General features: G+C 37.1%; 1 long non-coding RNA gene across 1 annotated transcript; it reads right to left on the reverse strand.

Moving 5' to 3' along the window:
- Window positions 1-25084: 25084 nt before the first annotated feature.
- On the reverse strand, window positions 25085-51677 carry LOC104006148 (uncharacterized). Its single transcript, XR_001712441.3, has 6 exons — window positions 51429-51677; window positions 44834-44893; window positions 42306-42384; window positions 42109-42172; window positions 37555-37670; window positions 25085-28570 (listed from the first exon to the last, which is right to left on the reverse strand). It is a non-coding gene; the product is annotated as an uncharacterized LOC104006148 (long non-coding RNA).
- Between the last annotated feature and the right edge of the window lie 9271 nt (window positions 51678-60948).

The raw sequence follows: 60948 nt of genomic DNA on the forward strand, positions 1-60948 counted from the left end.
TTTATGATCAAACTTTATTTTTCATTTTTTTATTTGTATAGATTTAAGGGATACACGTGCATTTTTGTAACATGGATATATTGCATAGTGAAGTCTAGAAGTGATATAAATGTTAATCAGAATTAATACATATTTTTGCTCCTTTGAGGGAGTTAAAAAATGAATTAATTTACATATTTTAAAACAATGAGTGCAGAAACAAAACAATAATTTGTATAGTTTACTAATTAATGTAAACTTAAAAAGGTAATATAAAAAAGCATTCCCAACTTAAGAGATCATCTGATGATAGTCACTATTTCAAATAATTTTGCTATGTTTTTTAGTTTCTTCTTTTAAAAGAAAATTATTTTTATGAGTACATAGTAAGTGTATATATTAATGGGGGCATGAGATATTTTGCTACAGGCATGCAATGTGTATTAATCACATCATGGTAAATAGGGTTTCCATAACCTCAAGCATTCATCATTTCTTTGTGTTACAAACATTCCAATTGTAGTCCCTGAGTTATTCCAAAATGTACAACAAACTATTGCTAACTTTAGTCATCCTGTTGTGCTTTCAAATATTAGATCTTATTCATTGTATCTAACTGTATTTCTAACCATTAACTATCTCCATTTTCCACCCCAACTTCCCACTATTCTTTTCAGCCTCTGGTAACCATGATTTTGCTATTTAGATACACTATTCATCTTTGCCAACTCACTCATGCTGGAGCTCTATTTATACTCCCAAACATAGTTTATCCAATAACAGCAAAATGTCATTTAGTTGTTGAACTACCCAATCCCCACATAAATTTTTGTCAAAGTTGCATTTTTAAAAGTGACTGACCATTGATTTTTTTTTTCAAATATTTTCTTCACTTGGATCACAAGCAACAACCAGCCAGTGGAAAGTTTTGCAAAATTCTTGGCTTTCTGTACCAACCTAAGAGCAGATGGATATTTCCCCACTACAGATGAAACAAATGTTTCTTTTTGGATAGGTTTTCCCATTAAACAAACTTTTGCCATTGAAATCTATGTTTAGATTTGGTCCGTTGGGACATCACAAAGTTAAATAGATGCTTGCTGAAATATGTTTCATTTTTGCTGACTCAGAAACATGTTAATTGTCCTGTGAGTTTAGTAACAATCAACAAGTATTATTTTAAAATAATTACTTTGTCAAAAGATGATACTTCTGATGTTTGATTAGTTTTGGCATATGAGGTAGGCTTCAATCTTACTAAAATTACTTAAGCTATCTGCATTTCTTTTCCCTGAATATGAATGAGTCTTTTCAACGTTTTTGGTGATGAACAGGATCACACTCTGCTCAAATCTGTTCAAAGAGAAGTCCAAGACTAGCAAAACACGTAACTGTTACTTAAAAGGCAAAACAAAACAAAACAAAACAAAACCTTTCAAAAGTTCACACCTATATTTATTTTGGGCAATTTGCCCCTTCTTGACCTCAGTTTCCTGTGTGTAAAATGATGAGTTTGCATTAAATGATTTCCAAAGTCTCTCCAGCCCTTAATTTCTAGGACTCTGTGACCCCATTTACAAGCCTCACTAAGCTAATCTACCACAGATGTATTCTTACTCACTTTCAGTGCCAATAAACATGAGCATTGGGAAACAGCTAATAACAAGCTAATGTTTCTGATGGTGCAGAGATTGATATAAATGAAAGCACAGTTTGGTTCTCACTAGATAGAACTGAATTTGTTTAGTCATTCTTTTTGTTACCCATTACATATAAAGTTGGAATTCCCACCTAAGTTCAGTGTATTATCCCTGTTCTCTTTTCCATCTCCACTTTACTTTTGATTGTCTATCATATTCTGTAGATTCAAATGAGTTGAGAAAAGTACTGGTTTAAGGAAAGAATCATTTGTTCTTGTCCACATCTCATATATTCTCTTTTCCCGTACCCAAATGCTCTGATGCCCCATGTATGGTTATAAGGCATATGCTTCTTAGAAGTCAATGTGGTTACAAGTTAAGAATGAAATGACACATGGCTAACCCTGCTTTTGCATTTTGCCTTCAACATATCCATTCTCTCCTTCTCCTTTGTCAGTAAACCTCATCAGACAAAAATATTTCCAATCTCAGAAAATTAAATCAGTCAAGATAATGCTTTCTCTTTCCAGAAACTATGAAATTTGCCCATCTCTCTTGTTCTGTGACTTAGTTATAGACAATAAGAGTAACAGGTAAGTCTGCTGGAGAACTGTGGGGCTGGCTTTACCTTCCCTAATGAAGGGAACCTTGATATACACCCCACTGACTTCTCCCTTCTCGTTTTGATACCTATAGTTGTAGTCACCATCTTGTGATCATAAAGACAGGCCAAGAGAAAAATAGATGTAAAGAAGGCCTCACGCCATTGAATAGCTGAACCAAAATTACAACAACCATTCATATCTAAACTTTTCTTCATATCAGAGAAAATCAAGACATTTGTTTGTAGAAGATGCAGTGCTGGACATCCTAGATATCCCCATCAGGATTGAGATAGTTATTCTCCCAGCCGCTATGAAGATTATGTGTTGATATCTCTTGATATCTCTCAGAGGTCAAGACCTCTTCCAGAATTGTTATCAGCTGAGGAATGCTTCCCCATCTAAGGAGATGTGTCCTTCTTGGGGAAACCCACATCTAATGACTATTTGGTATGGAAATATAACAATCTGAGTGACTCTCCTCAAAACAGGATAACTCTGAAGGGCCCTCTCTTCTGTGAGGCATCCCTCAAACTTGGCTGGTCCTTGTTATAGATAAAACTCACTCCAACTTTCCTTCTACCCAGAGTTCTGCTTCCTTAATTTCCCCTAAGGTGAAGCTTCTGAGAACACTCCCTGTGAAAACTTCTAACACTAGTCTCTGTCTCACAGCTTCTGACAGAAAGCAAATTACAATATTGTATAATGTACTTTTAGATTTTCTGTTATTTGTGGCCAAAATTATTATTATTATTATTCTGAGATGGAGTTTCGTTCTTGTTGCCCAGGCTGAAGTACAATGGCACGATCTCGGCTCATCGTAACCTCTGCCTCCCGGGTTCAAGCTATTCTACTGCCTCAGCCTCCCTTGTAGCTGTGATTATAGCCATCCACCACCATGCCTGGCTAATTTTGTATTTTTAGTAGAGATGGGGTTTCTCCATGTCGGTCAGGTTGGTCTCAAACTCCCAACCTCAGGTGATCCGCCTGCCTCGGCCTCCCAAAGTGCTGGGATTCCAAAATTATTCCTAACTTGCACGTAAGTATACAAGCAAATTGGAAGACTGGTAAAACTAACTGGCAGACTCCCACAAGAGAGACTTTGTAGTGTGATAAAAACACATGATCTTTCCTGAAGGTTGGGTTCAAATCCAGGCCTAGTCGCTTGCCAGCAAGGTAAAGTTAAGCAAAATATATAAGCCTCTTTTAGTCTTGTTTTCCTTAAGTGTTAAGAGAACTAATAATACTTTCATTATTTATTTAATTTTATAATTACTGGTGACTAATAAGGAGGTAATATGTAATGCATCCAACACATACAATCATTTGTTGAAAATTCTTTGTGAGGACTCAAAAAAGTAACACATAAATAGCATCTAACATGTATAGTTTCCACTCTATAAATAGTAGCTATGCTAGTGTATTAATTTTTTTTTTTTTTTTTTGAGATGGAGTCTCACTCTATTGCCCAGGCTGGAGTGCAGTGGTGCAATCTGGGCTCACTGCAACCTCCACCTCCCAGGTTCACACCATTCTCCTGCCTCAGCCTCCCAAGTAGCAGGGACTACAGGCACCCACCACCACGCCTGGCTAATTTTTTGTATCTTTAGTAGAGACAGGGTTTCACTGTGTTAGCCAGGATGGTCTCGATCTCCTGACCTCATGATCCACCCACCTAGGCCTCCCAAAGTGCTGGGATTACAGGCGTGAGCCACTGTGCCTGGCCGCTAGTGTATTAATTTTAAAATTGTATTTATGAGTGACACAAGTCTAAAAATATATTTCCAGATTTGAGTACCTAATAGTCTATTATATAAATAGCTGGTTTGCATTTATTATCTTTCATATTTCCATTTCATTTAAAAAGTACATACACGTGACCCAGGGTAGCCACTGGGATTTATGAAGAGGCAAAAGTGGGGAGATTTGAGAATTTAGGAATGTCAGGAGTGGGCATACACAGAGCTATCTCTGGGCACCCTCACCCACTTTGCACAGGCTTTTGCACAGTGGATGATTGTGCTCCTGGAAGAGATCCAGGGAGCACAAAGTACGAGACCTGCTTCTGCCCAAGAGGATCAGAAACTGAGACCTATGTGGGTCTCGGGATGGCACTAAACCACTCGTGAGAAATTCACCACCATAATCTCATCACCTCCCACCAGGCCCCACCTCCAAAACTGGGGATTATATTTCAACATGAGATGTGGGTGTGAACACAGATTCAAACTATATCATTCTTCCCATGGCCCCTCCCAAATCTCATGTCTGTCTTACATTTCAGAATACAAATATGCCTTCCCAATCATCTCCCAAAGTCTCAACTCATTCCAGCGTTAACTCAAAGACAAAAATTCAAAGTCTCATCTGAAACAAGATAAGTCCCTTCTACCTATGAGCCAGTAAAATAAAAATAAAATTCTAAAAATGAAAAAAAAAACAAGTTAGTCACTTCTAAGACACAATGATGGTACAAGCATTGGGTAAACACTCTTATACCAAAACGGAAGAATCAGCTAAAAGAAAGGGGCTACAGGTCTTATGCAAATCTGAAACTCAGCACAGTAGTCATTACATCTTAAAGCTTCAAACCAATATCCTCGGACTACATGTCTCACATCCAGGGCACACTGATACAGGGGTGGGCTCCTAAGGTCTTGCCCAAGTGCCACCCCTCTGGATTTGTAGGATTCTGCCCCAGAGGTTGCCTTCACAGGTTGTTATGTGCCTGCAGCTTTTCCACAGCAAGGGTGCAAACTCCCAGTGGATCTACCCAGTCTGAAGGATGGTGACCTTCTTCCACAGCTCCACCAATGAGAACTCTGTCTGCGGGATCTGACCCACATTTTCCCCCTGTACTACCCTGGTAGAAGTTTTCCATGAGGACTCTGCCACTTCAGCAGGCTTCTGCCTGGACACCTAGGCTTTTCTACACATCCTAGGAAATGTATGCAGAGGTTCCCAAGCCTCAAACACTCTTGCACTCTGTGCACCTACAAAGTAAACACCACGTAGAAGCCACCAACACTTATGGCTTGCACCCTCTGGTGCTGTGGCCTAAGCTGTTCCTGGACTACTTTGTGCCACTGCTGGAGCTGAAGCTGACAGGATACAGGGAGCCATGTCCTAAGGCTGTGCAGGGCAGCGGGGCCCTGGGCATGGCCCACAAAACCATTCTCTCCTCCTAGGCCTCAGGGCCTGTGATGGAAAAAGCTGCCCCTTAGATCTCTGAAATACCTTCCAGGCCTTTTTTCCCATTGTCTTGGCTACCAGCACTTGCTTTCTTTTCACTAATGCAAATTTCCACAGCAAGTGGTCACTCAGCAACCTACTTGAATTTTCCCTGAAAATGAGGTTTTCTCTTCTACTATATGAACAGGCTTCAAAATTTCCAAACTTTTACAATTTGCTTCCATTTTAAATATAAGTTCTAGCTTTAAATCATTTATTAGCTCCTGCATATGAGTATAGGCTGTTAGAAGCAGCCATACCACATCTTGAATGCTTTGCTGCTTAGAAATTTCTTCTGCAAGATACCTTAAATCGTTACTCTTAAATTCAAAGTTCCACAGATCCCAGGGTGGGGGCATAATGCAACCAAGTTCTTCACTAAGGCATAACAAAAGTGACCTTTGCTCCAGGTCCCAGTAAGTTATTTATTTCCATCTGAGACCTTGGTAGCCTGGACTTCACTGTTTACATCACTATCATTATTTCTGTCACAATCAGTTAACCAATGTCTAAGATGTTCTAAAGTTTTCTTCATCTTCCTGTCTTCTGAGCTCTCCAAACTCTTCCAACCTCTACCTGTTACTCAATTCCAAAGTTGCTTCCACATTTTCAGGTATCTTTATAGCAATGTCCCACTCCTCGGTACCAATTTTCTGTATCAGACCATTCTAATATTGTTATAAAGAAATACCTGACACTGAGTGATTTATAAGAAAAGAGGTTCAATTGGCTCATGATTATACAGGCTTTACAGAATGCATTGCAGCATCTGCTTCTGGAAAGGCCTCAGGAAGCTTCCAATCATGGCAGAAGGTGAAAAGGGAGCAGGTGTGTCTATCACATGGTGAAAGCAGGAGCAAGAACAAGAGTGGGGGAGGTGCCAAATACTTTTAAGCAAAATAATCTTCTGATAACTCATTCACAGTCAGGAGGACAGTACAAAGAGGATGATGCTAAACCATTCATGAGAAATCCACCCCCATGATCCAATCACCTACCACCAGGCCCCAACTCCAACACTGGGAATTACATTTCAACATGAGATTTGGGTGAGGACACATATTCAAACTATATCACTGACCTTGAAGCCACTTAATTCCTTTACGCATGCCACCATGCTGTGCATGTAATAGTGATGACTTAATTCTTCCTCTGAGTCATGAGAACTGCAGGGGCCAAAATATCAAAAATCATCTTTCACTTTTTATATTAAAACCAAAAAACAGGTTTCAGGAGGGTCATGTCTTAGAGTCTAGGGAAAGAAATGCTGTAAATTTTACTATGGATACAATGCTGACCAGAAAAAAAAAAAAAACTGTTGAAAAAGTGAAGCTCATTCACTGTAGCTGATGTGTCCCCAGTTGCTGTGTAATTTGCTTGTAAAACAAATAAATTTTCTCTTCCCTCAAGAATTTATGGTCTGATGGAGAAGGGAATCATTAAAGTTCTATGTAGTGAGATATCCCCAAGGGGTGTATTAGGCTTACCACCACTGGAATCTGGATAGATGAAGACAGAGTGGCAGGGAAGTCGTATTAAGGTTCTGTTTCTGCTGGGAGCCACAGGTCCTCAGGAAGCAACAAGTACTGGGCAGATTGATACTGTAGCTGGGCTCTAGCTCTATACCTCTAGAATAAAGGTTACAAACTAGCAACTTGAAAGCTAAACCTGGCCCACAGATATGTTTTATTTGGCTCTTACACTGTTTTAAAAAATATTACCAACATTTAAAACTGGGAAGTTTTATGAAAAAACCCAGACTTCTGGATTCTGTTGAAAAAAAAAATCAGAAGATCTGGCAATACTGAGCTGACATTCCTATATGACAACAATTGGCTGGATCTATGTAGCTTCTCTCCAATAAGCAAAGAATGTGTTCTTGTTTAACACAGTCCTCACCACTCCCTAATATTCTCCAATCCTGGACCTGAGCGTCATTTGCTATGTATCGCCGTATTTGCCATGAAGTTTTACACTCTACAGAAATATAATTTTTTTGTAGAAGACTATGCTTTAATCAAGATCAGGATAATATAAAGTGAGATCTGAAAGTGGAAAAAAGATAAATGTCCAACAATGATAGACTGGATTAAGAAAATGTGGCACATATACACCGTGGAGTACTATGCAGCCATAAAAAATGATGAGTTCATGTCCTTTGTAGGGACATGGATGAAGCTGGAAACCACCATTCTCAGCAAACTATTGCAAGGACAAAAAACCAAACGCCGCATGTTCTCACTCATAGGTGGGAATTGAACAATGAGAACACTTGGGCACAGGAAGGGGAACATCACACACTGGAGCCTGTTGTGGGGTGGGGGGAGGAGGGAGGGATAGCATTTGGAGATACACCTAATGTTAAATGACGAGTTTCTGGGTGCAGCACACCATCATGGCACATGTACACATATGTAACTAACCTGCACATTGTGCACATGTACCCTAAAACTTAAAGTATAATTTAAAAAAAAAGATATTTTCTTATCTAGGTGAGAAACAATCATATACATTTAATGCTTTTTAATTTGCATTATCGATCTAGCCCTGAATCAGGGGAAAATCCTCACTCTTTCTTGAAGTTTCATAAAGAAATATCAATTTGGTAAAAAGTCGACTTTTTTTTTCTTTGAGAAGGAGTCTTGTCCCGTTGCCCAGGCTGGAGTGCAATGGTGCAATCTCAGCTTACTGCAACCTCCGCCTCCCAGGTTCAAGCAATTCTCTTGCCTCAGCCTCCTGAGTAGCTGGGATTACAGGCAAGTGCCACCATGCCTGGCTTTTTTTTTTTTTTTTTTTTCTATTTTTAGTAGAGACAGGGTTTCACCATGTTGGCCAGGCTGTTCTCGAACTCTTGACCTCATGATCCACCCTCCTTGGCCTCCCAAAGTGCTGGGATTACAGGCATAAGGCTCCCTGCCCGGCCAGATGACCCTTCTTTAACCACATAATATTGACTATGGAATAGGCCTTGGCATGTAATAAGTGAATGAATGAATGAATAAATGAATGAATGAATGAATGAATGAGTTAGAATAGAAAATAATCGAATACCAACCCATTTCTCACACCGCATAAATCATGAAGGTTCTGAGGAAGGCTCTCTGATCTTTAGGTTGTAAAAGAAACGTGTATATTTTAAATCTCTGCAGGGATATTGACACCTCTCTACCAGCTGAGAACACCACAAAAAATGTGATGGATCTTTGTTTCCAAAAGATGCCCATTAGATTCTTTTATAATATCAACCAACAGGGACTTTGAAGGACATGTCCCAGGAATTTATAATTGAACTTGTCCTGTTCATTTTTTTTTAAATCAAGAGCTAATAAAGACATGGACAATTTTCTTAACATATTTTTAGGTGACAGTATTTGGGGAAAGAATGCCTCCAAGCTAGATTGCAGGTTCAGTTTCCAAGACTAGAATTTTAACCACACCACTGATTTAGTTTGTAGGTTCAGTCCACACCATAAATGGAGATTTAAAAAAATAAAATACAGGAAACGAGAGACACGACTCAAGAAGAGAACCCTTAAAAAATATGTGGGGAAAAGCCCAACAGAAATGAATGGTGTCATATGGCCTTCAAGAAAACCTAAATAATGTTAAGGTATTAATAGACATATAGAATTTAAGGCTGGGCATGGTGGTTTATGCCTATAATCCCAGCATTTTGGGAGGCCCAGGTGGAATGATCATTTGAGCCTAGTAGTTCAAAAACAGCCTGGGCAATATAGTGAGAACTTGTCTCTGCAACAAATTAAATAATTAACTGTGATGGTTAGTATTGAGTGTCAACTTGATTGGATTGAAGGATGCAAAGTACTGTTTCTGGGTGTGTCTGTGCAGGTGTTGCCAAAGGAGATTATTATTTGAGTCAGAGGACTGGGAGAAGCAGACCTACCCTCGATCTGGGTGGGTGTCATCTAGTCAGCTGCCAGTGTGGCTAGAATGAAGCAGGCAGAAGTTGGAAAGAGCAGACCTGCTGAGTCTTCTGGCCCTCATCGTTCTCCCGTGCTGGATTCTTCTGGCCCTCAAACATCAGACTCCACGTTCTTCAGCTTTTGGACTCATGGACTTACACCAGTGGTGTGCCAGGGCCTCTTGAGCCTTTGGTCACAGACCGAAGGCTGCACTGTCAGCTTCTCTAATTTTGAGGTTTTGGAACTCAGACTGATCCACCACTGGCTTCCTTGCTCCTCAACTTGCAGATGGCTTCTCATGGGACTTGACTTTATGATCATGTGAGTCAATTTTCCTTAATAAACTCCCTTTCATATATACACATATTGTATTAGTTCTGTCCCTCTAGAAAATCCTGACTAATACATTAGCCAAGCATGGTGGCATGTGACTGTAGTCCCAGTTGCTCAGGAGGGTGAGGTGGGAAGAATGCTTAAGCCTGGGTGGCAGAGGCTGCAGTGAACTGAAACCAACCACTGCCCTCCAGCCTGGGTGACAGAGCTCAAAAAAAAAAAAAAAAGAAATGTAAAGTGCTAGCCCTTCCACACTGTGTACGTGTCAAACCTTTTCCAGTTGGTATTTTCACATCTTAGTATTGCAAATGTTGGTATGCATGCACATGTGTTGTGTGTGTGCTGGTGGTAGTGGTGGTGGTGGTAGGGTGTGTGTGTGTGTGTGTGTATGTGTGAAAAAGGCAATACAGGAATGGCAGCAGCAGAAATACGGAGTCAAAATCATGTCATAGGAAAACCATTATGTAAATTGGGATTTATTACTTGCACAAATGATACGAAAGCCATGCATAAGTTTTATTCAAAAGGATGATTAGGTTTAGAGTAATTGGATCTATTTCCTCTGTAGCTCTGAGAGGTAAAAGTAATATTAAAGAACAAAAGTTTAACATAAATTTTTTTTAAAAATGGAATCATCCCCTCACCTAAAATAAATAGATAAAATAGACTATCAAAGGGAAATTATTTGTTGTTACTACCCTTTTCTTGCCCAATCGAGGCTTGGAGAAGTATCAGACTATATGATATTTAAGATCCCTACCATCACTGGGAACTTGTCATTTGATGGAAATAAAAAATGAAAGAAAAATGTTTGGTCCTCAACCTTTTAAATCCAGACACTTGATGGTTGTTACCACTTTACATCAGATCGACCTTACTTTCATGGAAAATTGTCATTTTTTGGCCACTCAGCATCCAAACGAACTTTCTCTTTCTGAGATATTTACTCTCATTACCTCCTGACAGACTTGGCCAATAAGATGTTCCTGCCTAAGACTTTGAATCTGGAATGGGGAACACAGAGAACATGAGCAACAAAGAATTATTCACAGCACAGCACAGCAGTGCTGAAAGCATCGACAGTCTTGTGGTGCCAGCAAGAATCCAAAAGAAGTGTCCTACATAAATTCCCTTAATCACTGACCATTTAATGAGGCTGATTCAGCCTCATAAAAATTTTGCATGCTTCTTCATACAATTTTTAATTGTGCTGCAAAAGTTAACCAGAGACAATTTCTGTTGCTTGCACACAGTAAGTTGACTAAGCAAAAAAATTCAGGAGAGATTATTTTATAGAAGTCAATGCAAATGCATTAATTTACAAGAAGTAAAACTGCAAGTTCACTTTGCTGCCTTATGGCCAGCACATTCTCTTACAAGAGAAGTCTATATGGCAATCTGTGTTATGATCAGAAGATTTGGGAAAGATGGAATCTGTGAGAGAGTTTTATGACACACGGTTACAACTGATCACAGGATCAAACACTAAAACTCTAATATATATATTTATTCTTATTAGCAAAGCTTTTATGCTATGGAGGAAAAAGAAAAAGAAATAAGAAATTCTGAGTTTCTCTAAACTTCCAGTATGTGGATGAGTTAAAAACTATGTCATCTTGGATTCCCCATTTTAAATATTTCATAATAATGCATTGTAATTGGTACATGTTAATATCAATTTTTTCTTTTGCTGTTTTTGAAGTGGTATGAAGCACCTGTAACAAGGTTTCCTTATCATCCATTTAATTATTATTGTCCTGTAATATACTTTTCAATACAGCAACCACTTTTTATGTTTTGGGATCACTTTTACTATTGTTAGATAAAACCTATGGTTGATTGTGTGCCTCTAGAAGAACTTCAAAAGAACAATATAAATCTTGCTAACAATAACTCATTATGGTCAGTGGTTTTTCAGGATAGTTATTCATCTCAACTACTCATGATGTGAACGTCTTTTAAAATTTGAATAATTGCCCTCTCTGTCAGATACAATATTATTGTATTTTTACTGATTACATTAAGAATTAGGCAAGATTAAAATTTTCTTTTTGTACCATCATTATTTCTTAAGAACTTAACTGTTGTTGAACAAATAGTACGTGTGTCAGTTATTAAATGTATTCTAAATTCATGAAATAAGAATGTACATATAGCATAGTGGGAAAAACACAGGTTTTAGAATCATATACCATAGATTTATGTTTCAGTAGTGCTACTAATGTATTCTTTGACCCTATGTCAGTCAGCAAACACAAATGAAATCAAGTGGTAACTCTATGTTCCTCCTTTGTGTAATAAGTATTTTTACATGTTTGAGATCAAATGATATAGTGTGTTAAATTTATAAGCTAAAATATTTTATAAATAATAGCTGTACTTATTAAATATTAGAGATTAATAAGTTGTTACATAAAACACACATAAGCGATCCAATGTTAGGAAAATATATTTAGCTTTCTCAAAATTTTATTTCATAAAGCAAAGTTTCCTACATTAACTATCCAGCTATCTGTCGTGTTTTTCATCATCATCACAAATGGATTCAGACTGGCTACCATATAAGAACACTCATAAATTCTAGGAATGCCAGAAGTTCCTGTCCTCAACTATCTAATTGTATTCTTTAGATAACTTCACATATTATGAAGATAAATAACTAGCAATACAGCAGAACCCATGGTAAATAGCACTGAGTCATGCAGTTAATGAGCATAATGTGGACAGAGGAGAAAATCACTGTTGCTTCTGTACCTTGGAGCAGGTGGACTTCAGCTGAAACTTGAGGGAATACTGTCCATTCTGTTTAGGAAGCATTGCTAGGAAGAGTGTATTGCCAGCTGTTTGTGTTTTTAAAATCACTGCATGCATGTGTGGTAATTTGTTATGGCGACATTAGGAAACTCATACAAATTTTGATGTCTGAGAGTTATATACTGCTGTAACAAATATCTATAAAATGTCAAAGTGGCTTTGGAATTCGGCAGTGAGTGAGGCTAAGAGAATGTTGAAGGTCATCTGAGAAAAACTTACATTGTTTTGAACACATTGTTAGTAGAAATGTGGTTGTTAATGATTCTGCTAGAAAGGACTTAGAAGAAAGTGAAGAGAAGAGCATGGTAGAGAAGGCATAGACTGCCTTAGAGCATACATCAATCAGCATGAACAGACTTAGTAAAAATAGGGACATAAAAAGTGCTATTGGTGAAGGCTTAGAAGGAAATAAAAAACACATTAAAAATTTGAAGAAAGAATTTCCATATTATATAGCGGTAGAAACTTAGCAAAGTTGTCCTACGTTCAGGTGAAAAATAGAACTTGTAAATGATGAAATTGAATACGTAAGTAAGGATATTTCCAAGCAAAGGGTTGAAGAAGCCGCCTGGCTTCTTGTTTCTTCTCATAGCAAAATGCAATGAGAAAGAGAGAATTTGAGAAAAGAACCGTTTAAACAAAAAGAAACCAAGACATAATGATTTTGGAAATTCTCAGTTTATTCAGACTGCAAAAGATATTAAAATTAAGAAACTCAGTAACAGGGATAGATAATCTAAAGAAAAAGCCTAGGACATGGCTGTAATAACCTTCTGTTTTTATACCTCAGCAATCTGCTAATGCCTCAAAAAGATCAAAAGTACTCAAATATAAAGGGCTCTTTGAAGAGATTAGATTTCCTCAATCAAACCAAAGAGCATCTAGGAAGCTTAAGGTTACTGTCCCTCACATATCTCAGCAGAAGGCAAAAATAGAAGACTGATTATCTAAGAAAGATCTCTGAAAGAGTCTCATATTATGGAGTGAACCCCTGTGGCATACATGGGAGACCCACCTGGTTCTTGAGAATTTTATATCAGGAGAAACACTGTCAGTTTGTATCAAAAGGAACAGAGAAAATATGAAATGAAAGAAGACTATTAAACTTCCAAAATTCTGGCAGGAAAGAAGCTTACACAGCTACTCAGTTGCAAAGATCTGCCACTTTTCATACACATGAAAGGACTCAGAGGAGGAAGCCACAGGTTTAGAAGGAAAAGCTAAAAGCAACATCGTATTAGTCTTGGATCTAGGAACCTAATTTCTCTAGCAGAATCTAGAAATGGCTTGGGACAAGTGATTGTTTTTTTACCTACGATTTTCTCCCTCTTGAAAACAGGAATGTCTGTAACTATTATCCTATGCCTGTCCTACCATCATATTTCAGAAACAGATAACTTATGTTTTCACTTTCAAAGATCCACAATAAAGAGAAATTGTACCTCAGAATGGATTATACCAGAGCTTTCCTCATGCATAAATTAAATAATTTAGGTTATGTGATTTGAAGGTTTTGAGTGGGTGAGGTGACATTTTGGATGCTGAGTTGGTGCTGTAGTGAGTCCAGAATTCTGGGGAACTTGGTTTAGGTTAATGAATTTTGTAGGTGAGATAGTCTTAAATCTTTAGAGTTTAGAAAGTGGAATGTCCTACCCAGCATAAAAATCCCCCAGTGATGTACATGTCCTAGTTCCCAGAACCTATACATAGGTTAACATATATGGCAGGTGTGATTAAGATTAAATAATTTGATATGAGTAGATTATTGTCAAGGTGGTCCCAATCTCATCACAGCAGTCCGAATAAGCAGAAAACCTTTCCAGGCTTCCCTGTTGTCAGTGAACCAGAAAGATTGTAGTGTGGGAAGAACTCTATTCACCGTTGGTTGCTTTAAAGATGGAAGGGGCCACAAGCCAGGAAATGTGGTTGGTTTCTAGCAGCTGGAAAAGGCAGGAAAGAGATTTTCCCCTAGATCTTCTGAAGAGAAATGCAATCCCACTAATACCTTGATTTTAGCTCAGTGAAACTTTTGTCAGATTTCTGACCTATAGAACAACAAGGTAATAAATTATTGTAGTTTTATACGACTAATATTTTGGTAACTTCAATGGCAGCAATAGAAAACAAATGCATGTAAAAATTATTGCCCATGAAAACTTTGTTTCAGTAATGTATATATACATATATCCCAGTCATATAGATAAATAGGTACATACATACATACACATATATATATGCTACAGAAAGTTCACCCTCCTCAAAGTAGTATGCAAATGGACTGTACAAACTGAAACCATGAAAAGTGATTTTAATAATCAATGGGAAAAATTATAATTGTACCGTAATCTTTAATGATGTTTGTCAAAACTTTACAATCTCTCTTAATGTTGGTTATAAATTTACAAAGAATTAAAAGCTAATAAAACTAGTCTTATCTAGTACTCTTTAATTTAAAACACTTGAAACATTGAGGTTGAAGTACTTTACTTCTTTGTAAAAAACTTAGTATAAATTGTTGATACACTCAACACTTGGATGGAAATTGTTGGGTATTACTTTAAGGGAATTATACTAAATGAAAAAAAATGCAATCTCAACAGGTAACAAATTGTATATTTTCATTTATAAAATATTCACAAGATTACAAAATTGTGAGGAGGAGAATAGATTAATGGTCATAGGACTTAGTTGTTTCGGGGGAAAGAGGTGGGTATAGTTATAAAGGAATCATGATTCCTGTGCTGCTGGAACTGTTATGATTGGAGTCGTGGCTACGGAAGGCTACATATGTGCTAAAATTGCATAGAACTGCATATGTACATGTTTATATATGTTTTTATGTTTATTGTCATACAAGATGTTACCATTTGCAGAGTCTACGTGAAGGGTACATGGGGGCTCCTTGTATGTTTTTTGAAACTTTCTGTGAATCTATACTTATTTTAAAATATAAAGTAAATAAAATCTATCAACAGTTTTTGTCCTCTACTTCTTATTTATAACAAATGATACAGAGTGAGCATTTTTTTCTATGCATTGACAACTTCTCATATTCCTATCTAAGCTTGGACCAACTCTCAACATTTTATCCTTTGTGCTTTCAATATCTGGAAAAAAATCCTGAGATTTCCTTTCATGTGAAGGTTTTTCCTGACATCACTTTCTCTCAGACATCTTCATAATTGCCTTCACAACCACTTTCATTTATTTATTTATTTATTTATTATCTTTTTTTGAGATGGAGTCTCACACTGTCACCCAGGCTGGAGTGCAGTGGTGTGATCTTGGCTCACTGCAACCTCCACCTCCCGGGTTCAAGCGATTCTCCTGCCTCAGCCTCCAGAGTAGCTGGGATTACAGTCGCCCGCCACCACGCCTGGCTAATTTTTGTATTTTTAGTAGAGATGGGGTTTCACCATCTTGGCCAGGCTGGTCTTGAACTCCTGACTTCGTGATCCACCCCCACTCGGCCTCCCAAAGTGCTGGGATTACAGGCGTGAACCACCATGCCCGGCTCACAACCATTTTCTTAATTTACATTAATAAGTTCATCTTCAAGGAGTGTCTTTGACTACATACTAAAGTCTCTCAAACATCAGCTGTGTCAATATTTTCACCCTTAGCTATTTCTTCTATAACTTTGCTTACATTTAATTTAAATTTTACTTACAGTGTTACCACTTTTTTTTTCCTGCACATTTACCTTTGCTGACCAACTCATTTTTTTTGCTTATACTTTTGTTGTAAGCTGTCACCAACTTCCATCACTGGGAAATAAGGAGGGACACAACTACATGCCTTGGTATTTAAGGGTAAACTGAGTAACAGATCTTCATTGACCAATCACTGACAGACTTCGAAAGAAATGACACAATGACTGGTCACTGGTAATGATGTACAGTGATTTGTGCACTGTAGGGCTAGCAGTAAAGTTTGTCGATTAAGCAATTTCTTCCAAGTAATATATCCTGGTAACTAAAATTTGAACCTTGTTGCCAGGGGACTGATGTTATTTAACTAAATAAGGCCTGATAATTGAAATCTGTGTCTATCAGAACTATAGAAAGCAAAGAGTTTCTGGCTATAGAGAGAGCTATAGGTATATAAGTCCTGGGTTACAAAGTCAGATGCATTTTTTACTACAATTTTCAATTTTAAAAATTTGATAAACATTGGTAAAGATGGCATCTGAATAATGTTATTATCTACATTTCCAGTTACACATCTGTATTAGCTATTTTCACACTGCTATGCAGAACTAGATGAGACTGAGTAATTTATAAACAAAAGAGGTTTAACTGACTCACAGTTCCACATGACTCAGGAGGCCTCCAAAAACTTACAGTCATGGCTGAAGGAAAGAGGAAGCAAGGCACATCACACTTGGTGGCAGGAGAGAGAGACAGAGAGAGAGAGCTGGGGGTGGGGATCTGCCAAACACTTTTAAACCATCAGATCTCCTGAGAACTCACTATCATGAGAACAGCAAGAGGAATTGCCCCCATGATCTAATCATACCCCGCAAAGTACCTCCTTTAACACTGAGGATTACAGTTTCAAGATGAGACTTGGATGGGAACACAAAGGCAAAGCATATCAACATCTCAAATGCACCTTATACACCAATCATACTATAAACATTTTCTGCTGCCCTGAACATACCTTGAGTTTCGTGAAATTGCTCAGGCTGCAATCTCCATCGGAACTTACATTGCTTATTTACTGGGTGAAGACTTTCTCATCTTTCAACATGTCCTTCAGGAATGTGCTCCCAATGACAGCCTTTAGGGGCCCTTTTCCCCATCGTTGCCATCTATTTAAAAAGGAACCAGCCTCATTCTACCCATCTGCCTTTTTCTAGTCAGTAGAAACTATGGGGTGAGTGTTCTTCAGCTTGTTCCCAGCAGTAGCGTTGAGACTCTCATTAGGAATTTTTAAAAATACTAACCCTAATATAAGTCATGGTCATACATGCATGGAAAACTCATGCTAGTCTGTCTACATATTTTTAAATGGGCAAAATGAGTGAGAAAAGAAGAATAAGCATGTATCTGTATTGTGTGCACACACAAGTGTTTTTTAAAGCAAAGTCACAAGATTATGAAAAATATTTTGACATGATTAAGGGACTGGCTTAAGAAAAAGTAAACATAAGAGAAAATTTATTTTTGGATGAAAAAATATAAACAGTAGGATTCTCCAGGGATAAATTCTATGGCCAATTTTAATACCATCTTAATTAAATGTCCTTTGGTGTCATTCAGAAACAGAACACTTGGTTAGACAAGCCATTTCGTTGGCCCAGTATGGCAATTTATTATGAAATATTTCTAAAGGTTGGGCTGTAAACAGCCATGATGTGAAATATTAATAATTTTTTTAGCTATAACCAGAGGGATTAAGGTATTTACCAGAAAATCTATTATTAAAGATATGTCTATATGCAGAAGTGAATTTTTAATAATTCAATCACACTGATATTGTACTTTTTAAATTACGGTTATGAATTACAGCAGCTGAAATAGACTGCACCACCTTATCAATTCTACTTTTAATCATTCTTAATTATGCATCAATTATAGCACTTGTATTTAAAAGATATTGCTTAAATCTGACTGATTATCACATATTTGATCACCTTGAATATATCCATACTACAATAATTAAATTGATTTCTATTCTTTAGGAATTTTATCAGTTCTCAGGATTTTTAAGAGAATGAAAGATCAGCAAAAAATTAAGTAAAGGAAAATGATTTGGCTGGAAGCTTGCTATGAAATAGACTTACTGGGGAGAAAAAAGATGATTTTTCTCTCAGTATCTCTTCCTTTACTAAATGCTAAAATAAATACCTCAAGTCATTTTCTGCCTTCAATATTGTAATTGCCAAGATATATCTGCACATTTTAATTAATATTGTGGGGTACAATTTGCATACACTTTCCAATAATATCTTTTTAAAAGATTTCCCTTAAAATAAGTACTGTAGAGGAAAAAAATTTTCAAATTAAATACATATTCTTTTAAACAATTTTAAAGTATTAATCAGTTGAAATTATTTATTTAAAATGATTTAATTAACGTATTAATTTAGTAACATATTTATTTAGTAATATAGACTCAATCGATATTTACTATAGTAATTTTCTATCAGAATATAAACAACAGAAATATATTTCTCACATTTTGGGAAGTTGAAAAGTCCAAATCAAGGCGCCATCAAATTTGGTGCTTGGGGAAAACCTGTTTCCTGTCTTCTCACTATGTCTCCACATGGTGTAATGGACAAGGGAACTCTCCATGGTCTCTTTTATAAGTAGTCCCATTCCTGAGAGCTCCACCCTTACCACCTAATCACCTCCCTAAGTCCCCACATCTAAATACCATCTCACTGGGACTCAGGTTTTATTTTAATGTATGAATTCTGAGGACACACAAACATTTGATTTATTGCATTAAGGTTGCGTTATTTGACATTGGGTGTTTCATGTTTTATAAAGTATTCACAGAATTTCTTTAATGTATTAGATTTGTCTTTAAATTTTCTACAATTTGTTTAGTTTGTGAAGATATGTAGACAAATTTTATATTTTTTCCAGGAATAATCTCATAGGTGAATACAAATTGTAAATCCAAAGACTAACAAAACCTACATAAAATGTATCAAATCATTTGTTAATAATCTATGTTGATTTTTCTATAAAAAATTAAGAATGACATTGACACTCAGATCAAGGCCATAGTCTCTACCAGTAATTCATATAAACAGAATCATAGCAAAACTATGTTTTGTAATTTACTACAATACATAAATTTCTCCCCAATTCAAATTTTTTCAACATGCATTGGACTTAATTGAAGGTCTTCATTACTTTTTTCTATGTTTTATTCATTCTTCACTCTTCCATATTATTAATTGTGCAAGACTTCATAGTTGTGATTAAAAATCAAAGCATTTAAAGGTTGACAGAGTAAATGAAAGTCTATATAAGCATCACTAATAAGTTTTCTTACTCTTACTAGGATAATTTTCTTTTCTTTTATAAGGCAAATGAAAGGATGGACATTTAGAAAACTATTGTGAGCCAGGCCCCTTTCTGTCATTGTATATAATTCTTTTCATCACAATGTGAATAGTTATTTTAATCTCTATTTTACTAAAGGGAATTCTGTCCCGCAAAATGTTTGCTGTTTGGCTCTAAAATGATATAGACCAGAAGACAGTGTGTCTGGAATCCGGATCTCGGATCTCTGTGAATTCTAGGCTCATGTGTTTTTCATATATCACCTTTAGTGAACTGATGATATGTTTTAGGAGCAGGCTTAGTCTCTTATGTTTCATTGTGTTCTTCCCACAGAGGGGGGTAATGGCTCCTTTAAATTTAATACAATGTAATAGGCTTCTAGATTTAAATAATAAAACTGACTCCAGAAAATAAAAGTTTAGATACATTGAAACTGCTAAAGCATAACGCAAGGCATTTTGAGGACAACGGGACTCATCATTAATCCCAGATTATGACAATAATGTTAATTACAGGACAACAACAGAATGTGCATAGCACAGACTTTAACAGTGGACTTGAAATCAAGAGGACTACAGTATCTCAGAGGGAAAAAATGGAGCGTGGGATCATCCATTCCATCTTGTCTTAGCCTATTGGTAGATAGTGCTAGAACCTGGATGCCTGGATATTTGCTTTTCCAATCTTTGACATGGTCGTTTTCCTGGGGCTGTTTTATGTAAAGAGGGATGATATGAACATCTGGAAATAAGACAAACATCATCACATGCTGGGAGGGCACATCTTCTGGCACGTAATAATTCATATCAGCTCCAGAGGAAATTTTGTTTGAAACAGTTTTATTTGGAAAGGCAGTTTCCAACAATAAATTTTTTAAGTCCATGGGCATACAACTATTAACATTTGAAGTAAGCCATTCCACATACATTATGTTTAAATCGTATTTTATATGTATCCAAAAATGGCCAAGTTTCAATTCAACATGTATTGTTTGAGTTCCTTATTCAAAAACAAAATGAAACAAACAGCAACTACAACAAGAAAAATACCCAGAAGTTTCTTCAGAATAAGATGTGATTTATCTTAATGGAAAATAAGTTCTAAACTCTGTGCATGTGTGTGTATTTTTCAATTCTCCCTTAATTACCTTCTTTTTCCTTTAGAAAACATAAAGATGAGAATGCTGTTTCATTTTACTTGATGAATGACTTGTCATTTCTTTCATTCATTCATGAAAATATTTCCTGGGGAGCTGTTAAGGGCAAAGTAAAGTTCAATGCCTTGCCTCTGATAAAGAAGGTCTGGACTTTACAGTTAAGGAATTAATAGAAAAGAATCACACATACTAACAAATATAATGCACTATTCAATACGCTTTGTATGATTTCTTGAAAAAAAATTCTTCAATTTTATTGATGTAATTGCATGCTTCATTTGAGGTGCTAATTCTTCTCTAATTTAGAAACTGTAGAACAAATGTTTAGATGGATATGGGGAAGAAATACATACTGTTATTTTCTTCATAAATACTTGATTTTATCAGAATGAATGGTGTAAGATTATTTTGTTATATAAATACTTATAAAAAACTATTGCTTTTGAATAGTTTTCAAAGTCTGAAGAAGAACATTTAAAATAAACAGAAGCAAAAATTGTAGAGGATATATACACAGAACACTATCAAATAAAAGATTTTCTTAGAACTAGAAACCATAAATGCATATAAAAATGGGTCAGGTGCAGTGGCTCATGCCTGTAATCCCAGCACTTTGGGAGGCTGAGGCAGGCAGATCACCTGAGGTCAGGAGTTTGAGACCAGCGTGGCCAACATGTTGAAACACCGTCTCTACTAAAAATACAAAAGAAACACCGTCACTACTAAAAATACAAAAATTAGCCAGGTGTGGTGGTGGGCACCTGCTGTCCTAGCTTCTCTGGAGCCTGAGACAGGAGAATCGCTTGAACTCAGAAGGCAGTGGTTGCAGTGAGCCAAGATTGTGCCACTGCACTCCAGCCTGGTAGACAGAATGAGACTCCGTCTCAAAAAAAAAAAAAAAATATATATATATATATACATACACAAAAATAAAAGAAGTTTATATACACACAAACACATATGTTATATATATATTATACATGTGTGTATACATACATATACATATATGCATAAATATGTATGGTCCTCTACTTATGGTGGAATTACTTTCAATAAACTGATATGTTGAAAATACATTTAATGGCAATAAAACTACTCATAAAGTCAAGATACTGTAAATTGAACCATCCTAAGTTGGGAACCATCTACATTTTATAAGTTCAAAAATGAGGAAAGTCTGTTTGCGTATATATTTAGGGAGAGAGAAAGAGAATGAATGATTACCACTTCCTTAGTTGCTTTCATTTGCACATTTGCCACTCTGTAAATTTGTGTATAATAGAGTATGATAGTTGAGATTTGTCCTCATATGGTCAATGCTGACTCCCCTTTTTAAGTTATAGTGTGTTGTAGGTTGAAATGTGTACCCCTAGAAAGATATGCTGGAGTCCTAACTCCCAGTACCTCAGAACTTGATCTTATGTAGAGGTAGGATCTCTATAGAGGTAATCAAGTTAAAATGAGATTACTAGAGTGGGATTTTATTGAATATGACTTATAAAAAGGGGAATTTTGTGACTTATAAAAAGGGGAATTTTGTGTCTTATAAAAAGGGGAATTTTGGACAAAGAGACAGGCACCCACAAAGGTAAGATAATATGAAGCAACACAGGGAGAAGATAGTCATCTATAAGCCAAAAAGAGAGGCCTCGAACAGCTCACTCCTTCACAGACCTCAGAAGGAACCAAGCCTGCTGACACCTTCATTTTGGACTTCCAGCCTCCAGAACTCTAAGACCATACATTTCAAACATTTTTGTTGAAGCCACTGAGTTTATGGTACTCTGTCATGGTAACCGCTGCAAACTGACACACTTTCCCTAGCACACTCCTCCTCTACTCTAGAGTATTTGGAGTATTTCCAGCACAATGTTGGCACATGTCCCCTGCCTGGCCAAACAGAGCCTGTAGGCTGATAACTCCTCCCTAGGATTTGTTTTGTGACTGCTACCTCTTCCCCTGGGGTTTTTATGCTGCAAAAAGGGCACCCACAAGAAAGAAATCCTGGGAGGACAACTAAGAAAGAGATTAGAGATAAGAAAGGGTGAACAGAAGACAGGAAGAACAGAAGAAACCCAATATTGTCTGTCCTGCTGCTGCTTCTATCCAGGTTGAAGAGCCACACTTGGATTACTCAGCAATAATATGTTTTTGGCCCTTAGATTAAGCAAGTTTGAGCTGGGATTCAGTCCTTTAATTAAAAAGTACGTGATGATTCTAACTAATACTGTATGTGATTTGTTAAGTGTCTTCCTTCTCCTACACTTAGGTATACACTCATATGCATACACACGTGCACACTAGCGATGCTATTTTGGGAAGACTCAGTTTGGGTTTGTTTGAATTTCTATAACTAGTCTTCATGGTCACATTTCAGAAGATATTATGAGAGCTGAAAGCTGCTCTCATTTTTTTAGTTGGGTTTTTAAAAATCCGTTGTTTCTCACCTACTTATCTATGTAAGATGAACTCACTTTAAAGTTAATCAATGCTAGTGCTACATATGCTGCACTACTCAGTGAGCAGATGCTGATTAAGTGAGGTGCTGCTCCCAGCCAAGGTGCGTGCTCTGGAGAATGGTAATAATTGGAGGCCGGTGTGTAAAGCTAAGCTAGGGGGTGGGAGTGGGGGCGTAGGGGTGGGGGCTTGCTAAGCCATACCTGCACCTATGTGATTGGTCTAGGGCTCAGCCTAAACACTGGTAAATGATATATATCATTTTGGTGGCCCAATACCCTGAACATCATGCTGTATATATAGCATGATGTTAAAATACCTTGCTGAGATACCAGGAAGCAATATCCCATCGCAAAGAAGTTCCCAGATTCTATGTAGCGCTTACAAAGTAGTTGGCCAAACCTGGTAACGATTTTTGTCCTTGCTTTTAAAAGAGAGAGTTGAACTTTGAGAAATTTTCTTCAGAGAATTCTGTCCAATGCAGGAGATGTGGAAGGTGGCCATTTTTGCCTCAAGCCTAGTGAGGGAATCTTCAATGGGACAACTCAGAGAGCTTGACAAGTGTTTCCTATAATTGCTAGATGAGGTCAATTGATGTTGGGCTCTGTCTATCATATCTAACAGGTGAGGAAAAGGCAAGACAGCTGTTGATGGATGAACCAAAGAAAGTGAGATTGATCAAGGGAGGTCCACACTCCCAGCTTCAGTACTGAAGGCGAGCACGCGCGCGTGTGCGTGTGTGCGTGTGTGTGTGTGTGTGTGTGTGCTCAGGAGGGATGCCCAAAGGGCAAACAGACTTGAGGAGAAAAACAGAAAAACTACAATTGCTGTCAGATGTGCAGGGCCTGAGAAAGAAGCAAGGGAGAGGCCAGAAAAGGGAGCATCTTTGACTCTAAGGGTAAGGAATGAAGACAAGAAAGGATTCACAGTAGAAACGTAGTCAGCTTCACACTGTTTTCAGGCCCAGAGGAGTAGGACACAAGCCCCTCCCCTCACTCCCTGGATGCTGGCCTTTATGGGGGACGAAACCTCATTGCTATGGAGGAAAGTAGTAGAATTACAAAGTAGAGAAAGAGTAGTAGCAGCTGCACACTTGACTCGGATTGCCAGCTTCCCCCTCTGCAGCAGGTCTGAACAAGGAGAACGGATAAACCCTATCTTCAAAGTAGCTAATGTTTTAACTATTACACGGAAGTGGGCATTTTTATAACTAACCAAAGATCTTTTGATTACCAGAGAGTTGTAATATCACAAAAGGACTGTAAACATAAAATATATACTGCATAAATATAAAGGAATAGTGGGAAACAAAGAAGAAAAAGAAAAAAACATTAAGCATAATTGTTCCGTCTACTTAGAAGGAATTATCTTTCTATTTATTAGGTTGGTGCGAAGGTAATTTGTGCAAAAGTAATTGTGGTCATTGAAAGTAATGGCAAAAACAGCAATTACTTTTGCACCAACCTAATACACCATGGCTTCAAATATGGGCTTTATCCAAAAATAAGCATGAATAAAAGCGATGTCTAACAAATGTCTGTTGAATGATTATAGGTTCCTAATTAAATGAGATTATTTTAATCCTAAGCTTGATAAACCATACGTGTATATCTGTGGAAATATTTAACATAGTCATGAACTATATAATGACATTTTGGTCAACAATGTACTGCATATACAATGGTCCTATAAGATTATAAGAGAGCTGAAAAATTTCCATCACTTAGTGACACAGTAGCGATGGTAACGTCCTACACAGTTCAATGCATTGCTCACATGTTTGTGGTGATACTGGTATAAACAAACCTACTGGGCTGCCAGACATGTAAAAGTGGTACACACTATTATGTACAATATATAATACTTGATAATAAATGACCATGTTACTGGTTTATGTATTTACTATAGTTTTTATTGTTATTTTAGAGTGTACTTCTACTAATTAAAAAGAAAAACATTAACTGTACCACAGCCTCAGGCAGGAACTTCAGGAGGTTTCCAGAAGAAGGCATTGTTATCAAAGGAGATGACAGCTCCATGCCCGTTATTGGCTCTGAAGACTTTCCAGTGGGACAAGATATGGAGGTGGAAGACAGTAGTATTGATGATCCTGACCCTGTGTAGTCTCAGGCTAATGTGTATTTTTGTTTTCTAGTTTTTAGCAAAAACAGTTTTAAAAGTAAAATTAAAAATGGAAAAAAGCTTAAAAGGACATAAAGAAAGAAAATATTTTTCTACAGCTATCAATGTGTTCATGTATTAAGCTGTTATTACAGGAGTTAAAAGTTTAAAAAGTTAATTATAAACAAAAATGTTATGGTATCTAAGTTAATTTATTATTAAATAAAAATATTAATAAATTTAGTGTAGCCTAAATGTATAGTGTTTATAAAGTCTACAGTATTGTACAGTAATACCTCACGCCTTCATATTCACTCGGTAGTCACTCACTGACTTACCCAGAGTAACTTCAAGTTCAGTAAAGTCTGTTCATGGTAGGTGCCCTATTAGAGGTATAACATTTTTTATCTTTTATACTTTATACTTAATGTACTTTTCTATGTTTACATATGTTTAGGTATACAAATACCACTGTGATATAATTGCCTATAGCATTTAGTACAGTAACATGCTGTACAGGTTTGTAGTCTGGGAGCAATAGACTTATATACACCATGTAGCCTCGGTGTGTAGTAGGCTGTACCAAATAGGTTTGCATAAGTAACACTATGTTGTTTGTACAGTGATGAAATTGCCTAACGAGGCATTTCTCAGAATGTATCCTCATCACTAAGTGACACATGGCAGTACTTGTTTTTTATTTCCTTATTTTTCTTAATTTTAGGAAGTTGTATTATTGTTAGAAAGCAAATTTAGTATATTTTGTGTGATATAATTGATATATATTACTTACAAAAATTGTTATAAAAATAACACTTTAATTTTGAGCACCCTTCTAATGCATGCTCAAAACAACTTTAGAAAATAATAAAGTATGGCAAATAAAATGATGGGATTTTACACAGTTGCATGACTTTTAGCCAGTGCTTAAACTTTTTGTGCTCAGTTTCTTCATCACAAAATCCAGATAATAATCATAACTATTTCATTAAGTTGCCTTGAGGATTAAATAGGTTCACACATCTAGAACATTTAGAATAATGTCTATCATACAAAAAAGTGTTAGAGAAATGCTAGCTAGTATTAGTATAGCAATTATTTGCCTTATTATGTGTCTACATACTATACTAAAAAATACATGTCATACTAATAAAGAGTGCTTAAGTGTTGATATATTTATACTAACAAGATTTTCATGAAGTGTAGGTGATATGATTTGGCTCTGTGTCCCCACCCAAATCTCATCTCAAATTGTAGTGGAGAGGTGAATGGATGATGAGAGCAGATTTCCCCATGCCATTCTCCTGATAGCAAGAAAGTTACCAAGAGAGCTGATGGTTTTAAAGTGCAGCACTTCCTCAGTCTCTCTTTGTCTCTCCTGCCACATCATGAAGAAGGTACTCACTTCCCCTTTGCCTTCCACCATGATTGTAAGTTTCCTGAGGCCTCCCCAGGTATGCAGAACTGTGAGTCAATTAAACCTCTTTCCTTTATAAATTACCCAGTCTCAGGTATACTTTATAGCAGTGTGAAAATGGGCTAATACAGTAGGTGACAATGATTGATGATTTAAGGACTACAACAATTGTTATTCTTATACCTATTTGTGCATAGTAAATATTTTCTGACTCACTCATAAACTAAAACAGGAATTACAGAAATATTGCTTAACTCCATGAGAACAGTTTAAATTAAAACACAAACAGGATGTGTAGATTAATTACCACTAACAAAAACATTGTTTGCCTAGTTTGTTAAAAATGGAATGTAAAATAAGCAAAGAGGATTAAAATACTTAATATTATACAAATAGAATTCTTTCAAAATATGACAAAAATGTCAGAAAATATCTTTTAAATTTTATTTTTTTAAGAAATCACCACTAATTTCCTTTTCTTCACAAAATGTTCCCTTTTAAATTGTTCAAGAAGCTGCAAAGCAAATTGAATACTTAATATACACCCTGATTTATTTATACTTTTTAAAAAGCTCTTTATATTTAAGGATAATCCTCCTTTTATAACCTGTGGTCTCTTATTTTTAATACATAATTTTGCTCACTTGTTTTTAAAAAATGCCAAACTCTTAAAACATATAATCTCTTAACCTGATTATAATAAAAAAATAGTTTTGATAGCTTGGTCTGGTTATGGGAAATTTAAACTGTGCTTTTGTTCTTTTCATGCCATTTCCCTGTGACCTAATTTTTGACGTGTATGCAAATACTCAAGACCTATAAAACACACACGTCTTGAGAGTCAGTAGCTGCCTACTCCAAGTGGGAAAAGACTTCAGGAATACCTGTTTCAATAATCACATTCATGGAGTATAGTGACACAGAAACCAAGTCTCACTACCTTTTCATGTGTTCTAGTTCTTTCCAAAGGGATATTTTGTAAAACTACATAAAGGGCAACTTATATGACTAATATTTCCATCATCGAAGAGAATATGATAATCTCGAATATGAGGTCAGAATCCTCCCCCAGTCTTCTTCTGATCACAGAAGTGGTAAAAGGAGATAAACACACAGGACAGACTTCATCAGTAGCCAGGTGCTATTGTCTCAATATTTGTGCCCCTCCAAAATTCCTATGTTGAAATCCTACTTCTCCAAAGTGTTAGTATTAGGAAGTGAGGCCTTTGGGGGGTCACGATGTTATGAGGGTTCCACCCTCATAACAAAGAGACCCCAGGGAGCTCCTTGGACACAGCTGGAAGGCTTCTATGAGAGAAATGAGCCCTCACCAGACACTGAATTTGCCGGTACCTTGATCTTGGACTTCTCAGCCACCAAAACTGACAGAAATAAATTTCTCTTGTTTATAAGCCACCCAGTTTATAGTATTTTGTTATAGCAGCTCTAATGGACTAAGACACCACGGCTTGCAATCTGTTTTTGTAATCTTAATAGCACAAGATTCCACAATGCCTTTCACATATTCTGGAGGCTGAATACCTTACTCCCTAAGCTGCTTTTCCCTGGACTTTCTCCTATTTTGTTGACTTTGGCTTTTAATCTTACCACTCTGATGATGTGAGTAGTACAGGAAAACAAATAAACCACCAAAGATCCAAGAAGAAATTTCTTCTTAAGCCCAAGCAGTAGCCTCAATCACTCTATCCATATCTCCCTTCTCTGAGAGTCCTGTCTGTCTATCTCAACCTCGAGCCTTTCGAGGCGGAAGCCCTACTTACCTGAATGAACACTCAGGGCCAGGCTTCCGGTACCAGCCTCATCGATGAATTGAAGGGAAGAGAAGAGGGAAGAGAACCACAAAGGAAATCTCTAAGAAAAAGAAATAGGAACTAAGAAAAAAGTTCCACCCATGAAGGGTAAACTTTTTCTAGCTCTTTTCAATTCAAACACATCAGGTTGTTTTGAAAGAAAATACAATTAACCAGACAGGGAAAATGAAATCTTTCCTTTTTGTCACAGTTTAGAAAAGTAACTGCTATAACACACTGCATCAGAATAATAGATAGTATAAATAATTTTATAGACTTTGTAAGTAGACAGTAAGTAGAGAGTATTAGAACAATATTAAATAATCACTGAGATTATTACCTGTCCAGTATCCTTTCTTATTTCTTTTGGAAATACTAGTCCTAATTATTGAGAAATTAATGACCCTCACCCCCCAGGACATCTGGTTGGCTGGCACCGCCCCTGCTCCCTGTGTGTCCACGATCTCCTGATGACTGAGGCAAATAGAACACATGAACACATCACACAGCATGGCCACGATCATGTTAGGCTCTTTGCTAGAACTGTACAAAAGGAGGTGTTTGTTTTTCCCTGATGTTATTATTTTGGGAACGTAGGAGCCAGGAGCTTCTCATGCTGTTTTGTGAAATACTGTCTTAAGAAAGAGCCAATAAATGAGGAAAAATTAGTCAGAAAGTGAGACTCTGGATGCTGCCATAACAAAAATCAGCCCAGGACCAGGAGTTCTTAACTGTGTGATCCCATATATTCTTTTTATTTTTAAAAATGTATTGAACATTTGTGTCTAAGACTGGTGAAGGAAGATTTCTATCCCTTAACGAGGGTCCTGACTGATATGGTCACCACTAGTTCCAGTGGAATTTTGTTTAATATTACAAGAGGCAAAGTCAAATTGGTTAACAATTATTTGAAGCCAATGATACAGTACATTTTTTTTCTTATATTAAGTTTAATAAATGCTATTAGCAATATGAAATGTATTTTTAAATAAGTTGGAAGATTCTGTTCTTTCATATTTGAAAGTAAGCAGCATAATTTCATAACTTTGGTTCATAATAGTTTCCTGTTTTCCAACCTGCCCTTGGTTTTCAAAACAGGCTGTTCATTTCCTTCAGGTAATTACATCTGAAACAATCCAAGAAGTTATCAGGATGACAGCATTACTTGCTTGATAATTATTCCTGTAGAAATCACATCATGACTTTTTTCAGCATTTTTTCTTGAATTTTCACAAAAATAAATATCCTATGACTTTTTATGTTCAGAAAAAACACTCAAATTATTTTCAAATATTTTGAAGTTGGAAAAATACAAAAAGACATTTGCCAAATAAAGTGTGCTTAAATTTTTAAATGTGTGTGTTTTTGATGGAAACTTAATTCATGTTTCTCATCCATTTACAATTAGCTGATGACAATGTTTTATAAGGGTTTGACATCAGTTATTTTCAAAAGTATCATTAAATAATTTATTTTTAACTATAGAAAGTTGAAAAAAATATTTTTATTTGCTTATTCTTTTTGTAGATGTAAGTAACATATTGTTAGAAGACTAATCAATGTTTACAGTTTTCTTATATTCTTTATAAAACTGCTAAATAGTTAAAGTAATAGGAATAACAGTAGAAAAAGAAGCAATCAAAGGAAGACAGAACAATCTAAACCAGAGGGGGAAAAAAATGAGAAAAATGTACAATAAAAGGAAACAGCCAAATGATCCAGCCCCAAAGGCAATTCTCCTAAACAATGCATGTTGTACAACCTTGCATATAAATTGGTTTTATATTTTCAGATGTGGAATATGAAGAATTTCTATTCATACAATAGAGAGCAAGTGCAGTTGACTCTCATACTACAGGGATTTGAACTGTGCAGATTCACTTATACGCAGACTTTCTTTCCTTCTGCCAATCCCAAGACAGTAAAGCCAACCCCCTTTCTTCCTCCTCCTCCTCAGCCTACTCTGCCTGAAGACAATGAGAATTAAGACTTTTATTCACTTAATGAATAGTAAAAATATTTTCTCTTCCTTATGATTTAATTAACTTTTTTTGTCTGGCTTATTTGTTGTAAGAATGCAGTATATCACATATATAGCATAAAAATCAGTGTTCATCGACTGTTTATGTTATCAATAAGGCTTCCAGTCAAGAGTAAGCTATTAGTAATTCAGTTTTTGAGGAGTTAAAAGTTATATGTGGTGTTTTTTACTATGTTGGCGGTTGGCGCCCATAACTAATGCGTTGTTCAAGGATGAACTGTGCCAGAGTTCTGAATAATTGTTCAAACAAACCACAGCAGGTCTGCAATCTGCATCTTTACTCCTCTCCTTTTGCTCCATCCTTTAACACATCTGCGCCCCACAGCTGGATCCAACTGAGTCGGACCCCCAAGTAGTACAAATATAAGATGAAATCTCACTTTGTGTTCAAAATTGTTGAACATATGTCCTGTAAGCTCTATGCAACTATTTTCTAACATTTAGATGTGAAAATTCAAGAAATACAATTGTCAAATGATGCATTCTATGAGGGCCAGAAATAGTAATTAAACCTAATATCTCATTTGATGAGACAGCGTTTGCACCATTTGAAAAATAATATATTCTTCATAATTTCTCTCAATTCTGAAAATACAAGAGCATTACCCCTAATACTTAGCAATTATCAACACTGCACATACCAGGCTTTCTGCTTGGTGTTTTGCATGTATGATTGCTAATCCTCCAAATAGCAGGAAAATTATGTCTTTTCAATCCACATTTTACAGAGAAGAAACTCAACAGGCTCACCCTTCCCAAAAGTTCCCAGTGATGACTGTTTTAGTAATATGGTCTTCAGAAATATTTCCTACTTTCTCAACATCCACACAGTATTGGCTATAAGGAACATATAAAATTAATAGGGAAGTGTTCCTATTACAAATCTGAGTATATGTATGTATAAGTATATACATGTGTCTCTATGTAACAAACATTATGCACAATACCTACCAAAGTTCTAGTGATCTTGTAGCTCTGCCACCTAAAACACAGGACGTTCAAGTCCATTGTCAAATTGGAGGGTCATGTGAGATATCTTCGAATCTAGGCCTGAAATTCACTTATATCACTTCCCTCCACCTCCTATTGGCCAGACCCAGGTATATGCTATGCTGAATCAAAGACATTGTCTCTTCAACAGTCCACTATTCTGGTTGCCAAACTATTACATTCCTTCCATGTTTTGAACATACTTTCCATCTCCACAAAGGAATCGGTACTATTCTGTCCTATCTCATCATTGCATATGGCTGAAGACCAGGGTCATCAAGAATGTATAGTAGTTTCTCATGCATCTGGATATGGCCCCTGTTGGTCCAATGACCTATCAACTAAAATGGCAAGTTGTCTGCCACCACATACCTGACATGGGGGGAGAATACCCACAATAAACATGCCCAATCCGAAGGAGAAAGTCAGAAGGCATACAGCAGTCACTGGTTGGTGATATTCTGAAATCTCACTGAGTAGCTATTTTGAAAACACTTTACTTTAGGGTTCTGAGAGATTCTTGATTGGACCTTTGTCTCTTTCTCTGGGGAAAAATCTCCCTTACACATGTCCATGTAAACCCTAGGTTCTGATAAGGTACTCCTTGTCCGTGAATCTGCCTGTCCACATCTGAAATGGGAATTCCTTAGAAGGTGACCATCTCATGATAATGGAAACCCAAGTCTTGCTTTAGATGTGAAACAGCCAGATCTCCTTGACAATTGTTTAGAAACAACTCTCAAACTATGTTTTTCATCTCCTCTCACCCACAGCAAACATCAAAAAAGAAGGCTTCTGTGACCAAATGTGAGGGGAGGGAGCTTTTCCCCCCACCAAGCAACTCCTCAGTGGATACCAAGTGGGTATCCTCCAATTAACTCCAACACTATCTACCTGTCAGCTCTCACATGTTGAGTACTCAGTCCCCTAAACTTCTCTTGATTTCAGACACCAGTCACAAATCTAAGCCTCCAGAAATTCCGACCAACCAGCTTCAAGTTGGGCCTTCCAAAATCCCCTCTTTGGGCTCAATTAATTCGCTAGAGTGGCTTACAGAACTTAGGAAAATACTTCTCTTTACTAGTTTATTATAGAGGAAATTACAAAGGATACAGATGAAGAGATGCATAGGGTGAGGTATGGGGGAAGGGGTATGGAGCTTCCATGCCCTGCCTGGGCTTGCCACCCTCTAGGAACCTCCACATGTTCATCTATCTGGAGGCTCCCTGAACCCCATCCTTTTGGGGTTTTATGGAGGCTTCATTACATAGTCACAATTGACAACCGTGTAGAAATGTGACTGGACAAATAACACATAATCTAAACCCAATGAGGCTTGTCTCTTCAGACTTTTCTTGGCCTCTTTGTGTAGCATTCTTTCTTCTAGGGTAGGAGCAGGGACCTTCTTCGAAATGAGAACTTTTTTTTTCTTCTTTTTTTTGAGACAGAGTCTTTCTTTGTTGCCAGGCTGGAGTGCAGTGGCACGATCTTGGCTCACTGCAACCTCTGCCTCCTGGGTTCAAGCGATTCTCTTGCCTCAGCCTCCCGAGTAGCCGAGACTACAGGCACACACACACCACCACACCCAGGTAATTTTTGTATTTTTTAGTAGACATGGGGTTTCACCATGTTAGCCAGGATGGTCTCGATCTCTTGACCTCAAGTGATCCGCCCGCCTTGGCCTCCCAAAATGCTGGGATTACAGGTGTGAGCCACCATGCCCTGATGGAATGAGAATATTTTGAACTACAATCAGATTAGAGTCTTGCCTGTGGAAGAAGGACAGGAGAATTTCAGAGAGAGCAAGAGAGTTTCTGTTCCATGAGGTCTGCTCCTGAGGCCTAAAGTGCCCCAGCATTATAATAGAAGGGTATAAAAGGGGCTATGGGAGTTATCAACCAGGAATCATCAACAAAATCACAATATACTTCCGTCAAAAATGTAGTAGCCTTCTTATCTATGTACTTCCTGTCAGTTCCTTGTGACAGAAACCATACCCATTGCTCTTTCCTTGATTTAAATCTCAAGATTAATTAGTTCCTTGTTCCCATCATCATGTGTCTTTCTCAAAAGAATGTTGTTTACCTTAAGATGATCTGGTTCTCTGGTTCTTTAAGTTGTAACACCACAACAATAAAGTTCTAAGATAGAACTTTTTTTGTTTTAAAAAACGTATTTTTAAATGCCATGAAATTTAATGTGGCCCTCGGAAGTCTGAAGTGGGAGAATAATGCATTGACAAAGTTTACTGAACTGGCAATTCCTTTTCCTCCCACCTACAGTCTCCAAGCTGCCACTCTTCCTGCTCTCTCTGTCTCTCTTAAGGGCTAAAGATGCAATGTTTCTGGCTTCAGGGATCACTGGAACTATTTATTTCTTTAAAAATGGTTTTTATGTCATAGCACACATGATAAACCTTAATATTTCATGATACACTTAATGATATTGTACTGCATACCCAGGCTAATAGAAGAGGCTACTCTCAATTTGCAGCAATAGCTCTGGCTGTGTAAGGCACTCACAATCAGATACAGTAGGGAATTTGCATCTTGGGCATATATGTCACCTGTACCCAGCTTGATTTGGGAGATTATGCAACTCATATCAACTTCAGGATAGCACTCACTTCTACAGAAGGAGGTAAAGGAAATGGATGGTCAGGATGGAATAGGAGGCTCAATTGTATTTATAGTGGTTTGAAACATGTTTACAAATTATTTGATGCTTTCTCATCAAATGACAGAGTTAATTTTCTCCCCTTGAATCTGATTGTCCTTACTGACTCCTTAGGAATGAAACATTGTTGAAATGATAGATGCGACACAGAAAGATAAGCCATACAAGATATTTGTAGTTTTCATCTTGTCTCTCAGAGCACTCACTTGGAGAGAAAGCCAGCTGACTTGTGAGGACACCCAGGCAGCCCTATTGAGAAGATCCATGTGGGGAGAAACTAAGGCTTCCTAGCTAAGTCATGTGAGTGAGCAAACTTGAAGCTCGATTTCCCAACCCCAGTGAAAGTTTCAGATGACTGCACCTCTGGCTGCAAACTTGTGAGAGACTTCAAGCCAGAAGCATCCCACTAGGCAACTCCTAAATTCCTGAGCCTCAGAAACTGTGAGAAAATAAATGTTATGGTTTTACACCACTTATTTTGGGAGCGATATATTATGAAGCAATTCATTAACTAAAACAATATTTGTAATGTTTTATGCTCAGAAAATCTAAAGCAAATATGTGAATATAGGATAAGTTAGGGTAGGTGGCTGGTACATGAATGCCACTGAACCTGTTTATTTAACACTTATATTGAATTTACTACATTTCCTTCATTGTTCTATAATGCATTTAATTCTTATGAGTACTCTACGTGAAAGATACCTTTCATTTTACAGATGAGTAAAATGGAGTCTAGAGAGATGCTATACATTGTCAAAGGTCACCAATGAATAAGTAGCACATACAGAATTCATACCTGGACAGTATTACTCTGTGGTTTCTAGTTTTAGCATTACACTATTTTATGGATTATAACAATGTCAGTTATTTGCAAATCTTTGAAATATTTCATGAAAACTTAAATGATGAGATCCTTTTTTCCATCATTTTGATAGCCTTTTGTATATGCAAAGATTTATAATTTGTCTTTGTTAACTTTTTGGGCAAAAGGAGAAAAATTTAAAGATTAGAATGAAAAAAAAGAAAATAAAAATAATTTTATATTCAGCAGCATATTAAGAAACTATTTGTTTATTTCCTAAAACATTAAGGCCAGAGTTTTTGCCTTCCATGGTTCAGGGGTCATTTAAAATTTGATGACTTTCTTCCTGAAAATCATGTTTATGTGTCCTGTCAGGCCTCTGAGCCCAAGCTAAGCCATCATATCCCCTGTGACCTGCACATACACATCCAGATGGCCGGTTCCTGCCTTAACTGATGACATTCCACCACAAAAGAAGTGAAAATGGCCTGTTCCTGCCTTAACTGATGACATTATCTTGTGAAATTCCTTCTCCTGGCTCATCCTGGCTCAAAAGCTCCCCTACTGAGCACCTTGTGACCTCCCACTCCTGCCAGCCAGAGAACAACCCCCTTTGACTGTAATTTTCCTTTACCTACCCAAATCCTATAAAACGGCACCACCCCTATCTCCCTTCACTGACTCTCTTTTCAGACTCAGCCCGCCTGCATCCAGGTGAAATCAACAGCCTTGTTGCTCACACAAATCCTGTTTGGTGGTCTCTTCACACGGACGCGAGTGAAATTTGGTGCCATGACTCCGATCGGGGGACCTCCCTTGGGAGATCAATCCCCTGTCCTCCTACTGTTTGCTCCACGAGAAAGATCCACCTACAACCTCAGGTCCTCAGACCGACCAGCCCAAGGAACATCTCACCAATTTCAAATCCAGTAAGCAGCCTCTTTTTACTCTCTTCTCCAACCTCCCTCACTATCCCTCAACCTCTTTCTCCTTTCAAGCTTGGCGCCACACTTCAATCTCTCCCTTCTGTTAATTTCAGTTCCTTTCATTTTCGGGTAGAGACAAAGGAGACACATTTTATCCGTGGACCCAAAACTCCGGCGCCGGTCACGGACTCGGGAAGACAGCCTTACCTTGGTGTTTAATCATCGCCGAGATGCCTCTTGGATTATTCACCCACGTTCCATTCGTGTCTGATCTCCACGGGGACGCCTTCCTTGATCATTCGCCCATGTTCCCTTGGTGGCAAGTCAATTGCAAGGACGCCTGCTTTGGCTGCTCACCCACGTTGCAGCCCAGGGCTGCTCCCCACCCCCTTCTCCGTGTCTCTACCCTTCTCTTTAAACTTGCCTCCTTCACTATGGGCAACCTTCCACCCTCCATTCCTCCTTCTTCTCCCTTAGCCTGTGTTCTTAAGAACTTAAAACCTCTTCAACTTTCGCCTGACCTAAAATCTAAGCATCTTATTTCATTCTGCAACACCGCTTGGCCCCAATACAAACTTGACAAAGGCTCTAAAATAGCCACAAAACGGCACTTTTGATTTTTCCATCCCACAAGATCTCGATAATTCTTGTCGTAAAATGCGCAAATGGTCTGAGGTGCCTGACGTCCAGGCATTCTTTTACACATTGTTCTCTCCGTACTCTCTGTTCCCAATGTGACTCGTCCCAAATCCTCCTCCTTTCCCTCCCGCCTGTCCTCTCAGTCCCAACCCCAAGCGTCGCTGAGTCTTTCTAATCTTCCTTTTCTACAGACCCATCTGACCTCTCTCCTCCTCCCCAGGCTGCTCCTCGCCAGGACAAGCCAGGTCCCAATTCTTCCTCAGCCTCTGCTCCCCCACCCTATAATCCTTTTATCACCTCCCCTCCTCACACCCAGTCCGGCTTATAGTTTCGTTCCGCGACGCGACCAGCCCTCCTCCACCTGACCAGCAATTTCCTCTTAAAAAGGAGGCTGGAGCTAAAGGCATAGTCAAGGTTAATGCTTCTTTTTCTTTATCCGGCCTCTCCCAAATCAGTTAGCATTTAGGCTCTTTCATCAAATATGAAAAACCCAGCCCAGTTCATGGCTCGTTCGGCAGCAACCCTGAGACGCTTTACAGCCCAAGACCCTAAAATGTCAAAAGGCCGTCTTATTCTCAATATACATTTTATTACCCAATCCACTCGTGACATTAAATAAAACTCCAAAAATTAAATTCCGGCCCTCAAACCTCACAACAGGACTTAATTAACCTCACCTTCAAGTTATACAATAATAGAGTAGAGGCAGCCAAGTAGCAATGTATTTCTGAGTTGCAATTTCTTGCCTCCACTGTGAGACAAACCCCAGCCACATCTCCAGCACACAAGAACTCCAAACGCCCGAACCGCAGCTGCCAGGGGTTCCTCCAGAACCTCCTCCCCCAGGAGCTTGCTACAAGTGCCAGAAATCTGGCCACTAGGCCAAGGAATGCCCACAGCCCAGGATTCCTCCTAAGCCGTGTCCCATCTGTGTAGGACCCCACTGAAAATCGGACTGTTCAACTCACCTGGCAGCCACTTCCACAGCCCCTGGAACTCTGGCCCAAGGCTCTCTGATTGACTCCTTCCCAGATCTTCTTGGCTTAGCGGCTGAAGACTGATGCTGCCGGATCGCCTCGGAAGCCTACAAGACCATCACAGATGCTCTAGGTTACTCTCACAGTGGAAGGTAAGTCCGTCCCCTTCTTAATCAATACGGAGGCTACCCACTCCACATTACCTTCTTTTCAAGGGCCTGTTTCCCTTGCCTCCATAACTGTTGCAGGTATTGACAGCCAGGTTTCTAAACCTCTTAAAACTCCCCAGCTCTGGTGCCAACTTAGACAATACTCTTTTAAGCACTCCTTTTAGTTATCTCCACCTGCCCAGTTCCCTTATTAGGTTGAGACACTTTAACTAAATTATCTGCTTCCCTGACTATTCCTAGACTATAGCCACATCTCACTGCCGCCCTTCTTCCCAATCCAAAGCCTCCTTTGCGTCCTCCTCTTGTATCCCACCTTAACCCACAAGTATAAGATACCTCTACTCCCTCCTTGGTGACTGCTCATGCACCCCTTACCATCTCATTAAAACCTAATCACCCTTACCCCTCCACTCAATGCCAATATCCCATCCCACAGCACACTTTAAAAGGATTAAAGCCTGTTATCACTCACCTGCTACAGCATGGCCTTTTAAAGCCTATAAACTCTCCTTACAATTCCCCCATTTTACCTGTCCAAAAACTGGACAAGTCTTACAGGTTAGTTCAGGATCTGTGCCTTATCAACCAAATTGTTTTGCCTATCCACCCCATGGTGCCAAACCCATATACTCTCCTATCCTCAATACCTCCCTCCACAACCCATTATTCTGTTCTAGATCTCAAACATGCTTTCTTTACTATACCTTTGCACCCTTCATACCAGCCTCTCTTTGCTTTCACTTGGACTGACCCTGACACCCATCAGGCCCAGCAAATTACCTGGGCTGTACTGCTGCAAGCTTCACAGACAGCCCCCATTACTTCAGTCAAGCCCAAATTTCTTCCTCATCTGTTACCTATCTTGGCGTAATTCTCATAAAAACACACGTGCTCTCGCTGCTGATCGTGTCTGACTAATCTCCCAAACCTCAATCCCTTCCACAAAACAACTCCTTTCCTTCCTAGGCATGGTTAGTGCGGTCAGAATTCTTACACAAGAGCCGGGACTGCGCCCTGTAGCCTTTCTGTCCAAACGACTTGACCTTACTGTTTTAGCCTATCCCTCATATCTGCGTGCAGTGGCTGCCGCTGCTTTAATAATTTTAGAGGCCCTAAAAATCACAAACTATGCTCAACTCACCTCTACAGTTCTCATAACTTCCAAAATCTGTTTTCTTCCTCACACCTGATGCATATACTTTCTGCTCCCCAGCTCATTCAGCTGTACTCACTCTTTGTTGAGTCTCACACAATTACCATTGTTCCTGGCCCGGACTTCAATTCGGCCTCCCACAGTATTCTGGATACCACACCTGACCCCCATGACTATATCTCTCTGATCCACCTGACATTCACGCCATTTCCCCATATTTCCTTCTTTCCTGTTCCTCACCCTGATCACACTTGGTTTATAGATGGCAGTTCCACCAGGCCTAATCGCCACACACCAGCAAAGGCAGGCTATGCTATAGTACAAGCCACTAGCCCGCCTCTTAGAACCTCTCATTTCCTTTCCATTGTGGAAATCTATCCTCAAGGAAATCACTTCTCAGTGTTCCAGCTGCTATTCTACTACCCCTCAGGGATTATTCAGGCCCCCTCCCTTCCCTACACATCAAGCTCGAGGATTTGCCCCACCCAGGACTGGCAAATTAGCTTTAGTCAACATGCCCCGAGTCAGAAAACTAAAATATCTCTTAGTCTAGGTAGACACTTTCACTGGATAGGTAGAGGCCTTTCCCACAGGATCTGAGAAGGTCACCGCAGTCATTTCTTCCCTTCTGTCAGACATAATTCCTCGGTTTGGCCTTCCCACCTCTATATAGTCCGATATCAGACCGGCCTTTATTAGTTAAATCAGCCAAGCAGTTTTTCAGGCTCTTGGTATTCAGTAAAACCTTTATATCCCTTACACTCCTCAGTCTTAAGGAAAAGCAGAACGGACTAAAGGTCTTTTAAAAACGCACCTCACCAAGCTCAGCCACCAACTTAAAAAGGACTGAACAATACTTTTACCACTCTCCCTTCTCAGAATTCAGGCCTGTCCTCGGAATGCTACAAGGTACAGCCCATTTCAGCTCCTGTATAGACGCTTTTTATTAGGCCCCAGTCTCATCCCAGACACCAGATCAACCTAGACTGCGCCCCAAAAAACTTGTCATCCCTACTATCTTCTGTCTAGTCATACCCCTATTCACCATTCTCAACTACTCATACATGCCCTGCTCTTGTTTACACTGCCGGTTTACACTGTTTCTCCAAGCCATCACAGCTGATCTCCTCGTGCTATCCCCAAATGGCCACTCTTAACTCTTAAAGTAAATAAATAACCTTTGCTGGCAAGGCTATGCTGAACCTCCTTAGGCACTCTCTAATTAGATGTCCTAGGTCCTCCCAATTCTTAGTCCTTTAATACCTGGTTTTCTCCTTCTCTTATTCCGTTTAGTTTTTCAATTCATACAAAACCATATCCAGGCCATCACCAATAATTCTACATGACAAATGTTTCTTCTAACAACCCCACAATATCACCCCTTACCACAAAATCTTCCTTCAGCTTAATCTCTCCCACTCTAGGTTCCCACGCCACCCCTAATCCTGCTCGAAGCAGCCCTGAGAAACATCGCCCATTATCTCTCCATACCACCCCCAAAAATTTTCACTGTCCCAACGCTTTACCACTATTTCGTTTTATTTTTCTTATTAATATAAGAAGACAGGAATGTCAGGCCTCTGAGCCCAAGCTAAGCCATCATATCCCCTGTGACCTGCACATACACATCCAGATGGCCGGTTTCTGCCTTAACTGATGACATTCCACCACAAAAGAAGTGAAAATGGCCTGTTCCTGCCTTAACTGATGACATTATCTTGTGAAATTCCTTCTCCTGGCTCATCCTCGCTCATCCTGGCTCAAAAGCTCCCCTACTGAGCACCTTGTGACCCCCACTCCTGCCAGCCAGAGAACAACCCCCCCTTTGACTGTAATTTTCCTTTACCTACCCAAATCCTATAAAACGGCTATCTCACCCTATCCCACCCCTATCTCCCTTTGCCGACTCTCTTTTCAGACTCAGCCCGCCTGCACCCAGGTGAAATAAACAGCCTTGTTGCTCACACAAAACCTGTTTGGTGGTCTCTTCACACAGATGCGAGTGAAATGTACCATTATTGGTTGTCAGATATTTCCTTTTCTTTTTAGGAAGTAAAGTGCCTCCAGGAAAATCCACATCCTAACTGGTAAGAGCCTACTTACAACAAGTAGTCTACAAGAATTAATGGTGAAAAAAAATCAAGGAAGATTTTTGATAAGCCTATATAAGTATTAATCATCAAAATGATATAAATAAGCTGGGTCTAAAAAATCTATACTCGTTTTGTCACATCATTCAAGAGTAAAATAGAGATTTTTAAATTTACCTTATAGTTTATTAGTAATGTATGTATTTTAAAATTCATCTTTAAAAGTATGGATATAGAAAGTGTAACACAAATAAGTAAAGAAAAGTTACGTAGTAGAATCAACCAAATTATTTTACTAGATGAACAGAAAATAGTTTGTATTAATGAAAAGCAATGGAAATCAAGGTAAGTAAACAAAGTATGACAAAGAGATTCAAAATACCTCTATAAACATGATAAAAATAAATGAATTAGGCTGGGCATGATGGCTTATGTCTGTAATCCCATCACTTTGGGAGGCTGAGGCGGGTGGATCACCCGAGGTCAGGAGTTGGAGACCAGCCTGGCCAACATGGTGAAAGCCCGTCTCTACTAAAAATATAAAAAAATTTAGCTGGGCATGGTGGCAGGTTCCTGTAATCCCAGCAACTCAGGAGGCTGAGTCAGGAGAATCGCTTGAACCTGGAAGGTGGAGGTTGCAGTGAGCCGAGATTGCACCATTGTACTCCAGCCTGGGTGACAAGAGTGAAACTCTGTCTCACAAAATTAATTAATTAATTAATTAAACGCACGAGTGGGTGAAAAAAAGGAGAGTTGTAAGATCTAAAGTATAACATGCTCTATATAAATATTTTGAATGGAATAAAAATACTATGTTTTTGTTAGATACATGCATTTGGAATACCTGTACAAAAACACGGTAGGAAAAATACACAGCAAATACAAAACAACACTTACTCTTTAGAAAAGAAAGATAAAGAAAAATTACTTATAGCGGTTTATGTTATTTAGTAGTAAGTTAACTTTTACTAATTCTGGGTGATTCAGACATGCGTGCTTATTATGTTTTATATGTGCGTTTCTTTGTGTTTAAAATGTTTCACAATTACAAAGGTTGATACTGTGTACCTTAAAATGTAGACTAATCTTACGTAGATCTAAAAGACCTAGGTATCATCCAGGATCAGAATACCTTCTGTTTCGTTGTTCTGTCATCCCTTTTGTATGGTACTTGTTTACTTCTTCAAAGATGGCCTCTAACCAGCAAGAAGGAGGGAAAAAAAAAGATGTAATAAGAAGCTATCTTTTAAAGACATGACACTTCAGTTGCAGAGATCATTTTTTGTTTATAAATCAGCAGCCAGAACTTAGTCATTTGATCAAACTTACATGCAAGGAAGGCTGATAGAGTCTTAAGCTGAGTGAACCAGTGTTCCGATTAATACTTTGTGGTTCTGTCACTAATACACTGAACAGAAGGATGAAAATTGAATAAGCACATTTGCATTATAAGCACATTTTTCAACAAAATCATTAATACAGCGTTTCTAAAAGCATAGGCTTGGACCACGGACTGTTCAGAAAATTTTCCTTTTTCTAGGGGTAAAGGAGGTATAATTTTATGCTACTGGGTCAGAATGTTTTAGCAAACAGCAGTTTAACATAGTAGGACTTTATGCTTATGCAAACTTTATCTCATCACCCTCCTCCCAGAAAAAAAAAAAAGTCAGCATGCTGAGTGCTGAGTTTTAGTTTTAATAAGCAAAAATCTGCAGCCCAGCAGCCTTTAACGGGCTTGAGGGACAAGTGTGATTATTTTTACAAGGATATTTCATGAATTAAATGAAAAGAATCATATTATTCCTGAGAACCAATCTCCATGAGAAAGAGCAGAACTAGAACAGGTGAGTTATTCCCTCTCCAGAGCAAATTTTATTTTAAATAAAAGCAGTGCCCCATAATTTAAATAGGCAATTCAATTCAGCTTTGATTCCTTAGAAGAAACTGAAGATTAACTAATGTACTATTGTATTAGTATCGGTAAACTTTTTAAGGAAAAACGATATTAAATGTGTCAATATTAGATTACCTTCATTACATTGTTAAACTCATAACCCTGCTACAAAAGAATCTCAGCTGCACAGGATGTTACAATTTGTTGCATTGTTGTCATCAAATAAAAACCTTCCTTGAGCTTCCATGTGTTGGTGATGATAGCAGCTACTCTGATTTCAGCCATCTAAATATGGTCTGCTCTTGCCTGTCCAATGTATGTGTCACTTATGAAGAATAAGGTGAAATTTTAAATTTATTTAAAGTCTAGGTGTCCATAATTTGGTTGTAAAATATGATTATTTTCTAAAAGTTGCAAGTGTAATACAACTTTTTAATATATTTTTAAAGTTTAATTACTAATAGCTATTTTCTGCCTTCAAGAAAAATATCAAAAGCAGAAAGTGCACCAAAGGCACAAGAAAGTACTGATGTGTTTTAAGACAGCCAAGTTCTGCAATTTCATGTTAAAATTTTGTGTGTTGAAGTTGGCTTAACACAGATATTTTCTAGAGAGGGAGAATTGGCAGATATGAGCACATTGGCATGGTACTAATGAAAAAATGAACTGGTTCAAGTGGTTGGAAAGTAAACAATATGTGTTTGTATGTTATTATCCATTAATGATCCGAGAGGTATAATTGGAAGCTACGAATGACTTTCATAACTTAAGGAGTAAATGATTTTCCTAAATCACATGTGTTACATTGTACTATTCAGTTGAGAGAGCCTTCTCCTATTTGAAAATGTGAACATTATATGAATGTATAATTTTAAAAGTGGAAAAGTAGTGCATGTTAAATATTAAATATTAAAATTTGCATAATTATAATACAGTATTTCTTTCCAAGTATCTTGTGAAATAAAATTTTAAAAATTTTACTCAATGTGTTATTTTAGGTACAAGTCAAAGCTTCCAGGTAGTTCATCAATAGTGTGGCGTACTTTACAGTAATTTGAATGCAATTACGCAAAACTGCTATCACAGCTTTGGAAGACATTATGTGAGAGAGCAGAAAAAAAAAAAATAATTTTCTAAAAGACATAGTGAATGCTAGAAAACTAATGAAGACTTCAGGTGCATTTTAAGCTGTCCTCAAAATGCTAAGACATGTTTCTATTTGCAAACAGCAGCAAAACATATATAACCAATTTTCTCTTATTTCAAACAATTTTAGTGTCACACACACATACACACCTTCCATAGAAAATCAATTGATATTTTAACTTACATTTATTCTTAGAATTAGCTATGCCTGATTATACAAACATTATTTTGGTTTTGAAAAGCATCAATAATAAAGCCCTCCCTTTTCTCCATGAAATTGATACTGGCTCTCTGAAGCATGAAGATTATTCTTAAATAATATTCCTGTGAGTTTAAATAAATTTCATGATAATGCAGCTTAATAAACCATGATTTCCCTTTCTAGAAAACACAATTCCTCCTGGAGGGTGAATAATTTAGCATTGCTTAACACACATTCTCACTTTAAAAAGGAAAAACTGAGTACACATTCACTGTGCATCTTATTTCAGTCTTTCAACAATGAGAGAGAAAACATGATGATGGATTTAACTGGCCAGCACTACAAATCCACAGGATTCAAAATGTACCATAACCAAGAAAGTCACAAGCCAGGAGGCTTAGCAAATCCAGTGGGTTCCATGACTCTTCAAATATTTTCAGAGAGCTTATCGCTTAAGCTCATAACCCTGATATGTAAAATAGAAGAAAAATTCTTGGCCCTTCTTTCCAGAGCCCATTCAAAAGTGTGGAGAAGAGTAGTCTAGAAGTTACGTCAGTTGAAACATTTCAAATTTCTGTGTCTCAATGTGAAGCAGAGCTAGGAGGATTCGCTAACCTTCATTTCAGAATTAATATTCCCAGAATGCACGTGTTCCAGATATGTTGATTACCTGTGCTAAGAAGAAATGTAAAGAAAGGCAAAGCATGTTTAAAAGTTATAAACACATTCTGGTTCCAGGAAATAAAGAAAATTTAAAAGGCACATATTAAGAAGTAAGATTAAGGGCTGAAAGCAGCCAAGTATCCCACTGTAATATTAATACATGAAAATTTTCTACTATATATATATATATATATATTTTTTTTTTTTTTTTACTAATTTAACATTTTTTTTTCTTTGAACTCTAAACACTTTGTCAGTTTGTGTGGGAAAAAAATAGGCCTGCCACAGCTTAATGTGGCACAGTTATTATTTCCATGAGTTTTGATTTACCAAATACGTAAATTTAAACCTAGTTTTAAAACTAATTTAATGGTGATAGTCCATTTGTATTTCTCTAGCTTGTTTACTAAAGACATTGTATTAATGTTTAAATCTCATTTCTCATTTTAAAATGAAACTCAAAAGATTTACATCTATGGTGGTATTTTTAAAAATATGCACACACAAAACCTTTATGAAGCCAAAAATAATTGAACAATTATATTTCTGAGAAGCTGCAGAACAGTGGCTTTAATAACGGGCTTTAAGCTTTAATTTGCCAAGTTGTTTTAGTACCCAAAGAAAGACATGTACTCCTGAAACTTGCATTTAAGATTCTAAGATTGACTTCTTTCCTTTAAAATGCAGGGCTATCAGTGTTGCTGTATTAATGGTGTAATAAGAAGGGAAAAGTGTCAGTGAATACAGCAACAGCCAAATCAGCTCAACTAGGATTGCAGAAAATGGTATCTGCCTTTAGCTTGATCGTGGTAAACATTTTATTCAAGATCAAACTTTTCAAAATTCCAATTGGTCAAATAAAAGAAGAAATTGATCCTCACTGACTTTTGGAGGATATAAATAAAAAGAAAAAAGATACCACTAGACTCAAATAATTCACATTTCACTCATCCACTGTCAAACTTCAATTAATGAATATTGTTGAAATTTAATGTGTGAACAAATGTTTATATAACTTCTTATGAAAGTTAAAATTTTTACATAGAATATTGTATCCTTTTCAAATTTGTCTCTAGAGTAAAATACTTACAATAGAAAATTTCTTGTATATTTATGTACATTTTTGTTTTCAAGGCTGTAGTGCAATGTACACTTCTAAAAGAATTTGGTGTCTGCATAAACTGTGTCTACATGGAGAAATCTCCAGTTTCAGAGAATATTTGATGAAAAAATGTAAAGGTAAACTGGATAAACACAATTACATGAATAATTCTAATGGATAAAATAATAATGACTAGGTAAGAAGTGTAATTCGCCTGAGGGTTGGTAGTACCTTGTGCGATCATCATGTTTTGGGATGCATTACTAAAGGAATCTTTCAAGATTTTATTATTTTTCTTTTCCTTTTTTTCTTTTCCTTCCCTTCTTTCCTTCCTTCCTTCCTTCCCTCCTTCTCTCCCTCCCTCCCTCCCCTCCTTCCTTCCTTCCTCCCTCCCTCCCTCTCTTTCTTTCTCTTTCTCTCTCTTTTTTTTCTTTCTTCCTTCCTTTCTTTCTTCCTTTCTTTCTTTCTCTTCCTTTCTTTCCTTTTCTTCTTTCTTTCCTTTTTTTTTCTTTCTTTTGACAGGGTCTCTATATTCCAGGCTAAAGTGCAGTGGTGCAATCATAGCTCCCTGCAACCTCTAACTCTTGGGCTCAAAGGATTCTCCCACCCCAACCTCTCAAGTAACCTCTCTTAAATTGCCCTTTCTTAGTCTTCTCTGTGAATGATTCTCCCTCTGAGTGTCGTTTGGATGTTGGACTTCTTTTCTCCTCTACTGAGTCCTATTTCAGGTCTTCTGCCTAGTATTTAAATCCAACTAGCCTGCACCCTACTAGATAACGTTACTTGCTGAAAATAAATTAATAAATAAAACAGTAAAAATGAACAGGTTATAGAAAAAAATGATGAGAGTGAGTGAGACAACTTACAATAAAGTGATAAAGAAATGCCTCTTTGGGAGGGACCACTTAAACATGGGCCAATATTATATTACTCATGTGGCTCACATCCATAGGAAAATTAGAAGCAACATAAAGAATGCTGGCAAAATCCCCAGGGTAAGAGTGTATATGATGCATCTGAGCCAAAAAGTATCAAAAAAAATAAAATAAAATTGAGCAAAAAGAGAGCAAAAGAAGAGTGCCATGAGAAGTTGAGAAGGCATACGGGAGCCAAGATCATGAAAATCTGGAAATGAAGGATGTTTGGTTATACTCCAGTAGCACCAGAAAGACATTAACGGGGTTAAAAAATAAAGTGTAGCAAATGTATTCATTTATTAACTCATTTGTTTTTTCCAAAGAAATTTGCCTCATGCCTATGTGCCCAGCACTGGATAAGTGCTGGGGCGATGATGTAAAAAAACAAAAAACACCATTTTGTTCTCATGAAACTTTCAGTTTAGTGAGGACTGGAATATTAAACGAATATACATATGTAAATCCAAACTGATATTTGCTCTGAATGAAAGAAATATGGTTTCAAAAGGATTATAATATAGAATCTGACACAGATTAAGAAGTCAGGAAATGCATCTTAGAGGAAAGAATCATGAAGCTGAGATCTGGAGGATGTGAGGAGATACATGCGCTGTCATCACTGTTGTATAGGGAGCATAGCACATGCAAGATGCTAAAAGAAGGGCAATATGGCCCAACTGCAGAATATAGAGGTTATTGTAATGTGGGACAAGGCTGCAAAAATACAAGAAAAATCATAATATGCCATATAAGCCAGGTAAGAATTTGGTTTTTAGCCTCAGAGCAATGGGAAGCCATTGAAAGATTTTAAGCTGTTAGTGAGATAATTGGATGTGAAAATGCGATGGCATGTTTCCAAGAGATTGAAAGGAAACCAGATTGGATAAAGAGAGACTATGATAGAGAGATTATTACCAGTTTCAAGGCAGGAAATAATAGTAACCTTGTTCAAGATGGTAGCAGTGGATATGAACGAAATGGACAAATTCTACCTATGTTTTGGACAGTATTTACCACCTTTATTTTTAATCACTCTCTGTTAGTCCATTCTTGCATTGCAATAAAGAAATAACTGAAACAGAGTAATCTGTAAAGAAGAGAGGTTTGGCTGGGTGCGGTGACTCACACCTGTAATCCCAGCACTTTGGGAGGCCGAGGCAGGCAGATCACCTGAGGTCAGGAGTTAGAGACCAGCCTGGCCAATATGGTGAAACCCTGTCTCTACTAAAAATACAAAAATTAGCTGGGTGTGGTGGCAGGTGCCTGTTGTCCCAGTTACTCAGGAGGCTGAGGAAGGAGAATCGCTTGAACCTGAGAGGCAGAGGTTGCAGTGAGCCGAGATCATGCCACTGCACTCCAGCCTGGGTGACAGACCAAGACTCTGTCAAAAAAAAAAAGAAAAGAAAAAGAAAAAAAAGAGGAAAGAGAGGAAAGAAAGAAGAAAAAAAAAGAAAGAAAAAGAAAGAAAGAAAAAAGAAAAGAAAGGAGGGAGGGAGGGAGGAAGGAGAGAGAGAAAGAATGAAAAGAAGAAGAAGAAGGAAGGAAGGAAGGAGGGAAGGAAGGAAGGAAGAAAGATTTAATTGGCTCACAGTTCTGCAGGCTGCACAGGAAGCAAGACACTGGCATCTGCATGGCTTCTGGGGAGGCCTCAGGGAGCTTTAATTCATGGAAAAGGCTAATTCAAGGAGGACGCTAGTCACATGGCAAGAGTGAGAGCAAGAGAGAGAGCGGGGAGTTGTTACACACTTTTAAACAACCAGATCCTAGGAGAACTCACTCACTGTTGCAAGGACAGCACCAAGCCATGGGGGATCTGCTCCCATTACCCAAACACCTCCCACCAGGCCCCACCTACAGCACTGGGGACCACATTTCAACATGAGATTTGGGCAGGACAAATATCCAGACTATTGGAACACTCCACTTCTTAGACATTTTTAATAGCCCCTCCTCTATGAAAATTTTAATACAAAGGTATAAAGTGTATCTGATTAACTAGTGTGTGTATGACTGTTCTTTGTACATTAAAACATTTTTTTAATCCCCCTCCAAAAAAGTACCAATTGTAATCCTCTGAGGGCAATATATAATTCATGGAGACTACATGCTTTAGGAGTGATAATTCAACAAGTCATGGCAGTGGTTTGAACATAGGAAGAAAAAGGAAAAGATTGTCAAACTTTCTAGCTTGCATAATTTAATGGTTTTACTTTTTTGAGAAAAAGAATACCAGAAATGAACTAGGTTTAAATGAGGGCAGGTAAGATAGTTTTTGTTTCAGCACATCAAGTCTGAATTGTTTTTGAGAACTCTAAATAAAACTGTTGGTAGGAGATGTTTTCCCTTTGGTGTCTGGCACAAGCAGGGAGTGCAGCTGAAGAGAAGATACCTTTGCAAATCATTGCATTTCTGAAGGCAACATCTTCCCACTTACAAAGTCTGGAACTGGAAGACCTAAGCAGCCCTGCTGATACCAGTGGAACTGGAAATGGAATGGAGCGAGAATGAAAGAATATTTTGACTGGCAGACTCCAGTCACAGAGTCTGAATCAGGGAAAGAAACTCCTTGTGTAACTGGTGTGAGATGGTATCTCATTGTGGCTTTGATTTGCATTTCTCTGATGGCCAGCGATGATGAGCATTTTTTCACATGTCTGTTGGCTGCATAAATGTCTTCTTTTGAGAAGTGTCTGTTCATATCCTTCGCCCACTTTCTGATGGGGTTGTTTTTTTCTTCTAAATTCATAGGTAGGAATTGAACAATGAGAACACTTGGACACAGGAAGGGGAACATCACACACAGGGGCCTGCTGTGGGGTGGGGGAAGGGGGGATAGATAGCATTAGGAGATATACCTAATGTAAATGATGAGATAATGGGTGCAGCACACCAACATGGCACATGTGTACATATGTAAAAAACCTGCACGTTGTGCACATGTACCCTAGAACTTAAAGTATAATTAAAAAAAGAAAAAAAAGAAAAGAAACTCCTTGTGTATCCAGGGAGACTTGGAAGTAAGGCCAGGTTTTGTGTGTGCGTGTGTTTTGTTTTTTGGGTTTTGTTTTTTTTTTTAACTCTCTTGAATAAATCTGGGAGTTGATGGAAAGAATAGATTAAATGCTAAAATCTTTCTAATGTCTTATTCTGGTAGTAAAGAAGTAAAGAGGTTATAAAAAATTAATATCAATGGTGTGGAAACAGTTGAAAAATAAAACATCTTGGAGGGGGTTTGTTTTTTTCTTCAATTTTCATCGACAATAGAGAACAAGTTTAATTTGACTTTTTGGAATAGAAGTTATCGCTCAAACATTTAAAAGCATAGTTAGAATCTAAAAAATGAAACAGAAAATGAATTAATCAAGCAAGCAAAGACTATATAAGACAAAAAGAAAATTGACAACATAGTAAAATAAATTATAAACACAAAAAAGATAAAAGGACTAAAACAATTTCACTTACAATACAAAATGAGAACAGGCTAAATTCTCTAAAACTTAAAACAGTGACTTTCAAATTGTAATTTAAAAAAATACTGCCATATTCTCTATGGTTCCGTATGTAACTGTGTTTGCTTACCATCCATTAGGCTATTTTACAATTCTTATGCAATGGTAATACAACTAAATATTTTAAGGAGACATGCAATTGCTTTATGATCAATAGAAACAATAATCCCAGAGGTTGTCTTCTTGATACTTTATAGCTATTAGTTATTGTAAACAAGGCCCAAAATGTTCATTTATACCTACCACTTTGAGGAAAAGGGGACTTAACTTTTTCAGGATTACCTTTCTGATAGGGTTTTGTTATGGAAGATAACAAAAACCACTGAATTAACTTGTTTCTCTTTTCAGCTATGGAAATGGGCTTGATCATTATTATTTTTTAATTCTTACTATCTTTATCAGTTTTAATCTGTATGTGTGATGTGACATACTGTTATATTTATATAACAGTGATGTGATATACTGTTATAGAGATACAACAGCATATTAATATGTGTGATGTGATATATTGTTTTATTGATATACTTTTCTTTTTTTCAAATGAGACATTTGTTTAATGTTCTATAGGGCAAAAAAACCTATAGTGTTTGGGAATATTCACATTTCTGTACTCAAGATGTGGAAAATAGTTAATATTTTTTGTATGCATCATTGACTGTTTAAGAGTTTGAAATGAATGTGTATTAACTTTGTAATTATATTATTTTAAAAGAATAGTAAACAAGTATTTTAAATGCTTTACAAAAAAGAACATGAAGTTACTAGTTGCACTTGTAACTTCCTTAATAAGTGACTGTTAACAGTATATCACATCACACATCAAATAACTTATCAAGTCACTTATCTGTGATATTCTGTTATAATGGTATAACAGTATATATCACATCACACATACACAACAGTATATCACATCACACATATAGACTAATCTTAAATTACAGGATTCTGATTGCATCACTTAACAAGAATCATTACTTTGGAAAAATTGCTAACAACATAATTGCCCATAAAATACATACCCTATCAAGGACATGAAGAAAGCCTTAGTCAAATATCACCAACACCCAACAACTACATTCTGGGATTTGGCTTAAACATGACTGTCTTACTTTTTTTAAAAAATCTAATACATTGTTATTACTGTAGTCACCATGTTGTACAATGTATCTCTTGAACTTATTTCTTCTTTCTAGTTGAAATTTTGTATTCTTTTACCAACATCTCCCCAAACGCCCTCACCCCTCCCAACTTCTGGTAACTAACATTCTACTCTTTTATGAGTTCACCTTTTTCGGATTCCACACATAAGAGATCATGCAGTATTTGTCTTTCTGTGCCTAGTATATATCACTTACGATAACATATCCGCGTTCACCCATGTTATCACAAGCAATAGGGCTTTATTCTTCTTTAAGGTTAGATAGTAGTTTATTGTGTATATGTACCATATGTTATTTATTTACTCATTTGTTGATGGACAGTTAGCTTGATTCCATATTATGGCTATTGTGAATAAAGCTGCAGAAGTTTTATTCTGCACATAGCAGTGCAGATACCTCTTCAAGATTTGGATTGCATTTACTCTCTCTCTCTCTCTCTCTCTCTATATATATATATATAGATGATAGATAGATAGACAGATACAGAGATAGATATAGATATAGATATAGATATAGATATAGATCTAGTAATGGGATTGCTGGGTTGACCATTATTTTTAATTTTATAAATGTTACCTATATTGGATCCTTTTCTGGTCCAACTGTATTCTATAAAAACAGACAAACAAAATAATCAAAAACCAAAAATGCTATTGGAGTAGTCTGTATAACTGAAAAATATATATATACTTATATTTATTTTGGAGGGAGTTGTATTCGTTGTACAACTGCTAAATAAGGAAAGATTTTGAGTTGGTCTCACTTCAGTAAAAGACTCACTTACCTGGATGTTTATCTGATATGTGGCCAAGTGTCTGAAGAGTTAGACAAGATAAAAATCACAAGAACACACGTTTGTGCTTGAATATGGATAGTTGCCATCTGATTGTAATAATGAATAGAAATCAGAGTTTTGCTACCAGGTACTCTGCTCAGTAGTAATCACAGTAGTTTGTATGTGTACAATGATGAATAGTATTGTAGTTGTTGGCATCATTCTTATTCGGATGTTGCTGTGTATTGACTGTCACATTGTATCAGAGGACTAGCTTCTATGTATAGTGTGTAGTATAATGTTTGAGCCTAAAATGATTCTAAAGAGCACCAATGTGTTTCTACCATTCAAGAAACCTTTAAGTTTTTTTTTCTTTTTCTTTTTCTTTCTTTTCTTTTTTTTTTTTTTTTTTTTTTTTGCATCTGTGAGACATATGAGAAAATCAATAAATTTACTTTCTTGGAAAAATAAACACTTCCTATGTAAACAAACACAGACCTTTAGAGCAGTATAAATTGTTTGTGAAAATAGTTTAATTGCAGCAAACACACAGAAAGGATTAACTTATTTTCAGATTTGGTAGTTGCTACTGTGCATGTCTTTTTTTCTTCTAATCTACACCAAGAAACCCAGACTCAAATGCTTAGTATTATACAATATTTGGTAGTTTTTACTTTTGATCAAATCTTTAAAAGCAAGAAATTTTTAGAAGGCACAAAAAGCACAAACTGTAAAAGAAGAAAACAAAAACAAAAAAAAATGACGTTAGTCTTAATCAAACTTAAAGATTTCTTCTCTTTATAACATGCTGTTAAAAATGAAAGCCTCAGACTAGGACAAACTATATTCAATACATCTCAAATATATTTGACAATGCACTTGTATCTATAATGTATAAAGAGCCCTTAAAATTCAATAAGAAGACAAAACAAGTTTCTTTTTAAATGGACAAAGATTGTAAAAGACAGTTCACAAAGATAACAAATAAGAAACAAACAAGCCTATGAAAATAAGTTCAACAACATTATCCATCTGATAAATGAAAATAAAAATCTAAATGAGATAATACCACAGACCTATTAAGATAGTTAAAGTTAAAAAGATTGACAATACCACATGTGAGTAATCATATAAACAACTAGATTTCTCATACATTGCTAGTGAGAATGTGAAATAGTATAATCACTGATACTGTTTAGTTCTGTGTCATCACCCAAATCTCGAACTGTAATCCCCATGTATCAAAGGAGGACCTGGTAGGAGGTGTTTGGATCATGGGGACAGTTTCCCCCATGCTGTTCTTATGATAGTGATTGAGTCCTCATGAGATCTGATGGTTTTATAAGGGGCTCTTCCCCCTTCACTCACTCTCTCTCCTGCCACCATATAAGACGTGCCTGCTACCCTTTCCTCCATGATTTTAAGTTTCCTGAGGCCTCCCCAGCCATGCAAAACTGTGAGTCAATTAACCCTCTTTTCTTTATAAATTACGCAGTCCCAGGAAGTTCTTTATAGTAGTGTAAAAACAGACTAATATAGAGAAATTTGTACCAGGAGTGGGGCACTGCTATAAAGATACCTGAAAATGTGGAAGCGACTTTGGAACTGGGTAATAGGCAGAGGTTGGAACAGTTTGAGAGAACTCATTGGGAAATGGAGCAAAGGTTGCTCTTGCTACACTTTAGCAAAAACACTTGCAGCATTTTGCTCCGGCCCTAGACATCTGTGGAACTTTGAAATTGAGAGAGATGATCTGAAATTGGAACTTATATTTAAAAGGGAAACAGAGCATAAAAGTTTGGAAAATTTGCAGCCCGACCCTATGTTACAAAAATAAAAAGCCATTTTCCGTGGAGAAATTCACCTGGCTGCAGAAATTTGCATAAGTAATGAGGAGCTGAATATTAATAGCCAAGACAATGGGGAAAATGTCTCCTAAGGGCCTGTAAGAGACCTTCACAGTAGCCCCTAATATCACAGGCCTGGAAGCCAAGGAGGGAAAATTGGTTTTGTGGGCAAGGCCCAGGGCCTACTTCTTTGTGCAGTATCCCAACTTGGTGCCCTGTGTCCCACCCACTCTAGCTCTAGCCATGGCTAAAAGGGGACAAGGTACCGCTTGAGCCATTGCTTCAGAAGGTGCTATCGATAAGCCTTGGTCTCCATGTGGTGTTGGGCCTAGGGGTGCACAGAATTCAAGAATTGAAGTTGGGGAACCTCCACATAGATTTCAGAGAATGTATGGAAATGCCTAGATGTCCAGGCAGAAGTCTGCTGCAGGGGAAGAGCCCTCATGGAGAGTCTCTGCTAGGGCAGTGCAAAAGGGAAATGTGGAATTGGAACCCCCACACAGAGGCCCCACTGGGGCATGCCTAATGGATCTGTGAGAAGAGGGCCATCATCCTCCAGACCCCAGAATGGCAGATCCACTAACAACTTGGACTATGTGTGTGGAAAAGCTGCAGACACTTAATGTTAGCCCAGAAAGCAGCTGCAGGAGTTGTACCCTGCAAAGCCACAGGGGCAGAGCTGCCCAAGGATGTGGGTGCCCACTCCTTGCATCAGCATCCTCTGGATGTGAAACATGGAGTCAAAGTAGATTATTTCAAAGCTTTAAGATTTAGTGATTGCCCCATAGGATTTCTGACTTGCATGGGACCTGTAACCCCTTTGTTTTGGTCAATTTCTCCCATTTGGAATGGGAGAATTTATCCAATGCCTGTACTCTTTTGGAAGCAACTAAATTGTTTTGTATTTGTATCTTGGGAGTAACTAACTTGTTTCTTATTTTACAGGATTATAGGCAGAAGGAACTTGCCTTGTCTCAAAAAAGGCTTTGGACTTGGACTTTTGAGTTAATGCTGAAATGAGTTAAGACTTTGGGGGACTGTTGAGAAAGCATGATTGTGTTTGAAATGTGAGGACATGAGATTTGGGAGGGGCCAGGGGCAGAATTATATGATTGGGCTCTGTGTCTCCACCCAAATCTCATCTCTAACATGTTGGAAGAGGGACCTGAGGGGAGGTAATTGGATCACGGGGGCCATTGCCCCCATGCTGTTCTCATAATAGTGAGTAAATTCACATGAAATCTGATGGTTTTATAAGGAACATTTCCCCCTTTGCTTGCTCTCTCTTTTTCCTGCCATCATGTATGACATGCCTGCTTCCTCTTTGGCCATCATTGCAAGTTTCATGAGGCCTCCCTAGCCATGCAGAACTGTGATTCAATTAACCCTCTTTTCTTTATAAATGACCCAGTTTCAAGAAGTTCTTTATAGCAGTGTGAAAATGGACAAATACAACCACTTTGGAAAAAGAGTTTTGTAGTTTTTTTTTAAAGTTAACTATGCTGGTATACAAAACACCTAACCCAACTGGAGCAAATATGACACTTCTAGTAGTTATACATAAGAATTAGGGGGAAGAGGAAGTTAAAGAGTGGTTGATTCATGGGTACTAATATACAGTTTGATAGAGGAAATAAGACAGTGTTTGATAAATCAGTGACTACAATTTATAATTATTTTATATATCAAAATTGCTTGTAGAGAATAATGCAAATGTGCCTAGCATAAAGAAAAGACAAATATTTAAGGCAATGGATGTATCCCAATTACATCTGCAAATTTCCTGTTACCATGGTAACATATTCACCGGTTTCTGGGATTAGGATACGGACATTTGGCAAGGAGGAGGCATTATTCTGCCTACCAAACATGTATGTAACCATTAAGATTTGGGGTCATATTTACTGTTACAGCATAGCCTAGCCTATTGTGATTAATAGAGAATAATGCAAATGTGCCTACCATAAAGAAAAGACAAATATTTAAGGCAATGGATGTATCCCAATTATACTGATTTGATATTTATCAAATGCAAGAAGTTTACATGAATTAACTTATTACATGTATCTCGAAAATATTTACATCTATTATGTATCAATAAAAATAAAATTTTAAAAATAGTTGTGAGGAGTTCAGTCAGCTGGAGCGTGGCTGTGTTTTGTAATGAGGATGTAATAATGAAATAAGGATAATGAGATATATTGAGAATTTTGGGGTAGATCAACATGATAGAACCACCGTTTGCTTCAAAAGTTACTGTATGTATTTTTATTTTTATTTTTTTGAGCCAGAGTCTCACTCTGTTGCCCAGGCTCAAGTTACTGTATTTTTATATACATTTTTAGGGTATACTTTTCACAAAGACCACTGGGATTTATTTTATATTTTGGAATAAACAAAAGTAGTTCTATTCTCAAATGTATAACTAATTTGTTTAGGATCTATTTTAGGTTGCTTAACTCTTTGGCATGAGTTTGCTCTTGTGTAAAATAGGTATTTTAACATATTTCTTATCTTACAGAGTAATTGTAAAGGTGAAATAACATGCTGGATATGTAACTGGCTTGAAAATTATAAAATGTTGATTAAATGCAAACTTGTATTCAAACAACTATTAATTTTATCAATTTCATTTATATGATTATTAAGAATATTAGAAGGTCTAAAATAATTAAATCTAACTGTGGTCATTTGCCATCATTAATTATTAGGTAATAGACACCATAATGACTAAATAACTCAATCTGTAGAAATAAAAGAGGAATAGATATTACTTATATACTTTTGAAAATGTTTGCTTTGGCTTTATTCCAGTCATCCTGGAAAATAATTCTGCATAGGGTAAAGTTGCAAAGATTACTGAAAATCTGCTTTTTTAAGTGCTTCAGGACTGTTTTTCTTTAAACCCTAACACTTATTTTATAAATACTCCCTTGGTCACAAGAGGTAATAATTATTGCAATAATAGTTTTAAGTTCTGTAATATATACCATATGAGAAAACAGGATGTGTCAAAAACAGAAATCTCCTCAAGAGGTGAATGCTAGATCACCCTTTTGAAATCATGCTTCAATAGTTATCCAAATGCTTTAGAGAAAAATTTGGCAAGTTTATTAAAATCAGTGGGATAGAGTCACCTAATTTCAGATATGCTGAACTAGACATTGTAGTTTGCCAATTATATTAAATTATAATTAGTAAAAATAACAATGCTTTAAGGTTTGGGCAAAATCCAAAGACTCACAAATGTTGAAATAACACAACTGGAGATTGAACATGAAAATGGTTCTCAAATTATAACAATGAATTATGAATTACATTGTTCAGGTGTTACTCAAATGGAAACTCTTTGGCTGCTTTTAGATACTGATTTTTTAGTAAATAAAGTGTTTAACTAAAGAGTTTTGAAAAACCTGGGACACATTTACCATCTTATTATAAACCCAGCTGACTAAGACATTAATTTTTGAGGTAATAAATATATGTAGCATAGAACCCTTCTCTAACACCTAACACATATTATGTCCTGTAACTATCTATTTAAATGTCCATTTATTCTTATACAACTGTGCACTCCAAAGAAAGGACTGGTGTTCTATTCATCTTTGTATCTCTATTCCCAGAAAAAGTTCAATAAGTGCCATAATCCCAAGTGTAAATAATGTAAATCAACGGCCATTTCTAAGCTTGAAGGTTTGGTGCTGAACACTTTACACATATTACCTAATTGTATCTTCATATAAATGCTATGAAATATTTAATGGTTTTTCTAATTATTTATAATGATGACAGGTAAGCATAAATATTACATATTCACTTCAGATTAAACTTTAATACTATATTTAACATCTATATTTTAAAAATCAGCATAATGAACACTGTGGAAAAATAGTTACATTTTAATAGGTAAAATTAAAAGTAATGGCAAAAACCACCATTACTTTTGTACCAACCTACTATATGATTCTGAGAAAATCAACTTAATGAAATATTTCAGAAAGTAGAGAAAAGACATCAGAAAGGTCAAATTCTAAAGGATAATACAAAAGGCAAAGGAATGCAGATCAATTCTAAGAAAAGTGGCTGGGCGTGGTGGCTCATGCCTGTAATCTGAGCAGTTTCAGAGGCTGAGGTGGGAAGATCACTTGCCATGAGTTCAGGGCCAGCCTGGGCAGTCTAGTGAAACCCTTTCTTCATAAAAAAATTAAAAATAAGCCAAGTGTGGTGATGTGTACCTGTAGTACCAGCTACACAGGAGGCTAAAGCAAGTGGATCGACTGAGCCCAGAACTTCGGGGCTGCAGTGAGCTAGGATTGAGCCACTGCATTCCAGCCTGGGCAACACAGTGAAGCCCTGTCTAAAATCAAATTAAATTGAAATATATAAAATAAAATAAAATCATAAATTACTACTGGAAGAAAAACAATCAGACATGTATTTGTGTTGTAATCTTCATAAGAATAAACTTCCTGTATTTGTTTTCAGTTGTTCCTATAACAAATTATCATAAATCTATAGTGAGTTAAAAATACAAAAAAAAAAACCCACATTATTATCTAACAGTTCTGAAGGAGACCAAAAGTACAAACAGTTCTCACAGAGCTAAAATCAAGATGATGGGCTATCTGCATTGTCTCTGAAGACTTTAGAGGACAAGATGTTCCTTGATTTTTACAGCTTCTAGAGGCTACCCACATCTTAATTCATGAGCACATTCCTCCAACCTCTGCTTCTATCACCACATACACTTCTTGACTTTGACCTTCCCATCTCCCTCTTAGGAGGATCCTTGTGACTATAGTGGGGCTACCCAGGTATGCCAGGATAATCTCTTCATCTCAAGATTCTTAATCACATCTGCAAATTTCCTGTTATCATGGTAACATATTCACAGGTTTCTAGGATTAGGATATGGACATCTTTGGCAAGGGGGAGGCATTATTCGGCCTACACATATTTATGTAACCATTAAGATTTGGGGTCATATTTACTGTTAAAGCATAGCCTTCTCTATTGTGATTAACAAACTAATCAAGTTTTATTCACCAAAATGTCAACATGAAAATCTTTGTAGATATGCAATGGCTCAAATATGCTATGATTATTCCCCCTCTTAAAAACATACAATTGAAAACATACCTTTTTATTTGAGAAATAAACAAAAATTTCCAACTCAATACCGTAGCCATGGTTTAAATGGACTTATCAGGCATGGACCTCAAATTTAAGAACTGGTGTGCAATAGCTCAGCCAATTTGTCTTTTACTGCTTTTGTTTCAGTCCCCACACCAAGATATACTTGCTAGAACATATTCCTCTGTTCATAATTTTCCCTGACTTTCTTATTTTGACAAGTATGAAAGAACAAACAGCTGGGGTGTTCTAGACTCAGAATTGCTAAATCGAATTTGGCCTTTCAAATGGTTGACAGAACATTCTTTTGAAGAATTTCTAAATCAAAATTGTCATTCTTTTTCCTCTCAGTGTTTTATGAGGCAACATAATGACTATCTACTTTGTCGAAGAACCTAGAGGTAATATTCTGCATGTTCAAATCCTATGGTAAATTTCCTGCTTCACTGAGTTACGGTCATCATCAAAATACTGAAATCTGTGGCAGCTATCCTATGTTCTTTTATTATTATCTTTCCACATATTTGCTTCTGTTACCATACTGGTCAGAGCACGTTAACTACTTTAGCAAACAACTCCAAGTCTTATTGGTTTCAGACAATTTAGCTTTACTGCTAGTTCATGTCATGGTCTGAAGCAGACTGGCACTATGGGAATATGTACCAGTGAGCTTAGCCAGCCATAATAAGTACCACAGATGGGGGAGCTTAAACAATAGAACATTATTTTCTTACAGTTCTGGAGGATTAGAAATTCAAGACAAAGATGCTGGTCAATTTGATTTCTAATGACGGCTCTCTACTTGGCTTATAGACAGTTGCCTTCTCACTACTTGATGTGTGCTCAATGGTGGAAAGACAGAGAGAGAGATCTCTTTTTCCCTTTTCTTTTGTTATTCTTATTATTCATTTTTGTGGTTATATAGTAGGTGTATACATTTACGTGGTACATGAGATGTTTCAATACAAGCATGCAATGTGAAATAAGCACTTATGAAGAATGGGATATCCATTCCCTCAAGCATTTATCTTTTCAGTTACAAAAAATCCAATTATACTCTTTATTTGAAAATGTATAATTGTTATTATTGACTATAGTCACCCTATTGTGCTATCAAATAGAGGTCTTATTCATTCTATTTTTTGTACCCATTAACCATCCCCACCTCCCCCTAAATCCCGCAGTACCCTTCCTAGCGTCTGGTAACCATCCTTCCACTCTCTGTGTTCATGAGTTCAATTGTTTTGATTTTTATATCCCATAAATAAATGAGAACATGTGATGTTTGTCTTTCTGTGCCTGGCTTATTTTACTTAATATTATGATCTTCAGTTCCAACCATGTTGTTGCAAATGACAGGTTCTCATTCTTTTTTTAAATGGCTGAATAGTGCTCCACTGTTTATAAGTACCACATTTTCTTTATCTATTCATCTGTTGATGGACACTTAGGTTGCTTCCAAATCTTAACTCCTGTAAACAGTGCTGCAACAAACATAGGAATGCAGACTCTCTTTGATATACTGGCTTCCTTTCTTTTGGGTATATACTCAGCAGTGGTATTGCTGGATCATATGGTAGCTCAATTTTTAGTTTTTTTGAGGAATCTCCAAACAGTGCTCCAT

Source organism: Pan troglodytes, chromosome 22 (assembly GCF_028858775.2).
Source record: "Pan troglodytes isolate AG18354 chromosome 22, NHGRI_mPanTro3-v2.0_pri, whole genome shotgun sequence".
Lineage (NCBI taxonomy): Eukaryota > Metazoa > Chordata > Mammalia > Primates > Hominidae > Pan > Pan troglodytes.